General features: G+C 42.1%; 1 long non-coding RNA gene and 1 pseudogene across 2 annotated transcripts, besides 2 other annotated features; one reads left to right on the top strand and one right to left on the bottom strand.

The window, feature by feature from the left end:
* Nucleotides 27,171–27,335: a silencer, noted in NCBI's record as "fragment chr4:54796254-54796418 (GRCh37/hg19 assembly coordinates)". NCBI's record gives its function as "represses an EF-1alpha promoter that drives an FKBP-Casp9 reporter gene in an ReSE screen in K562 erythroleukemia cells {active_cell/tissue: K562}" and the evidence as "EXISTENCE:reporter gene assay evidence [ECO:0000049][PMID:32094911]".
* On the top strand, nucleotides 29,272–30,225 carry LOC100129728 (nucleic acid binding protein 2 pseudogene; annotated as a pseudogene).
* LOC124900702 (uncharacterized) lies at nucleotides 39,839–57,747 on the bottom strand. Of its 2 annotated transcripts, XR_007058119.1 has the most exons (3): nucleotides 57,431–57,747; nucleotides 52,771–53,528; nucleotides 49,438–49,474 (listed from the first exon to the last, which is right to left on the bottom strand). It is a non-coding gene; the product is annotated as an uncharacterized LOC124900702 (long non-coding RNA). The 2 variants fall into 2 exon arrangements; XR_007058120.1 differs by lacking the exons at nucleotides 49,438–49,474; nucleotides 52,771–53,528 and adding an exon at nucleotides 39,839–41,203.
* Nucleotides 70,986–71,280: a silencer, noted in NCBI's record as "tiled region #11224; HepG2 Repressive DNase matched - State 9:DNaseU, and K562 Repressive non-DNase unmatched - State 24:Quies". NCBI's record gives its function as "represses a minimal TATA promoter and a strong SV40 promoter by Sharpr-MPRA in HepG2 and K562 cells {active_cell/tissue: HepG2 | K562}" and the evidence as "EXISTENCE:reporter gene assay evidence [ECO:0000049][PMID:27701403]".

Here is a 72,089-nt window from a genome sequence, read left to right as displayed (position 1 = left end):
CTTGTTCAACCTCATCTGGGAACATTCCCATTGGGCAACTCACTTTTTTTGCCACAATGCATGTCCATGAATGATGAAAAAATCCCTGCCAAATATTGGTTTTGCAGTTACCAATACATTTGAGCAAGGAGGCAAATTCATAAATATGAAATCTGTGAATAATGAAGATTGACAGGGTAAGAGTCTATCAGCCCTGTTCTTGTTCCGTAATATTTCCCTGACAGTTCTAAATTCATCATTGTTACCTTGCCTATAGAAAGGCAACAACCTCTAGGAAGGGAAACAAATTATGTTATTTTAATCATTGGTATCTTATTATGGATTTATTTATCAGCCTCTTTGCTGAGAAGGAAAGAGGCTGATATATACCCTTTCTAAATCTAAGTCTTTCTAAATCTAAATCTTTCTAAAGGGTATATAGAAAGATATACCCTCTCTGTATCTGAAGGCAGGTATAGAAAAGGGTAGTGTTTGGAGTTGTGGGCTAGAGTTGATAGAGAACTGTACACATGAAGATAGGAAACTAAGAAGGCATTATTAATGTTAGAATGTATCTTCATTCCTCCTGAAAGATGGTGGGACACTAGAAGACCACCTTCCTATGGCCAGAGCACCCACCACCCCATCCAGTTCCCTTCCTCCCCTTCCCCACCCCCAGACAATTGCCAGAATTCAATTGCACTTCATTATCTTGTCCTCAGTCAGCCAGACATTCTAACCAAATGCCACTGATTTGCTCACTTCTGAAAACACTTCCTGCTTATCATGGGGGCTGGAAACATCTGTTCTGGGACCAGGTTTACTCTGTGTAATGATCCCTGAGATCTTAACTCATTCAAGTCAATTTGATGCAATAATCATTTCTGAGTTTCCTTTCACACCAGGCAAAAACCTATGGCCCCAGTGCTGAGTTAGCTGAATCTGAGTGGACAGGGAGAGAGTGGATGAGGGACCTCATCTTACCTGGTAAACTGCACTGTGAATTCTGTGTCCTCACTAATGAGGCCTGAGTGCCTGTCCACATCCCTGTCTGCTTGTTTGACCAGAATTTTATGAACTGTAGATTCCTTGGCCTCAGGCTAGACTTCCTGACTTCTATCGCTGACTTGTGACTGACCTCTGCCCCCAGAATTCTCCGTGGTCCTGTCTTCATTTTCCAGTTTCCTGACCTCTTGCTTGGGTTGATCTGTAGCGGCCACAGGCTTTGTAACTCTCAGCTTGCCTGCTCAGTGACTTCCTAATGATGCTAAGTCCTGCTGGTGTCATACCCTGCCCCCCAGGGTGATGCTGCAGTGGTTCAAGTCCCTACCTGGGAAGGGGTCTGGATTCTGCGCCCACCACAGGGCATTCTGCCAGATGCGTTAAATCAAGGAAGAGCCAAGACTTGGGAAATAGCCATGCTTGCTATTTTCAGGTCTGTCATTGGCTTACTAGGAACTGCTGAGCAGGAAATCTGCATCGAGGGTGTCACATTTTCTTCTGTGTCAATGATAATCATACATTGTTAACACCAGAAAAGACAATTTCTTCATGTCAAAGATAGAAAACTGAGTCCCGGAAGAGTTGAAGAAATTTGCCCAAAGTCAGGCAGCTATTAAATAACAACTGGGACTAAGAAGCCAGGGTACCTGATCCAAATCTAATCCCGGGTCCATTATACTGTGTGGTGGGTCATTTTAGCTGAATGGGGCACATAAGAAAAGCAAGATTGCACCTCTTATAATTATCTGAGTTCAAGTGCAGATAATAGAAACCACTTTAGATACTTCAAGGAGAAAGGGATTTCAGAAGGACTCTAGGTGCTTACAACATTGCTGGAAGGGCTGGAAAAACAGGCCATCTGTGAATGGCTTCCAGAAAGACACATTAGAATTGGCCTGTGTAGGGGACTGCCTTCTCCATCTCATTCTGAGGACTCAGAGAGCTGCTATTCCAGCCACTGGGTCCAGGTACCCTGCCTTGACTGTGATCTGGAGATTAGAAAGCCACTCCCAGAACTGTAGGCCCCAGACTGCACTACAACAATCTGCAAAGCAGAGTCTTGCATGCCACTTCTCTCTGCCTAGATCTGTCTCAAAATCAAGTCTCTGGCCAATGAAGCTTATTGATGCAACCTAAATCATATCAGGAATGCTATCTACATGAAAGTCTGGGATATCTGGACTTGAGCTTTTTGGGTAATCCAACATAGGAAGGAAACACACCAGAAGGAGGCTGGAATGGACTTTGAGTGAGTGACTCTACAGCGTTCTTACCCCACAATACCTCAGTTTCCTTGTCTCTAATAGGAAAACTGATTTTGCCTACTTCATTGTTATAAACAGTTAGTAGTTTATATTGTAAGTAAAACACTATTCCTGGGACATCATGAATACTCAATAGGTAGTAGTTATTATTTTTAGAACTTCAGCTATGAACTTTATGCAGGTTTCACAGTCCACTTATATTGAACTTGTTTTGAGTTCATTTTTCTGTGTACTAAACCTAAGCTTTCAATCTTTTTTTTTTTTTTTAGACAGAATTTCACTGTCACCCACAGTGTGCAGTGGTGCAACCTCAGCTCGCTGCAACCTCAGCTCGCTGCAACCTCAGCTCGCTGCAACCTCCACCTCTCAGGCTCAAGAGATCTTCCCGCCTCATCTTCCTGAGTAGCTGGGACTACAGGTGCATGCCACCATAGCTAATTTTTGTATTTTTGGTAGAGATGGGGTTTCATCATGTTGCTCAGGCTGGTCTTGAACTCCTGAACTCAAGTGATCCACCTGCCTCTGCCTCCCAGAATTCTGGGATCACAGACGTGAGCCACAGCACCTGGCCACTTTCAATCTTCTTCAGCCTTGTGAATTTATTAGGTGTGGCTGACTTTGTAAAATTGTTTGACTAAAAAAAAATAAGTTTTTGTTAAAATAGGGCTTGGATTCTTACCCAATTGAAATAAACTTTCAGCAATTATCTTAACTCTTCATTTTACAAGGAGAAAACTGAGGCCCAGAGAGGTGAGAGGACTTGATCAAAATAAAATCATTAACTCATTTTAAAGCCAGGATTAGGAATAGTCTAACACCCCTTCTCATATGATTAACCAAAAATACTAATGTTGAGGGTTGAATCTTCAATTTTACAAATACTACCAAAAATTGTAGTTGAGTTCCAATTTTCAAAAATCAATCTGTTTTTGCAATTATATACAGATTGGGAAAAATGTTCATTATACTAAAAGAAAAAACATAATAAAGGCTGTCTTAAGCAACAGTCAACATTCTATGTAAGTATTAAATGTTAGAGGAACTCCTTTTAACATAAAAAATTAGATGAGGACACCTTCTATCATCATTGTAATTTGTTGTTATAGAAGTCCAAGCTAATTCATAGAGATAAGAAAAAGAAATTAAGTGTAACTGTCAGTAAGAAGCAGACCAAATTATCATTATTTGCAAATCTTTAGTGTTATACATAATGTATAATTTTCTACCAGGAAAACCCAAAAGAATCAATTGAAAAATTATAGTATTAGATACACATAGTAAGAATCCAGTTATATGGCCAGTTACAAAATAAACATTTAAAGTTAACTGCTTTCTTTCATCTCAGTAATAATGAGTTAGAAATTATAATACAAAAATAAAATCCTATTCTCAGTATCAACACAAATCATAAAATACCTAGAAGTAAGTTAGCAATAAACACTGGGCCCTGGAAACAAACAAACAAAAAAAGATATCGCTTAGCAAGAAATGTGCTGGACATACAAGAAGAAAATAACAGTGTTTTGCTAAGGGACAGAGTAGAGACTTGAATAAATGAAAAACATACTTTAGTCCTTAGAGGAAAAAACTAATAATGTAAAGATGTCAATTCTCCCCAAAGTAATATATTCCTTTAATGCCTCTCCAATAAAAATCCAAAAGAAGAGTCTACAGGGATTTCGGCATGATTCTAAAATTCATCTAGAAGATTGTTTATGTAACTGAAAACTCACAAAACAATACAATATTTTATTTATGGGCAGATATATATGAAGTTAAAGTTTTAACACATGGCCTGGAAGTTTCCATGCCAAGTTCATGTTGGTGGTTACTTCTAGGGTGGGAGGAAGGGGAGTGAGTGGGAAAACCAAGCCTAAGGGACTTTGAATCAATCTGTCATATTTTATTTCTTTTCTAAGAAACATGTTTGAAGCAACTATGTTAAAATACTAACATTTAATAATATGCGGTAGGTGGTATCAAAGTATTTGCTGTAATTTTCTGTTTTTATTTTATTCTTTCCAAAAAGAAGACTGAGGGGGATGAGGCAGCTACACTGCCAGATATTTTGACTTCTCCATGATGAATATAGTAGTTTTTGCACACAAATAAGTCAATGACACTAAAAAACAAACAAACAAAACAAACTAGAAACAGATCGAGGGGGAGGAGTTATTCTAAATCAGTGAGGGAATGAACAAATGATGTTCACATCATCATACATCAATTTTTTTTCCAGAGAGTTTAAAAAACAGAAAATAAAATTGAGCAAGAAGAAAATATCACTATATATTTATCGGATTTCAGGTAGAGAAGGTCAAAATCTCTGAACCCAAATATACTCTTTAACAAACAGGCTATCACATCCTTGAAGTAGGACCAGAAACAGGTACATTTGAACTTTGTGAGCAAGAGTGAATTTTGTATAATCTTTTGGGGGGATTAATATTTTAATATCTTTAATGTTAATATGCCTTGGCCTAATAATTCCATTAGTAATTTTTCTTAAAGTAGTAATCCGAGATGTACACAAAATGTTATGTGTAAGATCTTTGCCTGTATATAACTTAAAATACAGAGTTATATACAATAACAGATACTGAAAAAACAAGCTAACTGACCAACACTAAGAAACTGGCTAAACAAATTATGGCACTTAGGTTATACTACTTTGTGCCTTAAAAAGTCATGTTGTAAGGCCGTACGTGGTGGCTCACACCTATAATCCCAGTATTTGGGAAGCCAAGGCGGGCAGATCACTTGAGCCCAGAAGTTTGAGACCGGTCTGGGAAACATGGTGAAACCCTGTCTCTACAAGATTACAAAAAATTAGCTGGGGGTGGTGGCACACACCTGTAGTCCCAGATACTCAGGAGGCTGAGGTGGGAGGATCACTCGAGCCTGGGAGGTTGAGGCTGCAGTGAGAGGTGATTTTGCCACAGCACTCCAGCCTGGGCATAGGGGATTCTATCTCAGAAAAAACATTAATTAATTAAAAGTCATGTTGTAGAACAATTTGCAAAAATAGTATGCAAAAATGTTCATGACATTGATATAATTAAAATATAGATTACAAATTTGTTTTTCTGTGTGATCACAATTTTGTTTTTAAAGTGTTTATAGTATTTTTAGTCTGAAAAGCTACATGACATAATATTAATAGTAATTATTTCTAGTTGGTGGGATTATGGATTATTTTTAAATGTTCTTCTATATGATTTTATGAATTTTTTACATTTTCTGTCATAAAAATATGTGTGTGTTTTTTCTTAAGTAGATCATATCCAATCTCATACAAGTGTTAATTAACTAAAAAATTTCTTAGACTTTAGGCTACAATTGCAAATGCTAATTAATAAACTAAGTTCACCTCTTTGGGGTTATGGCCATGGTTGAGAAAACTCCTTTGGGATTCTTTAATATATTCAGACTCCTCTCAGATACCTGTAGCCTCCTGCCTCCCACCCTTCATTCCTGATTTTCAGACCTACAGCACTCTGCAAAAGGCATTCTTCACCAAAGTGTGTCTCCTTGCCATCCAACACATCGATGATTCACTGCCTTCATGGAGAATTATTGCACTCACACAGCGAGCAGAGCAATTTCTCTTGGATTTTTCAGCAGTGCCCGAACAGCACCTGCACTTAGCAGTTTATGTGCAGTAACTCCTATAATCCTAAAAGTACTCATGCAAGGTAAGTTTACTTTACAGATGAGGAACCTGAGATTTAGCAAAGCACGAACTGTAATCTCCTAGTAACCAGGATGCTGAGCTTTGCAACCATAACTCTCTGACTTCACCATCTGTGTTCCTTACTTTTCATCACATGGCATCCAGGGGACCCTTTCTGTGGTACCATGGCAGCTGGTCAAATGATTGTTGCTCCAGCATCTATCAATTTAGTGAATGGGCTGGGGAATTAGTCCAATAAACTGACAAAATGAGTGGCATGTAGACAAAGCATGTGACTGGATGACAAAGGTTTTCCCTTTTGATGTTGTTGTCCATGTGCTTCCTATGTTAGTGCATCGCCCTACCATGCATTCAGCTGTGCAAGCCAGGGATCTAGGAGACAATCTCATTACCTCCCGTCCCCAGCCTGCACGTCCATTCTATCACCCACTAATTTTACCTGCCAGATATCTCTCACATCATCCACATCACCATAGAAGTTCAAATTGCCATCATCTCAGCTGGGCGTGGTGGCTCACACCTGTAATCCCAGCACTTTGGGAGGCTGAGACGGGTGGATCACTTGAGGTCAGGAGCTCGAGAACAGCCTGGCCCACATGGTGAAACCCCGTCTTTATTAAAAATACAAAAATTAGCTGGACATTATGCTCATGTGTGGTCACCTCAGGGTTTTCATCTTTCTGGCCAATGCACTCAGAAATACGGTTCTGAGAATGAAGTGATGTGAAGTCATAGTCATAGTCACATATTCATGATGGGGTATATAAAAGAGCAAATGACTGATGTGCGTGAACAGGCAGCCCCTCTAAAGGAGATGGCTGAGGGAAGTCTGAGATGGGCACACACCTGTCTGAGCAGGGCTGCCTTGTTGGAAGGATGAGAGGGAAGAACACTTACTTCAAGCCCACAAGGAGGAAAAGGTGAGGTTTTTTTCCGACTTGCACAGTTACCCAACAAAATCAGTGTTTCCACCCCACTGGGTCTCAGATCCCGGGATGGCCCTGGAGGTAAGCCTATGGGGTCTTAAACCCAGATGCCCACCAAACATTGTCTCTGGTTGAATAAATGCTCTGTCTCACACACACACACATCTGGCTGTGTCCCCACCCAAATCTCATCTGAATTGTAACTCCCGCAATTCCCATGTATCATGGGAGGAACCCAGTGGGAGATAATTGAATCATGGGGGCAGGCCTTTCCTGTGCTGTTCTCATGATAGTGAATAAGTTTCACAAGATCTGATGGCTTTAAAAATGGGAGCTTCTCTGCACAAGCTCTCTCTTTGCCTGCAGCAATCCACGTAAGATGTGACTTGCTTCTCTTTGCTTTCCTCCACGATTGTGAGGCATCCCCAGCCATGTGGAACTGTATAAGTCCAATAAACCTCTTTCTTTTGTAAATTGCCCAGTCTCAGGTATGTCTTTATCAGCAGTGTGAAAGCGGACTAACTTAAACTCCAGGGCTCGAGTGATCCTCCCACCTCAGCCTCTGGAGAAGCTAGGACTACAGGCACATTCTAACATACCTGGCTATTTTTTTAAAAAAAAACTTTTTAGAGAGATAGGGTCTTCCTATTTTGCCCAGGCTGGTCGAGAACTCCTAGCCTCAAACAATCCTTCTGCCCTGACCTCCCAAAACACTGAGATTATAAACGTTGAGCCACTGTGCCCATCCCTTCCAGCTATTTTTAAGACACGTATCAATGCTGTTAAGGCCAATAAAATACATTTAAAGCATTATTGAATTTAGAGAGTTTTTTGGTCTTATATGTATTTCAATCAAAGTTTTAAAAATACACAATTATTATCATGTTGGAGGGATCTAACAATTTTTTGAAGTAATTAAGGGCTATTTACTGTCACGAAAAAGTTCAAGGAGTCATTGATCTAGATGTCATGATTCAAATGATTAAAGCTTCTTTCTCAATGTCTGTCATAATTAATTGATCAGAGGCAATTTCACCCAGCAGAAAAATGACACCAAGAAGTCTTGAGGTGTAATAACAAACAATAGCAACCTTTTATTGAATGCTTACCATGTACGGGGCACTGTGCTTTATATAAACTATCCTATTTAATCTTCATGATAGTGCTGTGAGGTATTATCATTCATTTTGTAGATGAAGACACTGAAGCCGAAGTTACTTGCCCAAGGTCAAGCTGTTAGAGTCATTAATGGAGCTAGGATATAATAAGCCTAAATCTCACATATCTTTTTCCTTTTTTTTTTTTCTTTGAGATGAAATCTCACTCTGTTGCCCAGGCTGGAGTGCAGTGGCACAATCTTGGCTCACTGCAACCTCCACCTCCCAGGATCAAGTGATTCTCCTGCCTCAGCCCCGCAAGCAGCTGTGAATACAGATGCCCACCACCACACCCGCCTGATTTTTGTATTTTTAGTAGAGATGGGGTTTCACCATGTTGGCCAGGCTGGTCTTCAACTCCTGACCTCAAGTGATCCACTCATCTCGGCCTCCAAAAGTGCTGGAATTACAGGTGTGAGCTATCGTGCCCAGTCCTAAATCTCACATTTCTAACTGCCATGTTTTATCCAGTCAACCTGGCACTGTGCTGGGGTGAATAGTGCAGGTCTCTATCTTGATGGAACTGACAGATGAGTGGGAAAAACAGTCAGTTAATGAGCATGCAAATAAATATGTGCAAATTATGATCAACGTTGGGAAAGAAGGAAGTTGGGTGCTAAGATAGAACATGATGAGAGTTCCTATGTTACACAGGGTTACACAGGGAATTCTTTCCTGAGGAGGTGACCTCCATGCCTCTTGAAGGAACTGCACTTTAAAATATTTTTGGAAAAGAGTAAACATATCACATCTTTTTCTTTGACCAAAGGTATTCACCTGGAAGTTAAGGGAATGGTGTGAAAGCATACTCTATGGGGAAGCAAACTGGTTTCGAATCTCAGCCTCATTATCTCATTAAATATAACTCACACTCTTCCTATTTACAGACTCTTGGATCCAACCATACTGGTTTGTTCACTGACCCCCAAATGCTCTGAGTCTGCCTCCTCTTAGCGTTTGCTGGCCATGATTTCTTTCCTCTACCTCCCACTCCCCAGTGTTCTCCTCCTTCTCTCCTGTCCTTCTTCAAGTTCAAGTCCTTCCTCCACAGGGAAGCTTTCCCTGATGACCCTGAACCACAGAGATATCCTCCTTCATGACCTCATATTTATCCATCCACACACCAACCCACCCAACCATCAACCCATGCATCCATCCATCCAACTTTCCATCCATCCATCTACCCATCTATGTTAGTCAGTGTTCTCCAAAGAAACAGAACATATATTTTATGTTCTAAGCCTATATAAAAGTATTGAGCCCTTACACAAACATATGAATATCAAGCCCCAAAATCTAGAAACAAGCTGTGAAAATGTTTTGTGATGAGCTGTTTCATATCACAAAATGGGACCTGAGTTTTGATTCAACAGATTCCAAACCCTTTTTTTGTAGAATATAAGAAGTGAGATTTCTGAGCCTATTGAGCCCTTACATATATATATACACACACACCTACGTGTATAAATTATAATAAACATCCTCATAAATCTCTTTATATTACATTATATAATTTAGTATATAATATAATATATATTATATATGAGAGAGAGAGAGAGAGGGAGATTATAAGGAATTGGCTCAGGTGGTTATGGAGGCAGCCAAGTCCCAAGACCTGCAGGGTGAGTTGACAGCCTTGAGAACAAGGAGGAGCAAATAGCTCAGTTTGAGTCTGAGGACAGTAAAAATGGTGATGTCCCAGTTTGAAGGCAGTCAGGCTGAAGAATTCGCTCTTAGCCTTTCTGTTCTATTCAGGCCTTCAACTGAATGGATGAGGCCCACCCACATTAGAGAGCGTAATCTACACAGTCTACCGATTTAAATGTTAATCTCACCCAAAACACCCTCGCAGACACACCCAGGGCAATATTTGACCAAGTATGTGGGCACCCCATGGCCCAGTCAAATTGACACATAAAATTAACCATCACACCATCCATCCATCTAATGTATTTGTATTCAATACTATGTACAAAGTGCTGCTGTGTCACTACACTTACTGTCTTTGTTAATCTGAGTCCTCTACAGGCAGACACCAAGATGGAATTAAATATGCAATATTTTATTAGGGAAAATGCTCATGTAAGAGAAAGTGAGGAGGGATCTGGAAAAGGCAGAGAGAGCCATTGACTGCAATGCAAATCTAATCTTCCAGTGAAGGAGAGAGGGTGGGCAGAAGCATTCTAGACCCCTGTCCAGTCTAAGGGCAGTTTGGTAAAGGTACCTGGAGAGGCTTTGAGCACAATTTGCTGTAAGAGGAGCCCTGCATTTTCCAGGAAAGGGTCTGCCTTAGCACATCAATTTCAGGGAGCAGCTGCTGGGGCCCTTAATCAATGATATTCTCTGAGGTTGGAGGTTTGTGAGGAGCTTTCTCATGGCCACCACGGTCCACTCCTTTGCTACACAGACGTACTTCTCCATGTAGATTTTGGGAGCAACTCTTCCATGATTCCCATGATCCCCTTTGACTGAGGGGACAGTCCTCACCAATGACAAATGAGGATTGCAGTACATACAACTGGCTGCCTCACCCCTCTGGTAGGATACCTCCACCCACCCAGCAGTTATCAGTTGCCAATTAGCCTGCACTCCAGCTGCCCACAGTGGTCTCCTTCTCATGAATGTGCACCATATTGGGCTTATGCTCTTTCCTGGCTCACTGTCCCATTCCCCTCCCTGACTTCCTGGGATCACTTCCTGAATCAATCACTTGTACTCATTCTGTCTTGGGATGTGCTTCTAGGGGAACCCAGACTAATATAATAAGGAAACCGTTAATAATATGGTTCGGAAATAGTTGTTCTTCTCTAAGGATACACTTAGGCTTTAATTTCACGATTCAGTGAGGATCGCTCTTAATACAAAGTATCACACAGAATACTTAATAGGCCATTTGAGAGGCTCCTTAAATTATACAAGTTCTTTTGTATTCACCATCCTCAGTTATTTGGGGAAAACTCTTCAAACTGTTTCTCCTCTGCTCTCACACCACCACCACAACCATCAACACAGAAGAAAGCTGTGACCAAAGGCATGGGGGGTTTTCCCCACACACCAAGCAGCAGACATTGATGCTGGAAGTAGCATCAGATCCCACAGAGTGAGAGCTCAGTCCCCAAAACTGCCCCCACTCTGCCACCTCCAGACCCCAGTCACAAGTCCAGGCCTCCAGAACTTCTGACTGACTGGCTTCAAGTTGAGGTTCTCACGATTCCCTCTTTGGGTTTGATTAATTTGCTGGAGTGGCTCACAGAACCCAGGGAAACATGTTTACTGGTTTATTATAATGAATATTACAAAGGATACAGATGAAGAGATGCATAGGGTAAGGTATGGGGAAAGGGCCACAGAGCTTTCACCCCCCACCAGAGGCCCCCACCCTCCAGGAACCTCCTGAGTTCCACTATCCTGAAGCTTTCCAAACCCTGTCCTCCTGGGTCTTTATGGAGACTGCATTACATAGGCATGATAGACAACCATGTAGAAATGTGATTGGACAAAAAGCACATAATCTAAACCCAGCAAGGCCTGTGTGTTTAGGCTTTTCTTGGCCTCTCTGTGCAGCCTTCCTTCCTCTAGGGTATGGGGCTGGACCCCTCTGGAATGAGGGGCTTCTGACCTACAATCAGTTTCGAGTCCTGCCTTAGGCAGATGAAAGGAGGACAGGGGAAGGTCAGAGAGAGAGATTCTGTTTCCTGAGACCTGCTGCTGAGGCCTACAGCACCCCAACATTATAACAAAAGACTATGGGGGTTATGATCCAGAAACCATGGATGAAAACCTATACACACACACACACACACACACACACACACACACACCATGGCTGTGTAGAAAATTGTTATAGGCGGGCATGGTGTCTCACGCCTGTATTCCCAGCATTTTGGGAGGCTGAGGCAGGTGGATCACTTGAAGTTGGGAGTTCGAGACCAGTGTGGCCAACTTGGTGAAACCTAGTCTCTACTAAAAATACAAAAATTAGCTGGGTATAGTGGTGTGCACCTGTAATCCCAGCTACTCAGGAGTCTGAGGCAGAAGAATTGCTTGAACCCTGGAGGCCAAGGTTGCAGTGAGCTGAGATCACACCACTGCACTCCAGCATGGGCGACAGAGTAAGACTCCATCTCAAAAAAAAAAAAATTGTTACATTTAAATCATGTGGTCTCAGTCTTCGAAAAGCAGGCAATACTTTGTGCAGTAATTCAGTCCTTATACAGTTTGTTTAAAAAATGCCAAGAAATTTTATGTTAAATAGCATAAATTCAATGTCAGCTTTGGATTTTTATAGGTGAAGGGGAAGGATTGTTCATTATCCACATGTGTCTGAGCTTTAATGATACTGATAATTCAAAAATATCCTGGCAATTTTCAAGTACATAACCAGATTGACATGAATTAAAGTTACAGATCACTTGGTGTTAACGAGTCCTGGGATGGCTGATTCCTTGAAGAGGAGGGACCATGGGAACGTCCGACTTTCAGGAAAGAAGCGAGGCTGCCTGGATGTCTGTGACCACAGCGAAAAGGTGAGTCTGGGAAAGTAGAGGTTTCTCTCAGAATGCAAGAGGCACTTTTGAATCTTTAGACTTGTAATGAAATCCTCATTTTGATCTCACATTAGTACCCACTAGGACTGATCACTAGATATGCTATTTCTGCCTTTTGAGTACACAGTAAAATTATAATTCTTGGCCCTCTCCCACTTCTTGGGTTGGGGTCATGGGACCAGTTCAAGATCAAGCTTTTAATGGCTGATTTGAGACCCTCCAGAGCTCTTTTTGCCCTCTGTCATCATTCCAGATAGTGGGTGCTTGATCATCCTGGCTTTCAAGATAACCCATGACAGACATACAGCCCTGCAGTGGATGTGTGGCACAAGCAAGAAACAAACCTTTATCATTTGAAGCCACTAAAATTTGGGGTTTATTTGTTATTCCAAAATAGCATTGACTATCTTGATTGAGACATACTCTTTGGGGAGGCTACTGAGGAGACTGCTGTCCGGTAAGTCCCCTACCCCTTCTAGGAATTCTCTATAAGGCACGATGCTTACTTTCTATGTCATTTTCTGAGAGTACTCATGGAGAGAGTCTTCCTCACTCTTCCTGTTTTGAAGATGGTCAATTCAAAGTTAGGATTTAGTAAACCAAGCTTCAAACCACATCCAGTTTTAATGACTAAGTTCCATGAAACCTTTAAGATTGTTCTAGAAAATTCAACCTCATTTAATCCCGAATGACATTTACTTACATGGCTGCTGCACTAGTTACAAAAAAAAAAATTAAATCATGAAACATTGCTGAACAGTTATTAAATAGTACCTAGTCCCTAATGGCAAATTCATTTTCATTTAATAACAAGTTATTGTGGAGCGTAATGAAAAATAGAGTGGCATGCAAAATAAGCTGGCCTCTGTTTTCATTGACATTGTGCCAGTTTCTTGAGTGCAGCATTATAATACTATCCATCTTCATAAAGCACTCTTTAGAAGGCATTATTAAACAGCAGGAAGGAAAGGCAGATGACAGCTTCATTAGTCATGACTAGGTAATCCTGGCCAATTTCTCCTGGGAATTATTAACACATTTCTAAACACCCTTTGGTTGATGGCATCTAGAAGAGAAGAGGAGGAGATTAGTTGTAAAGACTTGGACATTATCCAAATCTGGCTACAACTTTCTTTAAGTCACAGAGCAGTCACTCTTCCCCAAGACTCTGTCATGCTTCTGGGGAATGGGAACTTCTGAGCAACTGTGGACCAAGACCTCAAAATTCTTGCCCATTGCTGAATACCCAATGAAAAGAAAGAAATCTACACAGCATCTGCCTGGTACAAATTTAGGCTATTCTATTTGATAAATGGATTAGTCCCAAACTCATACTTGTCTGGTTAGTGAATAGGAGCTCCAGGAGAGTGTCTTTGGGAGCCCAGTAAGTGTATAATAAACACATCGGAATCTGACATATTCCTGTGAATCCCTGTAGCCAGGTGTCCCAAGTTAGCTAAGGATTTATGAAATCCCCCAGAGCTTGGGCACAGCCTGGGAGATTTAAAAAGATAGTTGCTGTCAACCAAGATTTTCCTAGTGTTTCTGTAATCTTCTCTTTTTTCTTTCTTTCTTTTTTTTGAGATGGAGTCTCACTCTGTCACCAGGCTGGAGTGCAGCTCTGTCACCAGGCTGGAGTGCAGTGGTGCGATCTCAGCTCACTGCAACCTCCGCCTCGTGGGTTCTAGTGATTCTTCTGCCTCAGCCTCCTGAGTAGCTGGGATTACAGGCACCCGCCACCATGCTAACTTTTGTATTTTTAGTAGAGATGGGGTTTCACCATGTTGGCCAGGCTGGTCTCAAACTCCTGACCTCAGGTGATCCACGCACTTTGGTCTCCCAAAGTGCTGGGATTATAGGTGTGAGCCACTATGCCCAGCCTCTGTGACCTTCTCTAATGACACTACCTTTCAGTTTCTTAGTAAGTCAGCTGGATGGGGTTTTGAGGACGCCTGGCAGAGGAATGGTTTACTCTGCACATCAACAGTTTTAATTGTGGGTTAAAAACAGTGAGTAACTGCTTTTGAAACTCTTTGGGTGCTTGATGGTGTGGCAAAAGGACTTAAGAATTAGAATGAGACTCGAGCTCAAATCATTGCCCTGCAACTTACTAGCTGTGGAACTGTGGGCAAGTTAATTAAGGCCTCCCAGCCTTAGTTTCCTCATCTGCAAATTAGGGATAATGATATCTATCTCATTGAGTTTTTGGAGGATTAATTAATATAATTAAGTAAAGCACTTGGCAGAGTGCTTCAATAAATATTTCTTCTTTTATATGTTCTGTGTAAGCTATGTCTTGCTTAAAAAACAAAAGCAAAAATAATCAGATTTATAGAAGAGACATTAGTATGAGTTGTCCATATTATCCTGCCCACCACCCCCAACTAAATTGTAAGTTCCTGTTTTTATTTACTTTTAAAAGAAAAGCAGTGATGGTGAAATAATAAGTAACACTTATATACTGCCAGATGCTGGTTTAATTCTCACATCAACTGTATTATTATCCCCATATTCCAGCTGAGAAAACTGAGGCACAGAGAAGTAAGTTGCCCAAGGTTACAGAGACAGTCAATTTTGGAGCTGGGATTGAAAACTAGTCTGCCTCCAGAGTTGGTGTTCTTTTATGTTTAACTTCTATTTTAGGTTCAGAGGTATATGTGTAGGTCTGTTACATAGGTAAACTTGTGTTACGGGGTTTGGTGCACAGATGATTTTGTCACTCAGGTGCTAAGCCTAGTACCCAAGGGTTATTTTTTTTGCTTCTCTACATTCTCCCACCCTCCACCCTCCAGTAGACCCCGGTGTGCGTTGTTCCCCTCTATGTGTCTATGTGTTCCCATCATTTAGCTCCCACTTATAAGTGAGAACATGCAGCATTTGGTTTTCTGTTCGTGTGTTAGTTTGCTAAGGATAATGGCCTCCAGCTCCATCCATGTTCCTGCAAAGGACATGATCTTGTTGTTTTTTGTGGCTGCATAGTATTCCATGGTGTATGTGTACCACGTTTTCTTCATCTAGTCTACCGCTGATGGGCATTTAGGTTGATTCCATGTCTTTATTATTGTGAATAGCGCTGCAATGAACATATGGGTACATGTGTCTTTATGGTAGAAAGATTTATATTCCATGGGTATATACTCAGTAATTGGATTGCTAGATCAGATGGTAGTTCTGTTTTTAGCTTTTTAAGGAATCACCACACTGTCTTCCACAATGGTTTAACTAATTTACACTGCCACCAACAGTGTATAAGCATTCCCTTTTCCCTGCAACCTTGCCAGCATTTTTGACTTTAGTAATAGCCATTCTGACTGGTCTGAGATGGTATCTCACTGTGATTTGCATTTCTCTAATGAGCAGTGATACTGAGTTTTTTTCATATGCTTTTTGGCTGCCTGTATGTCTTTTTTTTTTCTTCGAGACAGAGTTCACTCTGTCACCCAGGCTGCGATCTCAGCTCACCGCAACCTTCACCTCCCAGGTTCAAGCAATTCTTATGCCTCAGCCTCCTGCGTAGCTGGGATTACAGATGTGTGCCACCACACCCTGCTACTTTTTGCATTTTTAGTAGAGATGGGATTTTGCCATGTCGGCCAAGCTGGTCTTGAACTCCTGGGCTCAAGTGCTCCACCCTGCTTGGCCTCCCAAAGTGCTGGGATTACAGGTTTGAACCACCACGCCCAGCTATGTCTTCTTTTGAAAAGTGTCTATTCATGTCCTTTGCCCACTTTTTAATTTTTTTTTTTTCTTTGTCCGTGTAAATTTAAGTTCCTTATAGATGCTGGATATTAGACCTTTTTGTCAGATGCATAGTTTGTAAAAATTTTCTTCTATTTTGTATATTATCCATTTACTCTGTTGGTAGATTCTTTTGCTGTGCAGAAGCTCTTAACTTTAGTTAGATCCCTATTGTCAACTTTTGCTTTTGTTGAGATTGCTTTTGGTATCTTTGCCATGAAATCTTTGCCAGTTTCTATGTCTAGAATGGTATTGCCTAGGTTGTCTTCCAGGGTTTTTATAGTTTTGGGTTTTACATTTAAGTCTTTAATCCATCTTGAGTTGATTTTTGTATATGGTATAAGGAAGGGGTCTAGTTTCAATCTTCTGCATATGGCTAGCCAGTAATTCCAGCACATTTATTCAATAAGGAGTCCTTTACCATTGCTTTCTGTCAGCTTTGTCAAAGATCAGATAGTTGTAGATGTGGCCTTATTTCTGGGCCTTTTATTCTGTTCCATTGGTCTATGGGTCTGGTTTTGTACCAGTACCATACTGTTTTGGTTACTGTAGCTCTGTAGTATAGTTTGAAATCAGGTAACTTGATGCCATTAGGTTTGTTCTTTTTGCTTAGAATTGCCTTGGCTATTTGGGCTCTTTTTTGGTTCCATATGAATTTTAAAATAGTTTTTTTTCTTTTTTAAATTATATTTTAAGTTCTGGGATACATGTGCAGAACGTGCAGGTTTGTTACATAGGTATACACGTGCCATGGTGGTTTGCTGCACCCATCAACCTGTCATCTACATTAAGTATTTCTCCTAATGCCATCCCTCCCCTATCCCCCACCTCCCCACAGACCCTGGTGTGTGATGTTCCGCTTCCTGTGTCCATGTGTTTTCATTGTTCAACTCCCACTTATGAGTAAGAACATGTGGTGTTTGGTTTTCTGTTCCTGTGTTAGTTTGCTGAGAATGATGGTTTCCAGCTTCATCCATGTCCCTGCAAAGGACATGAACTCATCCTTTTTTATGGCTGCATAGTATTCCATGGCATATATATGCCACATTTTCTTTATCCAGTCTATCTTCGATGGACATTTGGGTCATTCCAAGTCTTTGCTATTGTGAATAGTGCAGCAATAAACATACATGTGCATGTGTCTTTATAGTAGAATGATTTGTAATCCTTTGGGCATATACCCAGTAATGAGATTGCTGGGTCAAATGGTATTTCTGGTTCGAGATCCTTGAGGAATCACCACACTGTCTTCCTCAATGGTTGAACTAATTTACACTCCCACCAACAGTGTAAAAGCATTCCTATTTCTCCACATCCTCTCCAGCATCTGCTGTTTCCTGACTTTTTAATAACTGCCATTCTAACTGGCGTAAGATGGTATCTCATTGTGGTTTTGATTTGCATTTTTCTAATGACCAGTGATGATGAGCTTTTTTTCATATGTTTGTTGGCCGCATAAATGTCTTCTTTTGAGAAGTGTCTGTTCATTTCCTTTGCCCACTTTTTGATGGGGTTGTTTGTTTTTTCTTGTAAATTTGTTTAAGTTCCTTGTAGACTCTGGATATTAGCCCTTTGTCAGATGGATAGATTGCAAAAATTTTCTACCATTCTGTAGGTTGCCTGTTCACTCTGATGATAGTTTCTTTTGCTGTGCAGAAGCTTTTTAGTTTCATTAGATCCCATTTATCAATTTTGGCTTTTATTGCCATTGCTTTTGGTGTTTCAGCCATGAAGTCATTGCCCATGCCTATGTCCTGAATGGTATTGCCTAGGTTTTCTTCTAGGGTTTTTATGGTCTTACATTTAAGTCTTTAATCCATCTCGAGCTAATTTTTATATAAGGTGTAAGGAAGGGGTCCACTTTCAGTTTTCTGCATATGGCTAGCCAGTTTTCCCATCTATTAAATAGGGAATCTTTCCCCTGTTGCTTGTTTTTGTCAGGTTTGTCAAAGATCAGATGGTTGTAGATGTGTGGTGTTATTTCTGAGGCCTCTGTTCTGTTCCATTCGTCTATATATCTGTTTTGGTACCAGTACCATGCTGTTTTGGTTACTGTAGCCTTGTAGTATAGCTTGAAGGCAGGTAGGGTGATACCTCCAGCTTTGTTCTTTTTGCTTAGGATTGCTTGGCTATATGGGCTCTTTTTTGGTTCCATATGAATTTTAAAGTAGTTTTTTCTAATTCTGTGAAGAAAGTCAATGGTAGCTTGATGGGGATAGCATTGAATCCATAAATTACTTTCGGCAGTATGGCCATTTTCATGATATTGATTCTTCCTATCTGTGACCATGGAATGTTCTTCCATTTGTTTGTGTCCTCTTTTATTTCGTTGAGGAGTAGTTTGTAGTTCTCCTTGAAGAGGTCCTTCACATCCCTTGTAAGTTGTATTCCTAGGTATTTTATTCTCATTGTAGCAGTTGTGAATGGGAGTTCAGTCATGATTTGGCTCTCTGTTTGAGATGGAGTTTCACTCTTGTTGCCCAGGCTGGAGTGCAATGGCATGATCTCGGCTTACTGCAACCTCCGCCACCCAGGTTCAAGTGATTCTCCTGCCTCAGCCTCCCAAGTAGCTTGGATTGCAGGCTCCCACCACCATGCCCAACTAATTTTTATATTTTTAGTAGAGACGGGTTTTCACCATGTTTGCCAGGCTGGTCTTGAACTCCTGACCTCAGGTGACCCACCCACCTCGGCCTCCTAAAGTACTGGGATTACAGGTGTAAGCCACCATGCCCAGCCTAAAATAGTTTTTTCTAGGGAGGCAATGTTCTTAACCATCACTGCTATATTCATGAAATTTTGTTTAACTGAATTAAATCTGATAGACAAGGCCTGTTTAAACAGTAAGTTTCCTAAAGGCATGGACGTGTTTACAAATTGCTGTTCTAGGTTAGCATGTCTCCCCCTCTGCGTTCTGCAAAACTAAAGCTTATTCACACTCAAGTTCTGGCTCCTTCAGGAACCCCCATGGCTCTGTTTCCTCCGCTCTCTCAGCAGTCCTGGCCTCATCTTTTCCACCGCCCACTCATACCATTGGAGTCAGTCATTAATGGCTCCTGAGAAGATAAGAAAAGTGTGACAACTGAGGATGAGGAGAGAGATACTGGCAGGGAGCACGGCAAGTGAGTAAGCAGGAGAAAGAGCAGGGGAGAAGAAAGGAAGGTGACGAGGCGGGAAAGAACTGAGGCATGGCTGCAGTCTCAAGGGGGACTTTTTTCTTTTTTAAATATTATATATCAGAAAGTCTATTTATTGTCTGATGTTTCCCCCTGCTCTGACTTTTGTGAAACAGAGCGATTGATGTGTTTTTGCTTTAGCCAGGATGAAAGTATCTTGTTTTTAGTGATTCCTAACAGCAATTGAGTTTGTAGCAATGCCAATTGTGAATTTTTTCTTATTTTTTTTTCTTTGAAATCAAAGTAAGAGTATCCTTTTGTTGTTGTTTGCCAGTATTTAGAAGCTATTCCGATTACATATTTTCTGGTAAAAAAAAATGTTAAAATTTTTTATTCTACCTGGAGTTTAGTACCAGTTCTGATGAATTTAGGATGTATTTCTTAAGAGCTTATTATGTGCCTGGCACGTTGCCAAGCCCCATGATACAAAAATGAATGAAACAAGGCTCCTCTCTGCCTTGGAGGAGGCTGTAATGTAGTAGGGGCTTCTTAGACTTGGGGGCATCCAGGGAATCTGTTAGAATTCCCCCACCTGGGGCTGGGCACACTGTCTCACACCTGTAATACCAGCACATTGGGAGGCTGAGGCAGGTGGATCACTTGAGGTCACAAGTTCAAGACCAGCCTGTTCAACATGGTGAAACTCCACCTCTACTAAAAATATAAAAAATTAGCCAGGTATGGTGGTGCACCTGTAATCCCAGTTACTCAGTAGACTGAGGCAGGAGAATCACTTGAACCCAGGAGGCAGAGGTTGCAGTGAGCCAAGATCTTGCCACTACCCTCCAGCCTGGGTGACAGAGCAAGGCTCTGTCTCAAAAAAAAAAAAGTTCCTCACTTGGGCTCCACTCCAGGTCAGTCTAATTCAATAGACGATTCTACTGCATCTCAATGTTTGAGACACACTGCTGGGGCAAGCACCATTTGTACCCTTTCTCCAATCACAAACCAGCCTTAGAGAAAGTTATCCAGGATTTCAGAGGTCCCAGAGATCCCTCAGTTACCTTCAGTTTGTATTCAGCTTCTCAAAGTGTAGGCAGGCTTCACTCTTAAGGAGGCAGCATAGATGGCTCAGGCTGGAAATAGACTGGTTTATGTCACAGCTGACAAAGGGTCCCCTATTGTGAAAAAGATCCAGAATTAAATTGGATCATTGGGAATCATCTTAATTTTAGAGTTTTTTTTTTAATCAGAAAAGTTTGATTAGAAAAGACTGAGTTTTAGGGGTTTTCTTGGCTCTCAACCCACATAAGGATGGGAGAAGCCTTGTCCTCTTAAGTTAAACTTTCACATCTGTGGAAATGCCAAATATAATAAGTTCATAAGTGAGCTTATTATACAGAATATATTTTTGTGCTTCTAAACTCAAAAATTTAGAATTTAAAAAATTTTAATTTTAATTAAAAAAAAAGATCGGGCTTGGTGGCTCATGCCTTTAATCCCAGCACTTTGGGAGGCCGAGGCGGGTGGATCACCTGAGGTCAGGAGTTTGAGACCAGCCTGGTCAACATGGCGAAACCCCTCTACTAAAAATACAAAAATTAGCCTGGTCTGGTGCTACACATCTGTAGTCCCAGCTACTCAGAAGGCTGAGGCAGGACAATCACTTGAACCTGGGAGATGGAGGTTGCAATGAGCCGAGATCGCACCACTGCACTCCAGCCTGGGTGACAGAACAAGACTCTGTCTCAAAATAAATAAATAAATAAATAATCCCTAAATCCCAGTTGATCTCTCTCCTTCATGGCTTTAAATTTCTGGAAACTTTATCTAATGATATTTACACTCCCACCTTATTTTCCCCCCCAAAATAAAATAAAACCAATGACTCAGATGGCCAACTTTTCATTTCCAGGTATCTTGAGTGAGGTCAACAGGTTGAATTTTACTTCACACAGTTTTAATCAAGCCAATCTGAAAAATACAAGCAGGATTGTGCAACAGTAGAGATTTGTGTGTGTGTGTGTTGGGAAAGTTGGAAACATTTTTGTAGAGCAGTGAGTAATTCATAGAGAAGCTGGTTGGTAATATCTTTATATTGTATTTGAGCTTATTTCAACAAGACATTTTGAATACTGGCTGTGAGCATGCCCCTTATTTCAGGGCCATAAACATTGCTTTCCTATGTAAAATGCAAGTTCCTCAACTTGTTCTTATCTTCCAGAAAAGGTCAAGGGAGTGGGTAAGGGGGTATAGGGAAGCAGGTGGAATTTAGAAGAAATTATCCAACCCTGCAAGTTAAAGCCATGTGATTTTGGCACAATAAAGATGAAGACCGTGAGACTGGCTAGAGAGCTGGACGTGGATCTAAAGGTACACAATAATTCAATATGGATTATGTGATCATTGCAAAGGGAGGGGAAGGCAAGAATTATTCAATCAAGGGTTTTGTCTGTCTGCAAAGATAGCACTTTAGATTCCTACTTTAACTATATTCTGAAATGAATTTGACTTGGCACTTGTTAATGGTTTCTTAACCATCTCTTTCCGTTTGCCCGTGTTCAGGACCCCATTCACACCCCACACTGAGCCAGTCAATCAGCGCCAGGATGCTTTGTCACAAGTGAGCAATCACCACCCCCACCCAGCTGAGGATGACCTGGGAACTAAGCCGGCTGAATTCTAGAGTTGATGGGGAATGTGGGAAAAAGACAAATTACAAGCTTATTAAACATAAACTTAGGGGAAACCAAAAGAGGGTAATCACATTTATGATCTGCAAAGAAAGGAGGAGTTGGGGAACCCTAAGCTACTCCATCACCCTAATTTCTTTTTTTATTATTATACTTTAAGTTTTAGGGTACATGTGCACAACCTGCAGGTTTGTTACATATGCACACACGTGCAATGTTGGTGTGCTGCACCCATTAACTCATAATTTAACATTAGGTATATCTCCTAATGCTATCCCTCCCCCCTCCCCCCACCCCACAACAGGCCCCGGTGTGTGATGTTCCCCTTCCTGTGTCCATGTGTTCTCATTGTTCAATTCCCACCTTTGAGTGAGAACATGTGGGTTTGGTTTTTTGTCCTCACGACAGTTAGCTGAGAATGATGGTTTCCAGCTTCATCCATGTCCCTACAAAGGACATGAACTCATCATTTTTTATGGCTGCATAGTATTCCATGGTGTATATCTGCCACATTTTCTTAATCCAGTCTATCATTGTTGGACATTTGGGTTGGTTCCAAGTCTTTGCTATTGTGAATAGTGCCGCAATAAACATACGTGTGCGTGTGTCTTTATACCAGCATGATTTATAATCCTTTGGGTATATACCCAGTAATGGGATGGCTGGGTCAAATGGTATTTCTAGTTCTAGATCCCAGAGGAATTGCCACAATAACTTCCACAATGGTTGAACTAGTTTACAGTCCCACCAACAGTGTAAAATTGTTCCTATTTCTCCACATCCTCTCCAGCACCTGTTGTTTCCTGACTTTTTAATGGTCGCCATTCTAACTGGTGTGAGATGGTATCTCCCTGTGGTTTTGATTTGCATTTCTCTGATGGCCAGTGATGATAAGCATTTGTTCACGTGTCTGTTGCCTGCATAAATGTCTTCTTTTGAGAAGTGTCTGTTCATATCCTTTGCCCACTTTTTGATGGGGTTGTTTGTTTTTTTCTTGTAAATGTGTTTGAGTTCATTGTAGATTCTGGATATTAGCCCTTTGTCAGATGAGTAGATTGCAAAAATTTTCTCCCATTCTGTAGGTTGCCTGTTCACTCTGATGGTAGTTTCTTTTGCTGTGCAGAAGCTCTTTAGTTTAATTAGATCCCATTTGTCAATTTTGGCTTTTGTTGCCATTGCTTTTGGTATTTTAGCCATGAAGTCCTTGTCCATGCCTATGTCCTGAATGGTATTGCCTAGGTTTTCTTCTAGGGTTTTTATGGTTTTAGGTCTAACATTTAAGTCTTTAATCCATCTTCAATTAATTTTTGTATACGGCATAAGGAAGGGATCCAATTTCAGCTTTCTACATATGGCTAGCCAGTTTTCCCAGCACCACTTATTAAATGGGGAATCCTTTCCCCATTTCTTGTTTTTGTCAGGTTTGTCAAAGATCAGATAGTTGTAGATATGCAGCATTATTTCTGAGGGCTCTGTTCTGTTCCATTGGTCTATATCTCTGTTTTGGTACCAGTACCATGCTGTTTTGGTTACTGTAACCTTGTAGTATAGTTTGAAGTCAGGTAGCATGATGCCTCCAGCTTTGTTCTTTTGGTTTAGGATTATCACCCTAATTTCTAAGAGCACTCCCGGCATACAGTAGGTGCTAAACGAATGGTGGTGAACTCAGTGACATTTGAGTCTTTGTGCTTTCCTGGGTAGACCATGGTGCTGATGAGTTTGGGTTTAGCTGTTGTTGCCTGACCCTGGCCTGAGCTGGGAGCTCCTTAAAATAGCCTATAAAGAGTGCTCACATTCAAAGTCCTCCTGGGAGCATTTCTCTGATATTTCAAAACAGAATTCAGGAGCAAGAGGAGCAAAGCTGAGGCTTAATGCAGCATGTTAAAGAAACAGGCAGAAGGACATGGCCAAAATCAACTCAGAGTCTTCCAAATGAGGGGACAGCTGCTGCCTCTGGCGGGAAACATTCCTTCCCTTCCCCCTTTCCTGCAGGTAATGGCACAAAATATATTCAAGCGAAAGAGGGGTGAGAACTGGGCATGAATCTTCCTTCCTCACGCTGATTGGACTGGCATCCACCAGGCTTTGCTTCCTGCATCTACCACCGAAGACTTAGTCTCAGGCCAGTCTCTCTTTTGCCTGGGGTGTAAATCCAGGGTTTTTGGATCCCAGGTTGGAAGAGGTGGATGGGGACCACATGTGTGCCAAATGCCTGCAGCTCTGGTTAATCTTGGCTTGGGAGTGATTATTTGCTGATGGTGATGGGGAGAGGGGACCGGGAAGAAAGTTCACTTCTCATTCTTTAGTGATGTGTAAATGTATTGCCATTGGCTCTTATTAGGTAGCTCTAAGCCAGTGACGGAAAAATGTTTTCATTGGCAGGAAAACACGTTTTACATCCACATACATGCATATCTACTTTTTGGCAGATGCAGAAACTTTGTGGCTTAGACTCCCATCCTATTCCTCTGTTTGTTGGATCCTACCAATGACTTAAGGCCTTGCTCAGTGCCTGTCTCCTACAAGAAGTTTTTCTTGACAACTCCAGTACGCACTGCTTTCTCCGTGAGCGTGGCTCTTGTTGCAATGGTCGTCTTCACCACAATCAGAGTAGATTTTCTAGAAAGGAGCTTAAGCTTTAGGACCTGCTAGTTATAAGAATGACTTCCAAGATCCCAGAAGCACCTTTGCTTGGGTTCACATGGTCACATGCTTTTGGTAAAAATGTAAAAGTAAGATTTTAACTGTCATAAGCTAAGGATGCTGTTGACTCTGTTTGCCCCTGCGTCACTTTTCCCTTGAGGAGTTGTGTGGTGATGGAGAGGCATGAGCATTTTGGGGAATCCAGCTAAGGAGAAGTTGAGTTGGAGATTTATTTGTTTTGGTCGAGTGGGATCTATATATATGGTTCACACTTCCATGTAGAGTCGAGAAATTGTTGGTTATTCTTGGGTATTCTAGGCTTCCAGGAACCCTCTTGCTCAGTGCATGCTCTGTGGCATCATGGGTCTTATTATGATTTAAATGTTTCCTATGATGCCTGACACTGGAAGCATGTGGGAGTGAAGAAGAAGCAAGAGTTAAAATGTGCAGAATGAGAAGCTAATCTGTGGAATGTTCTTTCAATCATCAGCTGTACACAATTATGAGTGAAATATTTGGTTCTCATTGATGTCTAGTCAAGACAGAAATTATCTTCAGGAAAATACTCAGAAATGTGGTATATACAATTATAATGCACCATACTATCATACTTTTAAAGTAGAAATCAATGCAAAATAGAATTGATTAGAATTCTCGTGTTTGTAGAGCACAAAGCTGTAGCAATACTATAAACTGTGAAGTATCATTTTTATGCATGCCAAACTGCATTTTATGTCTACCAACATATTGAGTCAGTCTTAGCATATCTGATATAACTTGTCCTGATGAAACCTGGCAACACCAGACAAAAAAACATTCAAAAGCACTAAAATCACAGCAAAGCACCCTAAGTGTTCTTGTCACAAAGCTCCCAAGCATATTCATCCATAAGTTATTGTACACAGCAGAGGGAGAATTCAATTAAACAATTATGTAGCTCTATCCAACATAATGGCATTTTAAAATGCATTTGAATTGCTTTGTCTTCTTTACATGAAAATGATATTGCACAGTTGTTATGTGACGAGATGATCATATGAAAAGTATGCAGCCAAAGAATAGGAAAAAATATTGTAGAGGTTATGTCATTTTTCAGGATTTTGTTATATTTGTGGTGTTTGTCACTTTTCAAAAATGTGTGGCCGGGCACGGTGGCTCACGCCTGTAATCTCAGCCCTTATGGAAGCAGAGGTGGGTGGATCTCTTCAGCTCAGGAGTTTGAGACCAGCCTGGGCAACATGGCAAAACCCTGCCTCTACAAAAAATACAAAAATCAGCCAGTTATGGTGGTGGGTGCCTGTGGTCCCAGCTACTTGGGAAGCTGAGGTGGGAGGATCACTTGAGCCTGGGAGGTGGAGGTTGCATTGAGCCATGATAGTGCCACTGTGCTCCAGCCTGGGTGACACAGTGAGATCTTATCTCAAAAAAAAAAAAAAAAAAAAAGAGCAAAAATGTGTAATTTGTTACGATTTCATATTTCAATCTAAATAAACTTTCACTCTTTTTCTGAGACAGGGTCTCCCCCTGCAGCCCAGGCTGGAGAGCAGTGGTGCAATCATAGCCCACTGTAGCCTCCAACACCTGGGCTCAAGTGATCCTCCCACCTCAGCCTCCCAGCTAGCTAGGACTATCCCACACCCAGCTAGTTTTTCTAACTTTTTTGTAGAGATGGGGTATCACTATGTTGCACAGACTGGTCTTGAACTCCTGAGCTCAAGCAAGCCTCCTGCATCGGCCTCCCAAAGTGCTGGGATTACAGGTGTGAACCAGTGCACCTGGCCATAAATATTTACTTTTATATGTAATTTTGTATTTCTATTTTGAATTCTTATCCTTAGAGTCTCCTTCCTCCATAAACAAGCTTCAAAACCCACAATTCCTGAATTAGCCTTTGACCACAGTTGAGTAGTATTTTATGCTCTTATATTATTCTTATAAAAAGTATTGAATTTAAAAGCATGACAGTTTATGCCTGGGGACAGAATTTTCAACAATACAGAGCTTTGTGTGGAAAGTAAATAGTGTAGTCTCCCAGCACACCTGACTCCCCGCAGGTCACCACTGTTGGTTTGATGTCATTCTATTCTCCTTTTTCTTGAGCCAGTTCATTGTGATTAAGTGTGGCTTTGGAGCGAGCTACCTGGGTTGACTTATGCCTCTGCCCCTGTGGCCTTGGGAAAACTACTAAATCTATTAGTGCCTCCTCTTAAAGGAAAGATGTAATTGTACTGTACCTGTGTCGTAGGGGTGCTGGGAGGACAGTTTAGGGCTTAGAGGAGCAACCAACATGCTGTACTCATTTTATGTTAGTTTCATTTGGAAAATGCATATATTAGCATTACTTTGCAGATATTTCATGTGCCTAAGTATACTGGTCCTCCTCTCCCAAGACTGTAAACTCAAGGCTGGGAACTAATGTAAAACATCTTGAACATTGCCGCCTAATTCCTCAGAAATGTGTGGATGTGAGCGCCATCTAGCTGCATTATCTGTGGTTCTACTGTGACCACCAGGCACAATTCAGCTCACGTGGCTGTTCTGGCTCAGCAGTTGTTGGATTTGTCAGGAAATGGAGGATGACAGTGGTGTGACCAGCATATCAGGAGGCACTCAGGAGAAGTTAGCGATCCAGTGGAATGAAGAGTATCTCTGAAATGGGATGAGATGGAAGGCCACATCCACGGAACATAGAATAGTTTGAGATTTATACAAAACTTGAAGCCGCACAAAGCAAAAGCTGTCTCCGTGTCCCATTGCAAAGGCACTCAGGGCCAGGCGTGGTGTCTCATGCCTGTAATCCCAGTACTTTGGGAGGCCAAAGCAGGAGGATCGCTTGAGGCCAGGAGTTTGAGACCAGCCTGGCCAACATAGTGATACCCTGTCTCTACAAAAAAACAGAAAAATTAGCCGGGCATTGTTGGTGTATGCCTGTAGTCCCAGCTACTTGGGAGGCTGAGGGAAGAGGATCACTTGAGCCCACGAGTCTGAGGCTTCAGTGAGCTCTGGTTGTGCCACTGCACTCCAGCCTGGGTGACAGAGCAAGACCTTGTCTCAAAAAAAAAAAAAAAAAAAAAAAAGAGAAGAAGAAAAAAGAGAGAAGAAAAAAATCACTAAGAAGCGTCACTAAAATGTGATTTTCAAGAAAGGCATGGTAAAAATGTGAAAAGGGAGTGGGTAGACATGAAACCTTTCCAAGATAACACAGCTCAACAGTTACGTACAGAAGCCGCTAAAACAAAATAAGTGTGGATGATAAAAGATCAAAGGATGGAGCCATTTTAGAAAGAAGAAAGAAGGTTGTTTGGTATATATCTTATCATCTTAAAAGACTTTCTCTAGTTAACAAATACTACTAGATTTCAATCATAGACTTTGTAATGGAGTATACAACAGTTACTCAGTCCTCCCACAAATTCACAATCTGATATTCAGTGAAAAAAGACCATTCCAGATGAATATGAACCAAATTTTGTTTAAAAAATATATGTAAGTACACAAGACTAGAAAAAAGACTGGAAAGAAAAATAGTAAAATATAAACTGTGGTTATTCAGAAGAATGCAATTATGGGGGGAAATTTTTGTTACTTGTGCTATTATGTAATCCCCCCTTTATTTATTTATTGAAACAGGATCTTGCTCTGTCACACAGGCTGGAGTGCAATGATGCAATCATAGTTCACTACAAGTTTGAACTCCTGGAAGCAAGCAATCCTCCTGCCTCAGCTTACTAAGTAGCTGGGACTATAGGCCTGTGACACCACACCTGGCTAATTTTAAAATTTTTTATAGAGACCAGGTCTTGCTCTGTTGCCCAGGCTGGCCTCAATCTCCTGGGCTCAAGTGATCCAACCTCCCGCCTCAGCCTAAAAAGATATTCACTTTTAATTAAATGTAGCTCTTAGTTCTATAATACTTTTTTTTCATTATTTGGCCTACTATTAAATTGTAATTACAGAGTTTAAAAATAGCTTGCCTGATAAAGGTATTTATGTGTCCACCAAAATTCAGCATAATGGTCCACACATGCTAGAATCAATTTCCATTCCAAAACTCTTGATCTTGTTAATTTATGAACAAGAAGTCTTTCCAGCATAACATGAAAACCCAAACACATAAAAGCTAGATAAATTTGACATTATAAAAATTTAAGGCCGGGAGTGGTGGCTCACACCTCTAATCTAAGCACTTTGAGATTACACTTTGGGAGGCCGAGGCAAGCAGATCACTTGAGGTCAGGAGTTCGAGACCAGCCTGGCCATCATGGTGAAACCCCGTCTCTACTAAAAATACAAAAATTAGTGGAGTGTGGTGGTGCACGCTTGTAATCCCAGCTACTTGGGAGGCTGAGGCAGGAGAATCACTTGAACTCGGGAGGCGGAGGTTGCAGTGAGCCGAGATTGTGCCACTGTACTCCAGCCTGGGCGACAGAGAGGACACCATCTCAAAAAAAAAAAAAAAAAAAAAAAAAAAAAAAAAGAAACAAGCTAACAAACAAAAACATGGTTTGGTTGGCTCTGCCTGCATGACGGAGACCTTTGTGAAGGATATCAAGCCCAGGCTCAGGAGTCTGAAGCTTATCGTTATTGTGCTGGAGACAGGCCAAGACAAAGGAGGGGCACAAGGTTCAGACCTGCAAAGTGGCAGACAAAATGGGCAGCCTCAATATCTCCGTCTGTGATGACATCGGCAATCTGATCCAGCCTGGGGACGTTGTCTGGCTCAACAAAGGGTGCGCTTCAGTTTTCAAAGGTTGTCTGACACAGTATACTGGCCATGGGGGTGATCTACAGAAGACTGGAGAATTCTGTATGGTTTATTCTGATTTCCTAACTTCAATGAGCCAAACTCAGAGTATAGCAACCAGCAGGCGCCCAACAAGGTGGTGCAGAAAGACAGCAACCCTGCAGAACAACAGCAACCCTACAGCTTCCCAGCCTACCACTCGTCCCCCTGCTGCTTCTCCAGCCTCTGAAAGCCAGAATGGGAATGGATCTAGTAACCCACCAGGGTCCTGGTAGTGGCCCACATCCCCCTCATAGTCCGTCCCACCCCCCCAGTACCAGAACCCCTCGAAGCCAGGCCAACCACACACCTGCAGGCCCACCTGACCCTTCAGCCCTGTTAGTAACGGCAAAGTAGCCCGGAGGAGCAGCAAGATATAGCGTGACATTCTTCCTTCCTGCCACCAACAACATCCCATGTTTGCCGGAGAGCAGGACAGCTTTCCACTGGCTGGCTGGTGTCACAATATTTTAGCCACTGAACTTCAGTGGAGGGGTGGTGAACAGTGGCTTCATCCACCCTAATCTCATACTCCCCCATTGTCCAGCTGAACTACCTGTCCCCTGGGAGTCCAGACCCTCCTCTCCTTCCTGTTTAGAAATGACAGTTACCTTCTGTTTCTTCTGTGTGTCACATGGGGATCTCACTAAAATCTCTCCTTCCTAATAAATGTTACCACTCTGAAAAAAATTTTTTAAACTTCTGTTCAAGAGAGGATACCATAAAGAAGACTGAAAGATATTCAAGTTGAAGAAAAATATTTGCACTGTACACAACAAAGGATTTGAAGTCCTTAACAAATAAAGAACCTCCCAAAGTGCTGGGATTACAAGGGTAAGCCACCACGCCCAGCCAGTATATTTAAACTCTTAACAGTAGGTATTGCAGAGGATGAGAGAGAATATCAGGCACTAATATCTTCTGTTTTATACGCTTCTGTGTTATTCAGATTTTTCACAAGTATATGCTAGTGTTGTAACCAGGGAAGGAAAAAAACACTTTTACACTGAGAAAGAACAAGAACTCCTGCATTAAGCCCTGCAAAGCATTCCCATCAGCCTCTTTTCCCATCAAAATGTCCATCTAATTACAGCAAATGTCTTTAAGTGCCTTGCTGAAGTTGATTTTCCTTTTCCTGGTCTGTTTCAGCTTGGACTGACTTGGATTAGAATCTGGCTTCATCAGTTTCAGTGGCTGGGAGAACCTGAAGTTGATGGACTTCTCCCAGCTGTCACTCTCAAGGAGAAGCATGGTCTTGATTCCTACCTCACAACTACCAAACACAAGTGTGTGTCAGATTCTCTTTCCCTTCATTTCCCTCCCCTCTGGGGTAAGGCAAAGATCCAAGTCCCAGCTCCTGTCCTCAAAGCCCTCATAGTCCAGTGTAATGGGCTGACCTAAGCAAGGATGGCATTTGATGACCTTCATGGGATTATCAAATGGAGATGGCTTTGAGCTGGGGGTCCTGGGGGTGGTGGGGAATTGCTGAAGAGTACTCAGTGGAGGCACATGGGATGTGAGTTCTGAGGGGTGGTGTGTCTAGATAGGTGGGATCATGGTAAGGCAAAGGCAAGCAGGGACATGGTTGTGATCCGTTTTGCCACCCCTTACCTATGCCGCAGGCCTGAGGGGTCCCCCGCTTGGCCTGGACCTCGGTCTCATCTCAGGGGATCAGGACTCAGCAAAGGCTGTCCTCGCTGTCCTCACCACCCACGAAGGCATGTAATCGTCATGTTTTCCTTTCCCATTGATTCCTTTTTGTCGTGACCTTCTGTACCTACCTAAGGTAACTTAGTTTGTGTTTTTCAAGCTGATTGTTGGTTAATTTATTCAGTCGGTGTTTCTTAGAAAAGGCTCATTGGAGACTCATAAAAACCAGCACTACTCTAAAATAACAAATGAACTTCTAGTTAATGCCTGACTACCTCCAACTCGTGTTCCTAACCTTGGGTCTTGGAGAAACCAGTTAACAGCTCTGGGTCTCATTTCCTCCTGTCTGATGATAGTGACGGTGACAGTGGTTGTCTCAACCAAGCTACCTACAGTCAGAGCCTGAGACAGGTATTCCTGTTCAAGCGACTGAGTGAGGTGCCCTCAGGGGTTAGGAAGTGAGGCAGCAGGACAGGGAAGGGTGAAGGGATGCTGGGTTGGAGACTAGCTTCAGCCTGCTGCAAAGAGGACCTTGGGAGCACAGCTCGCCCTAAGAAGTTGGTGCTACTTTAAGGCAGGGGGCAGGCTTTTGTACTCCAGGACATCAAGTCCATACAGAGGGCCAGCCTTTTGTATCCCAGGTCATCAAGTTGATGCAGGGGGGCAACCTTTTGTACCGTAGGTCATCAGTCATTGACCATGAGCTGCACAGAGTAACCCTTTAGGTGAGGCTGCTCCCTTTGGCTGAGAGTAATTCTCCAAAGAAAGGCTGCAGGTAGAGCCATCAGCAGCCAACCCTCACAGCAGTGTGGGTGGGGACAGAGGTGGGGTGAGTCAGATGCATCTCTGGGCATGTGCATGTAAACTCTGACATTTACCGAGTGCTTATTATTTGCCAGGTACTTATCTAAGTACTTTACCTACACTAACAGATGATGCTCATGCCACCCTATAAAGTAGATATATCCTTCTACTATTAGCTGCATTTTACAGATGAAGAAATGGAGGCACAGAGAGGTTAAGTAACTTGCCAAAGGCCACACAGCAAGTGAAGGGGAGAACCAGGTTGGGAAAAATGATCTCTAAGTAACTTTAGTTAGGAATTTCAGACTGGTGTCATTTATTTAGTCAGTTATCAATTCATTCCACATTTATTGAGAGCCTCTCATGTCCTAGAAATGACAAAGATAAATCAAACATGTCTCCAGCCCTCCAGGAACTCAAACTTTACTGGGAGAAGCACTGTGTGCATTACTTAATACTGGACTGTGTCCTGAGCACTCTGAGAGGGAAGTACAAAAGTGTGCTACTTCTGCCCTGGGGCATTCGGAGAGATGGCTGGGAGAAGATAAGGCTGAAGTTTTGTCTGGAAGGATACGCAGATATTACGGGTTAAAGGATGAGAAGGACATTTCTAGCAGAGGGAACGGTGCATGGCAGGACAAAGACACTGAAAGATGGAGGTGTGGGGCAGGGTGGAGGGAATGAGAGTGCTCAGAGACACGCTGGGATGGCTGCAGGCTGTGAGAGGCTTGTGGGGTTTGGCCAGTGTAGGGAGACCCAGGTCCTCAGCCAGTCCAAGTTCAGTCTCCACCCGCAACAGACTGGCTCAGTGGAGGTGGCAAGGGATGATGGCTGTCTCAGTCCCCAAGCCCCCTTTCAAGTGGAAAAGAATCAGCAGAGCTGCCTGCCTGCCCTCCATTCAGCCTGGCTCCAACCACCTCTGAGCCACAGGCAGACGGGAAAAGTTATCCTGAGCAAGGCCTCCAGGCAGGGAGGGGTTATATTCTGGAGTGTCACAGAGGGACCTCTGCAATTGACTCAATAAGAAAACAGGATTTTAGAATAAAAAAGGAGAGTTTTTTTTTTTGACACTGTCATGTGTCTCTCTCTATCTTTGGTTCGTTTTTAAAAAAACAAGGAGTACAATTCATTGCTCTTATCTTTCTACCCCATCCTGTTGAAATCCAAGTGTGATCCTCTGCAAGTCTAGTGCACACTCCCACCTTTATCAAAACCCACCTTTACGATATCAGTTATCCTGCTGCTAGATACCTGCCGCCGGAGGAGGGAGTGGTCGCCAAACCAGATGAAGTTCCCAGTTCTCTCCCAGGTGACTGTCTGGGTATAGTTGTGATTCAACTGTTAATGATGTAACCAGAGCCCAGGGGAAACATTGCCAAGAACTAGGACACCTTTTGCAAAAGTTTGAAAAGAAAAAAAAAGGGTGAGAGATAAAAGACTACAAATTAGGTGCAGTGTGCACTGCTCGGGTGATGGGTGCACCAAAATCTCACTAATCACCACAAAAAAACTTATCTCTGTAACCAAATACCACCTGTTCCCCAAAAACCTATGGAAATAAAAATTTAAAAAAAGATTTCTTGTAATAGTTTGTCTCCTTAGGATAAATATCTTAGAAGTATGCCACCATGCCCAGCTAATTTTTGTATTTTTAGTAGAGACAGGGTTTCACCATGTTGGCCAGGATGGTCTCTATCTCTTGACCTTGTGATCCACCTGCCTCGGCCTCCCTAAGTGTTGGGATTACAGGCGTGAGCCATCACGCCCAGCCTAAACTTTTCTTTATTTTAGTGTGTGTGTTTTCTTTTTGAGACAGAGTCCCACTTTGTCGCCCAGGCTGGAGTGCACTGGCACTATCTTGACTCACTGCAACCTCCATCTCCCAGGTTCAAGCGATTCTCCTTCTTCAGCCTCCCAAGTAGCTGGGATTACAGGCATGCACCACCATGCCTGGCTAATATTTGTATTTTCAGTAGAGACAGGGTTTCACCATGTTGGCCAGGCTGGTCACGAACTCCTGACCTCAAGTAACCCACCCATCTTGGCCTCCCAAAGTGCTGGGATTACAGGTGTGAGCCACCACGCCCAGCCTATTTTAGTGTTTTAGCAAAATCTTTTGAACACGATCAAATAAACTACCCATTGGTACTTAACTGTATTTTCATGAAAACTGAAAAAGTTAGGAGGCTTTACAGGGTTCCAGTGAAGCTGATATGGACGTTGAGCATTTAGAGGTCTCTCAATAAACATTTGTTGATTGGATGAATAAGTAGATACTGTAATGAGTTAGCTGAACCGCCACGTTGGAGAAGGGGAACATGAGTCAAATATCATTGAATTAAACTCTTTTTCTTTTTTTTTTTTTTTTTGGAGACAGATCCTTACTCTGTCACCCAGACTGGAGTGCAATGGCATGCAATTCTCCTGCCTCAGCCTCCAAAGTAGCTGGGATTATAGGCGTGCACCACCATGCCCAGCTAATTTTTGTATTTTTAGTAGAGACAGGGTTTCACCATGTTGGCCAGGCTGATCTCGAACTCCTGACCTCAGGTGATCTGCCCGCCTCAGCCTCCCAAAATGCTGGGATTACAGGTGTGAGTCACTGCACCTGGCCAAACTCTTTTTCTTTAGTGTGACAGTTAGAGATTAAATGTGAAAAAAAGGGATGAGTGAAAGGGACAAATTAGGCAAACTCTTTGATTTGAGGCCTGAGAAACAACTTTGAGTCATGGTGACTTGTACTGAGAAAACAGACTTGAGTAAGAACGGATTTGGGGCACAGAAATCAAGAGTTCTGTTTTCAGGGTTTCTCAGTCTAAGCTCTATTGACATTTTGGGCCAGATAATTCTTTCGGGGACTGTCCTGTGCACTGCAGGATGTGCAGCAGCTTCCCTGGCCTCTACCCACTAGATGCCTGTAGCACACCTCCCCACCACCCGCAGGTGGCTTCAAACGTATCTCCAGATATGGCTGAATGTCCTTGGTGGGGCCAAACTCCCCAGGTTGACAACCATGGGATTAAGGTGAAGACCCTGTGAGATCGCCAATGGGAGTGGGAGAATAAGGGTGGGAGTGGGGAAGGGGAGTGTCCAGTATGCAGGAGAGAGGCCTGAGAGAGGCATAAATTGCAGCAGATGAACGTTATAGTCGATATCAAGAACTTTCTGGCAAATGGTAACATTCTGAAATGCATTGCTTTTGGTCTCAGAAGTTATAGGGACAAGGACCAAGAGCTAGTTGGATACCCTGTGAACTGGAGGGAGCCAGATGGGCCTGGCCTGGAGCCCTGGTTCAGACACTTAGCATCACTTAACAGCTCTGGGCCCATTTCCTCATCTGTCAAATGTGGCTAATAGCATCTGCCTCCTGGAGCTGATAAGATTAGAGATATGCATAGAGATTAGAGATATGTATATAAGCTATTGAGACTGGCACCTGCCATGAAGCAGGGCACTAGAAAATATTAGTAATTGCTGTCACTATTCCTAATATCAGGTTTTATGTTGGCACTTTCCTGCTGGGAGCTCAGGAACTAACAGTAGGCCACCTATAAAGCCTTTTTGGGTCTATCATCCTAATTGAAATCTATGCAAGCCTTCCTGTGGTAGTATTTGAACGAAAAATGCAATTGTCTAGAAAGCAATTGCCATTTAAACTGTCACAGAAACAGTTAGAATAATACTGTAGATATTTTTATGTTTCAGCCCAAATGTACTCAAAGTGGTATCCGATTCCTGGCAGGGAACACTCAACATGTCTTTAACAGCTGAAAGAAAGCATCCACCTAGGTAGATATTTTACGTCTTCAGGGGGGAAAAGCAACATTTCTGTATAAAAATGTTTCATTTATTATTTTTTATATATTTTAAACAATGAAAATGTCATGGAGCAGCCCTTGGTTGGCTATGTCCCAGACCAGCCACTGTTTCATGTGCATCATTTCCATACAGCCTTCAAAACAACCAGTTGAGGCCAGGCGTGGTGGCTCATGCCTGTAATCTCAGCACTTTGGGAGGCCAAGGTGTGCGGATCACTTGAGGTCAGGAGTTAGAGACAAGCCTGGCCAACATGGTGAAACCCCGTCTCTACTAAAAAATACAAAGCTGGCGTGGTGACGCGCACCTTTAATCCCATTTACTTGGGAGGCTGAGGCAGGAAAATCACGTGAATCCAGGAGTCAGAGGTTGCAGTAAGCTGAGATCGCAGCACTGCACTCCAGCCTGGGCAACAGAGCAAGACCCTGTCTCAAAAACAAAACAAAACAAAAAAACCAGCTGAGTGCATAGTTGTATTATTCTCTTTTCACCAAGGAGGAAAATGAGGCACAGAGAGGTTGGGTACTTGCCCAAAGTCACACAGCTATGTGGCAGAGTAGGAATTTGAACCTAAACATTCTGCCCCTAAAGCCTGAACTTTTAACCACGGCACTGTATGTAGCTCACAGGAAGATTGAAGGGAAAACTTCTGGAGACATTAACAACGTCCAGACAAGCACTTCTCCATTTATTATTCACTTGTCCACATTCCCCATCTTATTTTCTTTCACACACACATCGTTGGTATCCCCTTTAATTTCAATTCTTTTTATCTTTTTTTTTCCAAGAAATATTTTACCATTATATTTTAATACTATATATAAAACATCAGGCACAAGAGAGCCCTTCAAAAGAAAAAGCAGAGCGTGCCTGAAGAAAATGCTTCTACAATGGTCTTTATCTCATACAGCTGAATATAATTTTCCCCCAGATGTTACTCTAGTCACTTATTAAATTAATCTTTCCTGTTTTAATACCTATAGAAACTGCACCAAAATCTGAGCTGTTCAAAGGGATCTGCAAACCAGGTAGCTGATACATTTGTAAACATTCCCTTTGACCTGTTTGATCTTCATATCTTCATTCACAACCACACTAATTGAGCTGATTGAGGGCAATGTCATTGGGTCTTTTGCATATTCAAATTTTCCAGCCTCCTCTTTCTGGATGTGAATGAGGTTCAGAAGAATGGGTGGGAGAGGCCCAACTGACTCAGCCAGAAATACCGGGTTGGCCCTTTCCTGGGGCAAGCAGTGAGGACAGCACTGAGTGGCTTAAATGAGTGTTTATCCCAGCTGCCGCCCGCCCCAGCTAGGAAGGAAGTCCTTACCATCTGGGCACAGTTGCTTTGGGCTACTTGGAGTGTGGAAGGAGACACTCTGCTTCCTCTAAAGCCCTTTAACAATGTTGCGGACCAAAGCTTCATGATTTTTCAAGAGGAAAAGTCCTTGACAGGCTCCCAGGACTCAAATCTTCTATTCCTGAGAGATCTATCACTGGCGGTGGGGGGCTCAGCCCCCTGGAGCCAGTTCTCCTCCCTATACTAAGGTGGCGGAGAGTCTCCTAAATAGAACAGAGGTGCTAATAAGCTTTGGGGAAGAAACAAACAGAAGAAGCTCAAAAAGTACAGAAACTGTCAAAGTGGATATTTTAAAAGCCTCCCACTGGAGCTCGTCTCCTGTGTTCCCTCGGAACTGTGAAACTTTTAAAATGTTGAAATCATTAGCCCTATTATTGTGTCAGTCTGCCACATTCACTTCCATCTTTCCATTTCTATCCACCCACCAGCCACCCCGCCTCTCCCAGCAAGCTGAATTACACCACATTCAAATCTTCTGCAATGGAACTCCCTAAAATATGCTCTTTTTTCAAAATATGTTTACATTCAAGTCACTCAAGTGCTACATTGCTGAGTCAAAGACTTCAGACATTTTAAGGAAGGATAGAGAAATAGGAGACTAGGGCCTGTGGTCTAGTGTTCTGTAGTATTCTAACTCTTTATCCTCTTCTCCCAGTCCCCAATCTCACCCCTTATCTATGGTCTTTGGCTGTTCTGTTTTTTTGTTTTTTTTGGGTTTTTTTTTTTGAGTTTTGTGCTTGTTGCCCAGACTAGAGTGCAATGGCATGATCTTGGCTCACTGCAACCTCTGCCTCCTGGATTCAAGTGATTCTTCTCCTCAGCCTCCCAAGTGGCTGGTATTACAGGACTGTGCCTTCATGCCTGGCTAAGTTTGTATCTCTAGTAGAGATGAGGTTTCACCATGTTGGCCAGGTTGGTCTCGAACTCCTGACCTCAGGTGATTCGTCCACCTCAGCCTCCCAAAGTGTTGGGATTATAGGCATGAGCCACGACGCCCAGCCGTCTTTGGCTGTTCTTTGATGTAAGGAGGCAAGAGCCTGGATTGGTGGTGCATGCCTGTAGTCCCAGCTACTTGGGAGGCTGAGATGGGAGGATTGCTTGAGCCCAGACATTTGAGGCTGCAGTGAGCTATGATGGCACCACTGCACTCCATCTTGGGTGAAAGAGCAAGACTTTGTCTCAAGAAAAAAGAAAAAAGAAAGAAAGAAATGAAGGAAGAAAAAAGGAGTCAAGAGGAACAAAGATCAAGCCTGTGTAACTCAGTCATACGATGGAACCAAAGTACCAGGAGCAAAAAGGTAGAAACACTGAGTTTTGCTGATGCTAAGTTGGAACCGCAAAGAGACCTCAAAGCTTTTCCCGACTTTGACCCTTCCTCTTCTCTCCTGAGCACAGCCTCCAGCCACCCTTGGTTCTCCTGAGGTCATGCCCAGCTCTGAGAGGATCAGTGGTTGGTGGCTCAGAAGGGCCAAGGCTTTGGAGCCAACCTGACCTTGGCTTCAAGTCTAGCACCTGTGGAACCTTGGTCAGGTCCCTTTCCAGCTCTGGGCTCAGTTTTCTCATGGGAATAATGGTAGCAATATCTACCTTACAGGGTTTATGTAAGGATTACTTGACAAATGTATGCGTGTGCATTTAAAAAAATTGAAATGAAATTCACATAGTATAAAATTAACCACTTTAAAGTGAACAATTAAGTGGCACTAAGTACATTTGCAATGTTGTGCAACCCACCATTTCTATCTGTTTTCCTCACTCCAAAATAAAAACCCATCTGCACTCATTATGCAGCCACTCTCCACTCTTCTTCCCACCATCCTGGCAACCAGCAATCTGCATTCTGTCTCTACAGATTTACTTATTCTGGACATTTCCTATAAGTAGAATCACATGATATTTGTCCTTCTGTGTCTGGCTTCTTTCACTTGGCATACCGTTTTGAGGCTCTACTTATTGTTGTATGTATCATTACTTCGTTCTTCTTTACCGGCTGAATTAATATTCCATTGTGTGTAAGCACCACAATTTGTTTACCCATTCATCTTTTGATGGGCGTTTGGGTTGTTTCTACCTTTGGGCTATTGTGAATAGTGCTGCTATGAATATTCAAGTGTATGTGCCTTTCTTAAAGGCTGTAGTGCTTAATAAATATCAAAGAGGGAAGCCAAGATCCAGGGTCCTGTGCTGATGACTAGAAGAGTCCTTGCCTCCGCAGGATCCCACGAAAAGATTACTCATAGCTTTATTTTTCATGAATGACAGGGCTTTTCAAATCTGTGCTAATCTAAGATCTAATCCTCACACACTGACACATCAGGAGTGGGTGTGAGTATGAGAAAAACATGCTGGGTCTTGCTCACCTATACTTGTTTGGCTGGATGACCTACCCAGGTCCATGCAAGGTTAGTTTTTTGAAGGCACTAGAAAAATTATAATGTCACTAAGCCTCACTGAGCCTCAGAATTTCATTAAGCCTCAGTTTTCTCAACTGTGAAATGGAGTGATAGGAGGAGTGACCAACTGTCTTAGTTTACCTGGGAAGTGAGTCATCAAGACAGCAAAGAACTTCAGACATGAATTTCCTCTTTCTTACTTCCTATTAAAAACAAATCAATATTTGAACAATGATTTTCATATGAAAGAAAGATAACATAATGCATTTCAATGAATTTAACATATATTTATTGAGCACCTACTACATGCTAGGCACCATTCTCGGCTGTGGGAATATAGCAGTGAACAAAGCAAACAAAAATCCCTGCCCTACTACATGCTGGGCACCATTCTCGGCTGTGGGGATACAGCAGTGAACAAAGCAAACAAAAATCCCTGCCGTCCTGAAGTTTATATTCAAGTGAGAGGAAGCAGAGATTCTAGGTGTGAGTGAATTAGAATGTGGTAAGTACTTTGAAGAAAAATAAACCCAGTGAGAGGGACAGGGGATACTAGAGAGAGGAAGGGTAGAGTTTTGCTATTTTTGCAGAGAGTGGAGTGGCCAGGCTTGGTTTTCTTGAGAAGGTGACATTTAGACAAAGATTGAAGGAGGTGATGGGAGAGCCAGGTGGGTATCTGGGAGATGAGAAGGTCCTGCTGAGAAAGTAAGGGACACATCCTAGAGCAGGGGCCAACAGAGAGCAAGAAGGAGTCCTATGGGCAGTGGGCAGAGAGGCAGTGGGGACCATACTGTGTAGGGTCATGTAGCCGGAGAGAAGGACTTGGGCTGTTAGCTGGAGAGAGCTGGGAGAACCAGGTAGGTGTGACAAAGGCCTCTAAGAAGCTCTCCAGCTCCTTGGAAGGAAAGTCAATATCCTTCCAATGGCTGCCCACAACTTCCATTACATAGAAATCCAAACTCTTGACCCAAACTCCACTCCAAAAACACCCCTGCATTCCCATCTTCTTCATTCCAGGAAATGGGTTCACTGACCACCCAGCTGTTCAGGCCAGATGCTTGGCTTAGATTTTGATTCTTCTCATTCCCACATACTCTTGTTCATTTAATCAACAAGTTTTACAAACCCTGCCTCCCCAGTGGATTCCAAATCTGACTGCTTCTCTGTTCTTTGCTCAGGCAGGTTAAGTGACTCAGCCAGCAACACACAATGAATGAGGCACAGTCCTGGAACTTGAAACCAGGCCTTCTGATTCCATGCTGGAGAGAGAACCATCTGTCCCATGGATGTCCATGGATGTTGCTCAGTTCAGCAACAAGGAGACATGGCTGTTGAAACATTCCAATGTCCACTGAGCACCAACTGTGTGCCAAGACTCCCTGGGGGACTTTGGTTAGATGTATTGTTTCTCTGGGCCTGGAGCTTCTGGAGAAGGCCAGCCTCATGCCCAAGTCTTGGTGAGACAGCAGATTCCATCCCTCCTGGGACCGGAGCGGCAATCAAACATGGCATGAAACTGGCCCTTCTGGGCTGCATGGGCAGGAGGCAGGAGCTGAAGTTTTCTTAACTGTTGGGCTTGTTCTTGTAAATTCAATCATTTATCTGACATTTCCTGAGCTCCTGCCATGGGCCAGGCCCTGGAGATAGAGCAGTGAAAAACAGTAAAATTTCCCTGCCTTCGTGCAACTTATATTCTAATGGGAGGAGAGAGTGTAAAATCAATATATATTATAAATAGTATAATATGCTAAATGGTGATGAGTGCTGTGGAGACTTTGAAGCAGGGGTGGGGAATATGGCCATATTTCCCAGGGGAAGAAGTATTGCAATTTGAAATATGGAGGTAGATGAAAACCTCACTCAAAGATGATTTGCAAACAGAGAAGGAAATGAGGTGATCAGGAGCAAGACAGAGACTGTCTAGGGGATGAGGCTTCCAGACAGAGGGGATGATAAGTGCAAAGGAACCCAGGCAGAAGCATGCATGGGCTGTTCAAAGAACTCAAGTGCAGTTGGATCAGAGAGGGTGAGGAGAAGAGTAACAGGAGATGAAGTGAGAGAGGAAGTGGCCAGGAAGCCTAGCATTGTGCAGATCTGTTCACTGCACCGTAATGCCTGAGCTCACCAAGCCTTGTGCCTTGATGCAGGATTGTGTCTGCCTGGAGGAAGAAGCATGTTTTTGGACTAACAACAAGCTCTCTCTCTCTCGCTCTCTCTTTGAGATGGTCTAGCTCTGTTGCCCAGGCTGGAGTGTCATGGCACAATCTCAGCTCACTGCAACCTCCACCTCCCGGGCTCAATCAATCCTCCCCGCTCAGCCTCCAGAGCAGCTGGACTACAGGCACACACCACCATGCCTGGCTAATTTTTTTTGTATTTTTTTTGTAGAGATGGGGTTTCACCATGTTTTCCAGGCTGGTCTTGAACTCTTGGGCTCAAGTTATTTGCCTGCCTCAGCCTCCCAAAGTGTTGGGATTACAGGCATCAGCCACTGCGCCTGGCCAAGCTCTTTTTAATACCAATGGCCTATTCTGCAAGAAAAAGATGTCCACTGGGAGACTTGAGGCAGAGGAATGGCATATCTGACTTACTTATTCTTTGGAAACTGTGTTAAGATTAGACAATAGAGGGCAAAGATGAAATCAGAGAAACAAAGTCGAAGCTTTTACATAAGACGGTGACTTGGCTACTTGATGACATTAGTAGCTTGAAGGCATTTCCATTCTAGAGGTTGACAGCTTGGTCCAGTACTCAATGGCAGCAAACCTGGCTTAGACTTTTCTGGAAGCCTGTTGTAGCAGATGGCAGCCCCTTTTAGAAGCACAATCTAGGTGAGCTTGCCCTATGCATCATGCCCTTCCCCAGCCCGTTATAATTTGCCCTATTATAACATTGTAAGTCACCACTTATTGAACACCCACTATGTGGCAGGCTCAGTGCCAAGCATTTTGCATACCCATTTTCTTAACATCTTGCCCAACTGCATGAGGAATATCATAAGGAAGCTGAGAAAGAGCTCAGGAAGTTGCATGATATTGTACCATTTGTAAATGGCAGGGCTGTGATGCAAAAATCACATTATTCTTACCAAGACCTGGCTCTTCACTGCCTTGCTATATTAGGTTGGTGTAAAAGTAATTGCAGCCATTAAAAGCAATGGCATACAAAATATACGTTGCCTGGGTCTTCTCAGCTCTGTTCTGGGCTGTTAGTCAAATTACAAAGAACTAGCCTCCCCTCTGTTTGATATGAATCTCTCCCAGGCCTTTGCTCTCTTGTCTTCTAGATAAGTTAGCCAGACAGGCAGCTGACTAAGAAGCTATCCTATTTTTAAAGAGAAGAACATTTCATAATTTCCTTTGGTAACTCAGTTACTTCTAGTAAACAATGACTTGACTAACTACACTGTCACCCGGGGGGTGGGACTGTATCGTTGCATCTAGTACCTAGGAGGATGCTGACTCAATTAGTATTTGCTAAACAGATAAATGGAGTAATGAGCTTATCAGAGAATCTGATTCAAGATGAGGAAGACCCACAGAATGGACTAGCTGAGGAATGAGAGAGCAAGCAGTCAACCTTAGATGTGATCCCAATACAAAACTTTTTTTTTTTTTTTTCACAATGTAACCTTTAATCTTTTGAGGGGAGAAAGAAGGAAGGGAGAGGAATGAGCAAGACACAGGTAGCTCTGATGAAGAAACTCTCTAAAAAAGAGGGAATAAAAGAGACTTTTATTTTGCTTTCTTTTAATCAAATTATGTGTGGTCCTGGTTGTCAAGAGAGTTCTTAGTTTAAGTTCTAGCACTATCATTTATTTTTGTTTTTTAACTTTTATTTTAGGTTCAGGGATACATGCGCAAGCTTGTTACATAGGTAAGCCTGTGTCATGGGAGTTTGGCGCACAGATTATTTCATCACCAAGGTACTAAGCCTAGTACCTAACAGTTATTTTTTCTGATCCTCTCCCTCCTCCCATCCTCCACCCTCAAGTAGGCCCCGGTATCTGTTGTTCCCCTCTTTGTGCCCATGTGTTCTCATCATTTAGCTCCCACTTATAAGTGAGAACATGTGGTATTTGGTTTTCTGTTCCCATGTTACTTTGCTAAGGATGATGGTCTCCAGCCTCATCCATGTTTCTGCAAAGGACATGATCTTGTTCTTTTTTTGTGGCTGCACAGTATTCCATGGTGTATATATACTACATTTTCTTTATCCAGTCTATCATTGATGGCCATTTAGGTTGATTCCAGGTCTTTGCTATTGTGAATAGTGCTGCAATGAACATATACATGCATGTGTCTTTAGGGTAGAATGATTTATATTTTTGGGGGTATATACTCAGTAATGGGATTGCTGGTTTGATTGGTAGTTCTGTTTTTAGTTCTTTAAGGAATCACAACACTGCTTTCCAGAATGGTTGAACTAATTTACACTCGTACCAACAGTGTATAAGTGTTCCCTTTTCTCTGCAACCTTGCCAGCATCTGTTATTTCTTGACTTTTAGTAATAGCCATTCTGACTGGTGTGAGATGGTATCTCATTGTGGTTTTGATTCACATTTCTCTAATGATTAATGATATTGAGATTTTTTTCATATAGCACTGTCATTTAAGGCATGTGACTTTGAGGCAGTTGCCTCACCTTTTTAAGCCTTAGTTTTCTCATTGGAAGAGTATGGGCTACAATGCAATTGAACGTACTTGCTGTGTGTCAGGCACTGTTCTAGGAGCTTTCACAGATATATTATTTAAGCTCTACAGTAACTCACATGAGATAAGTGCTCTTATTATCCCCATTTTGCAGAGGAGGCAACTGAGGCATGGAGAGAATGAGTAACTGCCCGGGTATACACAGCTAGTGAGTCGTAGAGCTCCAGTTCGAACCCACTCAGTCTGTGCTCTTAACTACCTCATTATTTTCCCATAGACTTATTGTAGAGATCAAAGAAAATACTGTTCACAAAAGTATTAGGTTGGTGCAAAAGTAATTGTGGTTTTTGTCATTTAAAAGTAATGCATACTTAAAGTATAAGATTTCATAACCAAGGACCCAGAATGATGCCATATAGCATGATTCTGTAAATGCTTAATAAGAAGTCATGATTATAAGGGTTGTCTGACTCTTTCCTGGAGGCTGAGAGAATAAAGAGCCAAGAAGGATGTCTTCATCTGGTCCTGAAGTGGAGGAGAGAAGGACCTGGCACTGTTTGGAGTTTGGAACCTCCTTCACGTAGTGCCTGGTTTGGGTCTGAAATGATTGTCCTCCAGCTAAAGGGCAGGACCAGCATTCCTGAATGCCCCAATGTGTTATGGATAAAGAGAAACATCTCCAAGAGAGCAAAGCTCTGAATAAGAATTACGGCTAGGGGGCATGGTGCACCCCAGGGAAGGAGTCAAGGGGGAGACATTCATTTTGGGGCCAGAAGGGATTCCAACTGGACCACCACAAGGAACTCTAAGCTTTTTATTAAGCAGCTACTTTGTGCCAAGTCCTGTGCAAAGCAATTTCATATACATTACCTTATGCAATACAGTAACTTTGGACAGAACATTCTATTATTTTCTTGTAGAGATGTGGAAATTGTGTCTCAGAGCAGTGAAGCAATGTATTCATGCTCATATACCTAATAAGGGGCACCTCTGGATTTAAACCTGATTCCAGGTCTTTTCAATACACCATACTGCCGCCTAACGTCCTATCTTCCTTCCAGTAACATTGCTTTCATTTTCCCCAAGAACAAAGTTGTAAGTCTGTCCAAAATGTTGGAATATACCTTACTTTTTATTTTTATTTTTATTTTGTGAGACGGAGTCTCGCTTTGTCTACCAGGCTGGGGTGAAGTGGCATGATCTCAGCTCACTGCAACCTCCACCTCCCAGGTTCAAGTGATTCTCCTGCCTCAGCCTCCCAAATAGCTGGACTACAGGCATGTGCCACCATGCCCAGCTAATTTTTTGTATTTTTAGTAGAGACTGCGTTTCACCGTGCTGGCCAGGCTGGTCTCAAACTCCTGACCTCGTGATCCACCTGCCTTGGCCTCCCAAAGTGCTGGGATTACAGGCGTGAGCCATTGTGCCCTGCCATACCTTACTTTTTAAATGAAGGTTTGCCTAGAAAGCTGTTGTAATTACTTGTATATAAACCAGATCATGTTTTAAAAAATGTCTTCAGAGCACTAGCATTTTCTATAGGAATTATCCATTTGTAAAGCAAATAAGAATTCTCTTTCCCTCCCTCTGGGACTAATTCAGGTTTCATGGCAATCCTTGCTTTTTTTTTGAGACAAGGTCTCACTCTGTCACCCAGGCTGGAGTGCAGCAGTGCAATCTTGGCTCACTGCAACCTCTGCCTCCCAGGTTCAAGCAATTCTCCTGTTTCAGCCTCCCAAGTGGCTGGGACTACAGGTGTGTGCTACCACATCCAGCTAATTTTTGTCTTTTTAGTGGAGATGGGGTTTAATAGTGTGGCCCAGGCTGGTCTCAAACTCCTGACCTCAAGTGATCCACCTGCCTCAGCCTCCCAAAGTGCTGGGATCACAGCCATGAGCTACCACACCTGGCCCAATGCTTGTTTTTATATTGGGCATTTAAAAGCCATTGTATATCAATATCAAGACAAGTGGAAACCATACAAGATCCAAGAAAACCGCATTCCTAAACCAACAGCACAGCACCTGGAAGAGAGATGGCAAATGGTGTCAAACTGTGATTTGGGATGTCAAGATGGTCTTCCAGAATGATGGTCTTCAAGCATGATGGTCTTCAAGCATCAGCCAGGTATACCTTGATTTGGAATGTGACCTTCTTCTAACCTTTCTCTGAGCACCAGTCCTGGTTTTCAGCGATTCCTTGGACATCTCCCCATCTATATTTTGTAGAAGTATCCAAGTCAACACACTCAAGGCCAAACTCCTGAGTTTCTTACCCCACCCAGCATTTCAGCCTTCCCTTAGTGCTTTTATGAATTACTTTTTCAGTCTTCCCTCGCTATAACTTCGCTTTTCAACATTTACTTTGTTGGCAAAACACTTTGAAACACTGTGCGTCTTACACTTGTACCTGTCTTTCCTTTTGGGTTGTGTCTACCACAAAACTTCGTTACATCTGTTTAAGCACTAACAGTGCCTTCCTTGGCCTCCTTGTCTCTGCTTTCCCTTTGAATCTGCTCCACATCTTCATGGCAGACCAATTTTCCTAAAATTAGCTCCCATCATGTTCCTGCTTGCATCAAAAACCTTTGGTGCTTTCCTGTGGTTGCCTTGGGAATCAAGTCCACCAGCCTGACGTTGAAGCTCTCTGCAGGCTTTCACTGGCATTTCAAGCCATTTATTTGATCTCTTCCCTTTGCGAGTGTAAGTGCGTGGCTGCTCACTGGGCCCACACTCTCCTACCTCTTTGCCTTTGTTCAGCTTCACCATCCCTGTGCCTCTGGAAACCCACCTTTTTTTTTTTTTTTTTTTTTTTGAGACGGAGTTTCATTCTTGTTGCCCAGGCTGGAGTGCAATGGCGCAATCTTGGCTCACTGCAACCTCTGCCTCCTGGGTTCAAGGGATTCTCTTGCCTCAGCCTCCTGAGTAGCTGGGATTACAGGCATGTGCCACCATACCCAGCTAATTTTGTATTTTTAGTAGAGACGGGGTTTCTCCATGTTGGTCAGGCTGGTCTCGAACTCCCGACCTCAGGTGATCTGCCTACCTTGGCCTCCCAAAGTGCTGGGATTACAGCTATGAGCCACCACACCCCGCTGGAAGCCCACCTATTCTATGAACCCGACTCCACAGCTCTCTCTTTTGTGAAGTTTCCCTCAGTTCTCCACTCCTGATGAATACAATCTCTTCTTTGGCAATTTGTATTTTTCTTCTAAGCCAACCCCATTCTGCCTTGTATTATGGTTGTTGATGTATTACGGTTACTGACAAGGTTGGTTCTGCCTTGTCTGATTCTTTTTTTTTTTTCTGAGACGGAGTTTCACTGTTGTTGCCCAGGCTGGAGTGCAATGGCGTGATCTCAGCTCACCACAACCTCCGCCTCCAAGGTTCAAGCGATTCTCCCGCCTCAGCCTCCCCAGTAGCTGGGATTACAGGCATGTACCACCACGCCCGGCTAATTTTGTATTTTTAGTAGAGATGGGGTTTCTCCATGTTGGTCAGGTTGGTCTCGAACTCCTGACCTCAAGCGATCCGCCCGGCCATCTGATTCTTATTTGATGCTTAGTTTATTAAAGGCTAGAACTGTGTCCTTTTCACTTCTGCATGTCTAACAACAGAGGCTTATACATCGCAGGAGCTCAAAAATATGTATAGGACAACAGGAATTACAAAAGAATTAAAGAGTCTTTCCCTATTAAAAGATGACACTAGATATCTATAACTAAGAATAGACAGATACCTGGGCAAAATGTGCACTTTTTGAGTGCTGAGGCTGCAATCCTTTATTGGGTACAATGACATGTCCACATAAGCTTTTCCCAAAGAATGTGAATGAAGTTCGACCCAATATGATGACATCCAGGGCAGGGGACAAGATTCCCTTTCTGGGACCTAAATTTTTTTGTGTACAGGGCGTACATGGATTCTATTCTGAAATGACTAAAAATTCTCTAAATAGCTCCAAGAGGGAAGTCTGTCTTCCCCTCCCCACATACTGATGATATCTGAGCACAAGGAGAAGCCACTGACAAATGTAGAAACCTGGTCCTCATCTGCAAAAATGAGTGCTTTGAACTAAATAAACCTTATAACCTGTTATAGTTTGAGAAATATTACATATTCCATTATTTTCCTGGAGAGGTTTAGCCGATCATACTGAAAAACAGAAACCAAACCCCAAAACTCACCAATGGTTAAGCTTTCGTCTAGGGAAAAAAGTGACTTTTACGAGCACACTGCTTATTTTGTGGTGACTGCAGAGCCCAATATCTAATCTGCTTCCCCACTTCCTGTGTTATGAAATGCTGGACATAGTTTTCTCTTGGCTCAGTGGCAATTTGATAAAGAGCGAAGAGCTGAGATGAAAGACATAGTGAACACTGCCCTCTTTTGTCCACCCTGGGTTTCTGCCACTTCTCTTTGGTAAGTGTATCAGGCAGACACGAGTTAAAGTCGTGCTAGTTAAGTAAACCTTGGTGTGTAATTCCATTTCAGTTGTTCTCTGCGTGACTCCCCGGTTTCAGCAGTGTGGAACATCTTTATTTTGGTGTCATAAACATTTCAGCTTACCCAAGCCTGCCACTTTGCGCCAGAAACCATTTAATGATGGTTGTTCGGTGCCGACCCCAAAAAAGTGGATGTAAAGCAAAAAAGAGGCTCTATTGTCTGAGGTTTTCCTGCTCCGTTTGGATTACCAGGGAGTTAAAGATAAAACCCCAGGCAGAAAGCTACATGTCAGCAGTAAGGGAACAAGATTACCTTCCACGTTACTCATTTAGAAGAGACGGCTTTTGTCTTAGTGTTTTGAGAAATTCTTCTTAAATAATTTGGTTATGACTTTCTTGTGTGTTGTGTGAGATATGTAGGAAGGAGCTTTATAAAGGAAATATAGTGCCACGTTGCTTAAATTTATTGAGGCAACCCTAGCAAGAGAAGTGCATTTCTGTTTGTAGAACAACTTATACATTTTTCATAGGCATAAACAGAAATTAAAAATTAATATGGGCTGGGTGCAGTGGCTCATGCCTGTAATCCCAGCACTTTGGGAGGACAAGGCGGTGGATCATCTATGGTCAGGAGTTTGAGACCAGCCTGGCCAACATGGTGAAACCCCATCTTTACTAAAACTACAAAAATTAGCCAGTCGTAGTGGCAGGTACCTGTAATCCAGCTACTCAGGAGGCTGAGGCAGGATAATCAGTTGCACCTGGGAGGCAGAGGTTGCGGTGAGCCGAGATCATGCCACTGCATGCCAGCCTGGGAAACAGAGCAAGAAAAATAAAATTAATATGACCTCCTTTCTTGGCTGACCTGAATCATACTTTGCAGTTATTTTTTTTCTTGTGAAAGTGAGTTTGTATTTGGAAGGTCTGCAGAGAACACCAGGGATGAAGAGGTAGAGGAGGGAATAACGTTAGTTAGGAGTACAGTTTAGAGTGCTGTTGGCTGTTTGCCCAAATGCAAATTATTTAATTTGATCTGAAAGCTTTAAATGTAATATTTGTGAGGATTCAGTCCATCAGTAAATCATCAGATATGTGTGTACATTTGCTGTGTACCCAACTAGGCATCAGGGCGTACATGACAATAGGGGAGATTGTGTTCTGGTTGGAAAAGGAAGAATTAATTTAAGAAAATAGTTTGGAGTCTGCTTCCTATAATTTTGTTCTTAAATTTTAACCTAGTGGCAGCAACTTTATGTCCTTTCTCTCCCAGGACAGTTCTAGGGACAAATATTTAGCTCCACTGTGCCTACCAGGGAATTGTATTTTATAGAACGTGTGCTTTGATTGGCAGCTTGAAAAACATGGTTAAAGTCGTGATCAGCACGAATGGAACAGTCAGGAAATGGGTCCCAGGGAACTTTTCCATTCCCACTACTCTTTGAAAAGCCCTGCAAAGATGCTATTGCAAATTTCTGTCTCATCAAACCGGGGATATTACCTTTATAAAAAGAATGCAAGGACTCATAATTCATGATATCCTCTCACCAACGATAGATCTCTAAATTATCAGGAGTAAAGTATATTTAAGAGTAAGAAAATATCTATCAAAGAAGAAAGTCAAGAAATGAATCTGTTTAGTTGTTTTCTTCCTGCTAAGAGCCTCTGATGGAGCATTTACACTGGCTTATGCTCATGTGTGTAGGATCGGCCAAATGCAAGTGGAAAATTATTAGCCAGGCAGTAGTCAGAATGCTCATCCATTCAAGAGCTTCCATTCAGATATATGGAGCTGAAATCTGAAACTAAGGGCTCTGTCCTAACTTTAGCAACTTAATTGCATAGAGCTCCACAGTGGCCTGATTAAGAATGGCTGGTGTCTTGAAATATTTTGAAAATACTGATACCAAAAGATTTTATTCTGAAAAATTATTATCCAATGAGGAAAACGAAAAGGAACCAGTTACAGAAAAGCCTACAGTCTCCGGGGATTGATGATAGAGCACATCATTGAAATGACTGCTATTTCAGAGAAAAGCAGTGCGGAGTTTACATGCTTTCCTTATAACATGAAATTTTAGTCCTTTGTCCAACACTGGGAAGTTAGAGGGAAGGAAACGTCTCTTTACTAACGAGAAAATGCACATTTGCTTCAAAACTATGGGGATGTTCTTTTTTTTTTTTAAACGGTATCCTTGTAAGTTTCTTTATTTGAAATGTGCATGAAATACCACATATGAATTTCTTGAATTTATGTAGTACTTGACTTGTCAAAGATCTTTCTCATGGGTAGGATTATTGGCAGTAAAGATAAGCTGTGGGAGAAAGGCCGGGGAAAAGTCAGTTGATGGTGTTAATTTATGAAGCAGAGTGGAAACAGAAACTAAAGGCTTATTTTCTCTCATTTGAGCAACAGGCTGGTGTTTGGCAAACTGTCCTGGGGGATATTTAGGTGAAGAAGGGCAGGCGTCGTGATCGAAGACTTATCTCCCTTCTTTTCATCTGCACACTTCTTCTCTGACCACAGTTTGAGCACTTTTCAATCACCAGCAGTCTCAGCAGGGCAAGGCTGCCACACGCTTGCTAATGGTATCCCAAACGCTGCATTTCTGGGGCTCATCCAGGAAGCACGGTGATAGACAAGCGAGTTACCGTATTTCCTCTGAAACTGCCTCCCTAAACATCAAATCAATCAGCATGGTTGGACTGCAGGCCACCACTATGTGCTGGCACTAACTATACCATGCTTCTAGGCCCTGCTTGATACTTCCAAAATAACGAAGGACACACAGGCACGCCTATAAAGCGTAATGACTGTTTAGTTGGCCTTTCCGTGGGAATATAGAATCTGCCAAACATAACTACTGATTTAGAGCTCGTCTAGGAATTCCTCCTAGCCCTGAGGTCTCAGTGTTTAGAGATATTTTCCATAAACTGGCTTAAGCCACTGCAGCATTGAATAAATAAATGCAAAGCACAAAGCTGCCAGTGTCTCTCTAGAAGAGTAGATTCTGTGCAGTGGGGTAACACAATGAGCTGTGCATGGAGCCTCTCAGAACGGTGAGTAGCGAACTTCCATCTGACAAAACAGATTTTCTAGTTTGACTTTGAACTTAAGTCAACAAAGATAGAAAAAGTGTGGAAAGTGTAGTCATTTAAAAAGAAGGTCCTGGTGACTATTTTGCTAACTGCAGAAGGCTCTTTACCAGAGTGTTAGCAGTTTATTTTTCAGAGCATTTCCTCAAGACAATGTGTATGAAAGCATTTTGTAATCAGTGGAGTACTTAAACGGCAATGACTATGCAGATACATTTCCAAACTCCTCAAAGTGAAAATGTGTTAGAACATCAGATAAGAGTGAACAAAAGCACAAAAGAGGCATTGCACATCCCTTATAGGCACACGAGACAGTGTGTTCCATTTTGAGAGATCTTATTAAGGAGATTGAAGAGGCTGGGATAATTTTGAATACGATTTCTACCCAGGCAGAGTCAGATGCAGAATTAAAGAAGATAAAGTAGGAGACTTTAGGAGAAATGTATACAGTTCTCATTACCATATACATCCTCTCTTCCTTTAGTCAGAACAACAGCTCTTTGAAATAAGGAAAAAAATAGTCTTGCTCAGCCAAGAGGAACCTGGAAGCTCCCCTTGGATGTTACTGCCCAGGCAAACCTGATGTTCTGTAGTGTGTTCACTAGGATTCCAGAAGCTGGCCAAGTAAGGATGAAGCATCACTGTTTTAGGGGGAGCCAAACTGTGGTGTCCATGGCTGTTCCCCTATGCATCAGTCATTAAGCTTGCCACCAGCTGCTGACATCTAAAGCTGAAAGGAGGGATGTCACGGTACAATAAAATGTATAAGCCAATAAACCTTTATTTGGTGATTGGTCATGCTCTTCTGTATCCTGCCTGGCCATAGCCTATTTTTATCACCAGACTCAAGGAGGGCCTTCACTCACAGAGCTTGTCCACAATAAAGGCTCATTCGTTCCAGGCATAAGCATTGCCCCTAGAGCAGCCTCTACCTTCTCTTAAATAAGAAGACCAAGGGAAACCCAACAACAATAGCAACAATAATAACAAAACAATTGAGGACTGGACACTCACGAGCAGCACCATTGGCTGGGAGACCTGGTCCAGGATAGGTTGGGTGCTGGTTCCCAGGAAGGTGTACTTTTCACTGGAGTCTCAGTTGCTGGAGAAACAATGCTGAAGGTTCTCTTTGGTGACCATGTTATGTTTTTTTGTCTATGGAAACTCAAGCCCCGTGTGGAGGGAGTGCAGAACTTTGAAAGAGCAGTTCAGTAGACACACTAGCCAGGTCCCAGCTTTTCTATAGAAGGATCCTCATTCCTTGCTCAGAGAGATGCTGCCTTGATCTGAGTCTTTATTACTGAGAGAGGAGAAACTGTGCTGTGATATCAGCTATTGTGGTCAAGTTCATAGAGAACTTCTATCTAATCCTCCAAACCTGCTCTTAAGGTGGGTGTTTCCCTCATGACCCCACAAATCTAACTTTGTGTCATAGAGCTTTGATTTTTGTTCCAGCCCTGACACTTTACAGACATGAGCAATCTTAAGCAAAATGAGTTTCGAGAAGGTTACATAATTTGCTTCTTCCAGGTAAAAGAGACAGCAGGTATAAAGGTCCTGAGGTAGGAATGGAATGGGCATGAATGAATGAGTGAAAGTGCCTTGAAATAATCTCTTCACCAGGTTGTTACGTTTTCTTTATTTATGTCTTCTTAGCAAGGATTTCTCTAATATCCATCATATCTCTATTCCATTCTCCTGATTTCATTTCTTCAGAACACTTATCTCTTTCAGAAATTATCGTATTTGCTTCCTTGTTATTGTCTTGTTAGCTGAAAAGTCAATTCCAAGACAGTAAAGGCCTTGATGGTTTTATTCAACTACAGTATTCTCAGCACCTCAATGCCTGATACAAACAGATACACATCCCAAACACCTTATCTGAAGCCCATCGGGGCCAAGTGTTTTGACAATTCAGAATTTAGGAATCTCAAATGGTGAGTATCACTAAGTTATATAACACCCCCACAGAGTTTGGGGCTGCATCCCATAATCAAACACATTTGCTTTTCTGCTGTGAAACATGCAAAATGTATCAATACAGTAGTGCCCTCTTATCCATGGGGGATCCAGTCCAAGACCACCAGTGGATGCCTGCAAGCTTGGGCAAGACCAAACCCTATGTAAACTCTTTCTTTCTCCCTCTTTCTTTCCTTTCTTTCTTTCTTTTCTTTTTTCTTTCTTTCTTTCTTTCTTTCTTTCTTTCTTTCTCTTTCCTTTCTTTCTTTTCTTTTTTCTTTCTTTCTCTCTTTCTCTCTCTCTCCCCTCCCCTCCCTTCCCCCCCCTCCTTCCCTCCCTCCTTCCTTTCTTCCTTCCTTCCCTCCTTCTGTTTAAGATAGAGTCTCGCTCTGTTACCCAGGTTGGAGTACAGTGGCACTATCGCAACTCATTGTAGCCTCAACCTCCCGGACTCAAGCGATCCTCCTACTTCAGCCTTCTGAGTAGCTGAGACTACAGGTGTGTACTGCCACATCAGGCTAATTTTGTTAATTTTTTGTAGAGACAGGATCTTCATATGTTGCCTAGGCTGGTCTTGAATTTCTGGACTTAAGCAGTCTTCCTGCCTTGGCCTCCCAAAGTGCTGGATTACAGGTGTGACCCACTACACCTGGCCTCATTGTGTTTTTTCTTATATAACCACACTGTATGGGGAAGGCAGCACATACAACATGGATATACTAAACAAAAGGATGATTCATTTCCCAGGTGGAACAGACTGGGACAGCGTGAGATTTCATCACACTTCTCTCAGAATGGCAAGCAATTAAAAACATAAATTTTTTAGTTCTGGATTTTTCCATTTAATATTTTTGGACTGTTGTTGACCATTGGTAACAGAAGCCTCGGAAAAAGAAACTATGGATGAGGGGAGAAGACTGTAGTCACAATTAAGGCAGATCATAAAGACTGGGGACTGCCATGCATCCGTTCCGGTGAGTTCAATGAGCTTGCTGCCAGCTTACAGAAAATCTTTTGGTTTTCAGAGCATTTTGGGAGTTTGGAATTACAAAGGATTGAAGATCTGCAATCAATTAGTTTGTATTGACTGCATAAATTAACAAAACATGCCTTCTATGTGCCCAGGCAGTGTGGTGGGACTGGCTCTACAGCAATGAAATAAATCTGGTATGATCCTTTTCAGCTCAGATCTGCAGAGAAAACAGGCGGTCACACAATGAGTTATCACGCGCTGCTTCAAATGAGAAGCCCTTGCTAAGGAGAGAGAGCCTGTGTCTTCACAATCATCAAAGAAAGAAGTTTATTAACCACCTCCCGCCCGCCCGCATGCCACACACACACACTGATCCCATCTCCACTCCAAGTAAAGTCAGTCGTGGGCTTTGGAGTCTGATCTTAAAGTATATTTCTCAGTGTGGCCGAGGAACCAGAGGTGGGAGGGAGACAGGGAGTTTTCACTCAAGACTCTGGTGTTTCTGTTTCTTCCCTCTCCAGTAGGTCATAGTGTCAATCCAGCCAGGGCCCAGTGACCACTAATGCAAGCTGGAGATGCTGATGTGCCTAGAACTGGGGCAGGTGTTGCAGAAGTACCCCCTGTCAAGGAAGGCATTTGGGGCTCCCTGGATGTCAGCAGCATCAGTCACAGAGCAGGAAGCTGATTCTCTCATTGGCCAAAGACTCTTGGTCTTTCTCTGACGATCTTCAGAGAAGCCCTCCTTTACTATCCCCTCCCTCTCTCCGTCCCTCCCTCCCTCCCTCCCTTCCTCTTTATCTCCCTTCTCCTTCCTTCTTTCCTCCCTTCCTTTCCCCTCCCTCCCTCAACCCCTCCCTCCCTTCCCTTCCCTTTGTCCCTCCCTCCCTTCCTTCCTCCCTCCCTCCCTTCTTTCTTTTCCTTTCCCTTCCCTTCTTCCTTCCTGCCTTCCTCCTTCCTTCCCTTTTACCTTCCCTTCCCCTTCCTTCCTTCTTCCTTCCTTCCCTTTGTCCTTCCCTCTCTCTCTGCCATTGTCTTCCCTACCCTCCCTTCTTCTCTCCTCCCCTCCCATTTCCTTCCCTTCCCTTTCTCCCCTCCCATTCCCTTCCCTTCCCTTTCTCCCCTCCCCTTCCCTTCCCCCTCCCTCCCTCCCTCCCTCCCTCCCTCCCTTCTTCCTTCCTTCCCTCTTACTCCCTCCTTCCTTTTCTCCCTTCCTTCCTTCCTTCTCCTCCTTCCTTTCTTCGAACCAACAGTTATTTATTGAACACCTGCACTGTGCTTTGCCCTGTTCTGGATAACAGTTATCTAGCTACAATCAGAGTATGCAGACTTTAGCATGGGGGCATCATTGGTTTCACTGCCTCCGCCCTTAAAAAAAAAAAAAAAAAACTTTTGCTGAGTGACTTTGTCTTATGGAAGTTAGAAAGACCATAAGATGCAGCAATTAGGTGACTTTGAGTCTGACAGACCTGCATCCAAATACTATCTCTGTCTCTTACTGGAAAGTTTTTGTTGTTGCTGTTTTTTTTTTAACTTAAGGAAGTTAAAAGCCTCCTTTTTTTTCATCTGTAAAATGTGGATTACAATCCAACGTCATAGGATTGTTGTGGTGATTAAATGAGATAGGTCATGAAAAATAAAGTGATTAGCATAGCACAGGCACATGTTGCTATAGACCCATCCATTTGTTTTGTTTTTGTTTCTGATTCTTATTTTTGAGACACAGTCTTACTCTGTCACCTTGGCTGGAATGCAGTGGCATGTTCTTGGCTCACTGCAACTTCTGCCTCCCAGGTTCAAGCCATTCTCCTGCCTCAGCCTCTTGAGTAGCTGGGATTACAGGCAAGCGCCACCACACCCAGCTAATTTTTGTATTTTTAGTAGAGACGTGGTTTCACCATGTTGGCCAGGCTGGTCTTGAACTCCTGACCTCACATGATCCTCCTGCCTCGGCCTCCCAAAGTGCTGGAATTACAGGTGTGAGCCACCACACCAGGCCGACCCATCCATTTGTTGAATGTCCATGATGTGCCAAGCTCTGTGTTGGATGCCAGGGATATGAAAATGAGTAAGGCAAAAATCCTGGCCTTTCAGGACCCATGGGAACCTACACTAACTAGGTTTTCTAGGTATTTCAAGTGGAGTTTGAAATCAGCTTGGCTGATGTTTTTTTTTTCAAAGAAAAACTGTAATGATTATCGCACACTACATCCATGCTCATTAAAGAAACACTGGAAGAAAGAAGTAGAAAAGCACATGATCATGCAGTCATGTTACATTCATTCAGCAAATATGTGTTGGGCACCTACTCTGTGCCACCACTGGTCTAGGACCAGGACACAACAGCGAGGGTGCCAGACAAGGGCTCTGCTCTCATCCTGCTTATGTTTTGTGAGAAGAGAGACTATTAACAAATAAATAAGATCATTCCCGATTGTGATAAGTGCCCTAAAGGAAGAGGGTGATATGTTTAAGAAGAGGGCATGGGGTTGAGTGTCAGAGAAAGAGACTCTGAGGAGGTGGCATTAGAGCTGAGATGAACTGCAATCACCATGTGAAGGTCTGGGAGAAGTGTTGTTAACCAACGTGAGTTTTTCCAGCGGTTTCTCTAGCCAAATACCCAGCTGTTTCTCATCTAGTCCCAGAGGAAAATGACGTAAAGAAAGCTGTGTTTTGCCAAAGATTTATAATTTAACCTTTCTGGTTCTAGAGCCAATTCTACCACTAGCAAGGAAATACTCTTACCTCTTTAGTTTCCTCTGCTTGTCACAATTGAGTTTCCTTTAAGAGCAGATCAGATGTGTTTTGGTTCTTCTTCTGAAATGGAGACGATGATTTATATTAATAGGAACATAACCCAAAAGCCCCAGGAAATGATCCTTCTCTAGACGTGGCATTCGCCAGGCCCTTTTCCAAATTTTATGTCCACGGCTGGGCTCTGGAGAGACTGGGTCACAGCCAGCAGAATGTGGCCATTCTCTCTAAAGATAAAGTTGAAGGATGTCCTCAAATAGATTGAGATTTATGAAAGAGATGGTACTGACTTCCTCCACTGAGACCGTAACAAGAGGATCTGCGTTCCAAGGAGGATTTGCCCAGATGGTCATTCTTCATCCCAGCTGTCTGGCACAGTCCTGTTAAGTTTTTCTTTTCAATAAAAGTCATTTATTTATCACATGTATGAATAAGTGTGTTTTAACTTTTATGCCGTTTTTGCAAGTTTTCAAAAATCCTTAGTCATATAATGTATCTTCGTGTTAGATTCTAAATTCATGGTCACTACAGTCGAATGGAAGCATTCTAAGGTGAATTACACTTTTGAATTCAATACAAAAGGCAGTTATTTGATGCTGATAAGCATAAATGTTTTCAAAACGTAGGACAGGAAAACATACCCTTCACCTTCATAGGGGAGATGTAGTCCTGCCTTCAGCGGAGGAGGCTTAGAGATGAAATTACCCACCCCAGCCCAACATTAATTTATAGCAAAAGCAACATTAAAAAAAATTGCCATTCAAGGGTGGCTGAGAATACCATCATCGAATCAAAGCAATGTTTTATGTGCTGATGATATCTTCTATCATTTATTGCTCTATGCATATTTAATATGTGTACCTTTGCAAAAATATTATAGATAGAATTTTAAAACAATAATACCCATTTAGTACTACTGTGTGCCAGGCTTTTTCCTAAGCCCTTTAAAAGTATTCATTCATTTAATTTTCACAGTAACCCTCTGAGGCTTATAGTCATTTCACACATGAGGAAACTGAGGTAATATTTCTATTATCCAGTCCATATTTTAGTTTAGATTATATTATCTTTCTCAAATTTTCATTTTGCAGTCTTCTTTTCCCCTTATTTTCCTCTCCTTCCCCTCCTCATACTATGTCTACTTTTTTATATCTTTTTTTTTTTTTTTTTGACGGAGTTTTGCTCTGTCACCAGGCTGGAGTGCAGTGGCGCAATCTTGGCTCACTGCAACCTCCGCCTCCTGGGTTCAAGCGATTCTCCTGCCTCAGCCTCCCGAGTAGCTGGGACTACAGGCACACACACCACCACGCCTAGCTAATTTTTGTATTTTTAGTAGAGACGGGGTTTCACCATGTTGGCCAGGATGATCTCAATCTCTTGACCTCCTGATCTGCCCGCCTCTGCCTCCCAAAGTGCTGGGATTACAGGCATGAGCCACTGCGCCCGGCCTATATCTAGTTTTTCTCACCTAATAAATACATTGTGAACATTTCTTTGGCTCAATGGATGTGAATCTAACATTCTTTCTAAATTGCTGCTTAACATGCCATAGTCACACGTATATTCTTACATAATAGCATTTTCATGTCTAGAAGATCAATTTCCAGAAGTGGAAATGCTGGATGAAAGAGAATGGGTATTTTTAATTTTAAAAGATATCACCAGATTCATTTTCAAAATGGTGCAACAATTTACATTCCTGCCAGTAACATCTGAGTGTGCATTTCCCTGCATCTTTGCCAGAAGTGTGTATTATTCGTATTTCAGAGTTTTGATATTCTGATGGGTGAAATGGTATAGAGATGACAGTTTAAATTTGCTTTTAGCTTTAAAATATTATGGTGTTACAATTTTTATTTATTTTTAATCACAGAGGCTTAAGACTTCTCATGGTGTGATAGAGCTCCCAAAATAACAGAAATTTAAAGAGTAATTTGAAGAAGTTTTCATGGCACGTGCAGGAAGCTGAAGAGACAGAACCATTGATGTTTGGCCTAGACCTCCAAAATGCTTACACAAGTGTAGAAAGATCTGAGTGAGCAGATTTCTGTTTCTCAGAGCTCATTAGCTCCTGTGGTGTGGCTCAGGGCTTTTTCCTTTATTTTGTTTTTAGAGACTTCTTTTTAGATCTTCCTATGCTTCCCAAGCTGGTCTTGAACTCCTGAGCTCAAGAGATCCTCCTGCTTCAGCCTGAGTAGCTGGGATTCCAGGTGCGCGCTGCCATGCCCCGCTGGGGCTTTTTTCCTACTGAGGGATCTCTTGCTATCTGAAATGACTCCCTAAGGTTGATGTAATTTTGTTTTTTCACTTTAATAAAGTGAAACATGGGATTTCTTATTTTCATTTATTTTAAAATTTTTTATCTTTCTGTCAACATCTACAATGCAAGGCCAAAAAAAACAAAAGTTTTTAGTGGGATGAATAGATGAACACAGTTTTTTGAGAGAAAATTCACTCAGGAAGTCAGCTATTGTTTGAATGTGTACCCAAAGTTCATGTATTGGGATTTGGTGATAGTATGCTGTAAATTTCCACTTCTGGAAATTGATCTTCTAGACATAAAAATGCCATTATATAAAAATATGTGTGTAACATCTATACTACGGCATGTTACGCAGCAATTTAGAAAGAATGTTAGATCCACATCTATTGATCCAAAGAAATGTCCACCATGTGTTTATTAGTATACTGCTAATGATTCGAGCTTGAGTAAACTAATGAAAAAAAAGCCACAGAAACACAACAGTTCCTTGTGCATGGGCCTTCCACCTATATTATGTCTTGGAAAGATGGATGGATATTAGTGAACCATTGACGTGTTCCCTATAAAACATTTATTTTATTTTATTTTATTATTTTATTATTATTATACTTTAAGTTTTAGGGTACATGTGCACAATGTGCAGGTTAGTTACATATGTATACATGTGCCATGCTGGTGTGCTGCACCCATCAACTCGTCATTTAGCATTAGGTATATCTCCTAAAGCTATCCCTCCCCCCTACCCCCACCCCACAACAGTCCCCAGAGTGTGATGTTCCCCTTCCTGTGTCCATGTGTTCTCATTGTTCATTTCCCACCTATGAGTGAGAATATGTGGTGTTTGGTTTTTTGTTCTTGCGATAGTTTGCTGAGAATGACGATTTCCAATTTCATCCATGTCCCTACAAAGGACATGAACTCATCATTTTTTATGGCTGCATAATATTCCATGGTGTATATGTGCCACATTTTCTTAATCCAGTCTAGCATTGTTGGACATTTGGATTGGTTCCAAGTCTTTGCTATTGTGAATAGTGCTGCAATAAACATACGTGTGCATGTGTCTTTATAGCAGCATGATTTATAGTCCTTTGGGTATATACCCAGTAAGTTAATTTAATAGTGGGGTGAGAAAATATTTTCACAACTCATTCAGTGGGTATTATCTTTGCTTACATCCTTGTTTATATCTATATTGCTATATAAATACAGCTATAGAATATTTAAGAGCATAAACTCTGGAATCAAATAGACCTAGAGTCAAATCCTGACTCTGCCTTTTTCTAAACAATTTCGATGTTATTTAACTTCTGTGGCCTCAGTTTTCTCATCTGTAAATAGGGATAACAGTAGGATTTTATGATTATTGTGATGATTAAATGAGCTAATTTTTTAAAGTGCTTAGAATGTGCCTTAAACATTAATATATGCCCATAGTGTGATAGATCACATTTTTCTGTATTGATTTAAAATTTTTCCCAATGATAGAAATAAATCACATTAAACATAGTATATTCAGACAGAAGTAATTTTAAAACTAAATCCTGTAGGGCGTTAAAGATTTTTAAAAATGTCTGATAGCATAGTTTTGTGGTTAAATGTGGGTGTTGGCCTCACAGAGATTTGGATTAAAGTTCTAGTTTTCTCACTTATTAGTTGAGTAACTTTGAGAAAATTATATAATCTTTAAAGCCTCAGTTTATAAAACAAGAGTTATAATTTTACCTTCCTCATTGAATTGCTTTGGGAATAAAATGAGATCTTGTGTGTAGAGGGATTGGCACAAAGTAAAAACTTAATAGATTGTAGCTCTTATCATTATTTGGCTTTGCTCACTTTGGCATTAGAATTTGGGCAATAATTGTGAGGCAAAGTCCACCTAAGTAAAGCAACTATAACTATCCCTGAAGTGGTTCTTTAATTTAAGGACGTTATGAAGCTGACAAAAATTTTGTTGAAAATTGTTAATGTTTAAAAGATGCACCGTCTCCACTTGCCCCTCACCAAGGAACAAACAACCCCTCCAAAAACTGGTTCTAGGACAGCCTGGATTGCCAGTTTGGGGGACATGCTGGCAGATCCCACTTTGTCTCAGGCCATGTATCATTAGGATGTCTTTGCCTAATATCGGTTTTAAATACTGATTCCAGAAAGTTCTTAGACTTTGAGTTTAGGTTTGTTAAACATACAATCTTTAAGTACTAAGGTTTATTTATTTATTTATTTATTTTTAGAGACAGGGAACTTGCTTCGTTGCGCAGGCTGGTCTCAACTGCTAAGTTTTAACCAATGTTTTATTTGGAAGGCATGGATTCATTTACCATACTTTTCTAAATGCACCTTCTTCCCTTGGCTGTTGAATACCAATGACTGTTTATACAGCTGTCTCTCTGCCCTGCCTGACTTGTTCTGTACCTGTGCATTCTTAAGCCACTCGACTTTGCCAAGATCATTTAAAAATAGCATTTTTGGTGTTTTCTTGCAATAGGGAGGGCATTTAACTTTTTGTGGGGGTGCAAAAATTCACTTTTTGTGGGAGTCAAGGCAAAAATATTCTCCACCCTTGGGTGGTTCATTTCTCTTCTCAGAAACACAAACATCCATTGTAACCTTTTCCTTACTCCTATAGTTCAGGTTGTTTCTGCTTAATCACTTAATGTTTAATTTCCAGTACTGCTGCAGAAAACGAAAAAATGCAAGAAAAATAAGAGATAAAAAATCACTCCCCTAAGAAAACACCCGTCACATTTCAGTGGGTTGTCTTCTGGTCGTTAAGATTTTATTCCCCTTTCTTAATACAAAGTAGACAGCATACTCTTTCCACAGTTTCTTTACTGCTTCTTTTTGCTGGACACTATAACAAGCATTCCTCCATGATTTCTGAGATCTTTTTGTAGATATAGGTAAAATGACCTTTCGTGGGTTTTCTCTTATTTCAAATATGAAACATATTATTTATTAACATTAGAAAAGCTCAAATAAGAAATCCACTAAAACCATGCATAATTTCACTACTCAGAGACAACCTCTGCTAATGTTTTGGTTCATTTCTTCCTGTATTTAGATTATCTGTGTTATAGATCTACATAGACAGCATATTCTATATACCATTTTCAACCTGTGCTATGTTTAAAAATATGTTGGTTCATATTTTAAAATAAAGACATGGCATTCTACAAATATGTACATAGAATTCCCTCTTATGGATGATTTTATTTTTAAACAGTTTCTTATTGTTGGACACTTAATCTTATTTTATTGCTGGCCTTGCCTTTAAATTGCTACCCAATGGCTCAATGTGTCTTGATAGTACTTGCTGTCTTCTGCTTTGTCTCTACTTTGAGCCAGGAGTACCTTTAGGCCAGAGAGGATTCCTGAGTTGCTTTTAGATCTCCAGCCTGTTGTCCAGCACTTAACGTACCATCAGCACTATAAATATTAGCTGGATAAATAAATCCTTTTTAAAATTTTTTTTGAGATGGAGTCTTGCTCTGTCACCCAGGCTGGAGTGCAGTGGCACTATCTCGGCTCACTGCAACCCCTGCGTCCTGGGTTCAAGCGATTCTCCTGCCTCAATCTCTGGAGTAGCTGGGATTACAGGTGCATGCCACCATGCCCAGCTAATTTTTGTATTTTTAGTAGAGACAGGGTTTCACCATGTTGGTCACGCTGGTCTCGAACTCCTGACCTCATGATCCACCTGCCTTGGTCTCCCAAAGTGCTGGGATTATAGGCATGAGCCACCGTGCCCAGCCAATGAATTCTTACAGAGCTCGGATTACCTGGGAGACCCTATCCTCTATAGTATAGAGTTTATGAAGTGTAGAATAGAAATGGGGTTACTTACCTTGAGGGTTCTGGGGTTGAAATTAAGTCTGTTCTCCACCCCCCAACCCTGTTTGATTTTCCCCGAGTACCATGCAGTTTAGCACATGTTTACTTTTAAATTACGGACTAGTGGGTGTGTGCATCTTTCTGACCATGAGGATCATAGTTAATTCTCATTATTTGGGGAAAGCATTTTGGAAGAGGTGACATGAGGTCTGATACGGTTTTGATGTGTTCACCAAAGTTCATATGTTGGGAACTTAATCCCCAGTGCAACAGTGCTGACAGGTAGGACCTTCAAGAGGTGATTAGGTCATCAGGGCTCTGCTCTCATGAATGGATTAATGGAGTGGATTAGTTGTTGTGGGAGTGGGTTCCTGATAAAAAGATAAGGTCGGCTCTCTCCCTCTCTTTTTCTGGTCCTCTCTCAACTTCTGCCTTCCACCACGGTATGATGCAGCATGAAGACTCTCATCAGATGCATCCCCTTAACCTTGAACTTTCCTGCCTCTAGAACTGTAAAATTTTCTCTGTAAGTTACCCAGTCCATGATATTCTGTTATAGCAGCACAAAATGGACTAAGACAAGGCCCCATAGTGGAAAGAACTCTGAATTTGTAATACAAAGGTTAAGTTTGATTCACTTGCTCAGCACTCAGCTTTGTGATCTTAGGCAATTCATACAACCTTCTAGGCCTTGGTTTCCTTCTTTATCAAGTGAAAATATACTAATTCTATACATTATTTTTATGCATGCAGAGTTGTTGTGAAAAGCCAAGTTCTATAGATGTGAGTAAGGTAAGGTGGTACAAGAGTAGTTGGGGAGAGAGAAGGAGGTCTTTTGACCTCATATTCACAAATTGTCTCAAATTTAAATTTTAAAAAATTATACACACACAAGCATGTTCATATAATATCTATGTAATATAATTGCATTGTATTGCATTAGTATATGTATGTTAAAGGTAATAATTTGTTAAGTATATATACTTTTTGAGATGGAGTCTTACTCTGTTGCCCTGGCTGGAGTGCAGTGGTGCAATCTTGGCTCACTGCAACCTCCACCTCCTGGGTTCAAGTCATTCTCCTCCCTGAACCTCCTGAGGGACTGGCAGTACAGGTGTGTACCACCATTCCCAGCTTATTTTTGTATTTTTAGTAGAGATGGGGTTTCACCATGTTGGCCAGGCTGGTCTTGAACTCCTGACCTCAAGTGAACCCAAAATGTTGGGATTACAGGTGTGAGCCACCACACCCGGCCAAATGTTTTAACTGTATCGTAATTTTTGTAACCTTCTTTTGGCCTTTCCCTGCTTCACTTTGAGGATACCGGCAGCCTTAGCCGAAGGAGGTGGCCTAGGTCTCCTGACCTGCAGGAAACCCTGAATGCCAACGCATGTCGTAAACTGTATACCACTCTGAAAATGCTGGAAACAAAATGGGGAAGGAGGGGTGATGATGGAGAGAAGACAGGAAGATTCTGAGGGACAGGCTCCCTAGTGTTGTTTACTTTAAGCTATTCCAACTGGAAGAGTTGGTGAAGTGTTAGCAACAGATAAACATTTTAAATGTCCTTCTTTCCCCAGACAGAACATTACTTTCCAGGCTTTTGAGTGAACGAAATTTTCAGAGTCAAAATTTTGGGACAAAATAGCAAAGGCAGTGAAATACTCCCAGGGAATCATTTAGGACCCTGTGAAATTACTAACTGTAATGGCGACAGTGTTACTGTGGATGAACTCTGCTCCTGATAGCATTCTGCAGCAGACCCAAGGTCAAGGGTTTTTCTTCTGAATTTCTATCCTAAACCCACTTTATAATATCATTTATTGCAAGGGAAAGTTTGTATCACAAAGCTCATACAGTTGCAGTTTCAAGTTTATTCATGCGATCAGAAAGGAAGTTGCCTCACGATTTAGAAAGGCAGAAACAAGCATTTTACCATCACATAGTATTTTATAATGGGCCCGAGTTAACAATCCTGCCCCTTCATTTATGAAATGTGGGCCTCAGCCCTCTCACATTTTGAATTTTCCAGGGCAGTTCTGGTTTTCAATCTTCTGTTCTGGTGGATCACTTATGGACATTGGTTTACATTAGGACTTCGCATCCTGATTTTTGGTTCTGAAGATTTGATAGTGATGGCTGTGCCCCTTTTTGCGTGGAAAGGAGAGACCATTTCATCTGAGCCCCTTCCCTCAGGCAACTATCGATCTTCTTCATCAACTAAGTCACAGTTCTGAGGCTTTCAAACTTGTTCCAAAAGAGGAGGGCCTGAAGCCCATGATCCTCTTTGTAGAACAGTCCTCATAAGATGCTATCATATTTTTAATTAGAAATGCATTTAATAGTGTAAACATGGCCCTCATATGCAATTTTTAATCTAAAAAATAATAGCATATAACATGGATTTCATAATACATTAGTGTAAATTACTAGTTTAAGCCACTTGACCAACTCTCTTCAGGGTCCTCTAGGACCTCCCCACCGGCCGGCTTTCCCCTGCTGAGCTGACCTCTTGCAGGTGATTAGCAGCAGCCGACACAGTTGGTAACTCTCTCCTTGGAGTCTTTTCTTCTCTAGGGTTAGGAGCACCACTCTCTTGGTCTGTCCCTCTCATTCCTGGCTGCCCCATGCCAGCTCGAAAGAGTCCGGTTCCACTGCTGAACATGGGAAGGCAGTGATCTTGGAAGCAGCTACACCTTTCTCTGGAAGCAGCCAACTTGCCCTCCTTGCCTCTGCTCAGGGCTCTATAGATGAAACGGGAGATGGTCCAGTAACTCTTCAGTTCTCAGAGCCCTTTGTAGGTGGAACGATCATAGGCGGGTCTGAGTCCTATTCCATTATGTCACGTACCTGCTTGCACCCTCAGTCTCCTCTTTTGTAAATGGGAATAATGCTTATTCCAACCTTATTTGTTTGCTGTGAGGGTTAAATGCTATTAGGCAGTTGTTGTCATTAGGGGTTGATTTTACCTGCCAGAAGACATTTGGCAATGTCTGGAGACATTTTTGGTGTCCCAATGTGAGCGGGTTAGGATAGAGAGGCTGCAACCGGCATCCAGTGGGGAAAGGCCAGGGATGCTGCTACAGATCCCACAAAGCACAGGACAACCCCACACAACAGAATTAACTGGTCTAATGTGCCATTAGCGCCGAAGCTGAGAAACTCTGCTCTAAGGCAGGGAAAGTGCTTAACTATGTGGAAAGAAATGTCATTGCTGTTGCTCTCATTCTTCTATGCAGCTGCTCCCTGTCAGGGCAAAGAATGTGCTTCCTACTACTTTTAGAAATAAAATTTATTTTAGCCTCTTGATCTGAGATACCAGAATGCTACTCAAAGGCACAAAAATTGACGGAAAATGGTGCAGTGTACATTTAACAATACAGCTAGGTGACACAAGAAAGACAGCAAATTGGCTACATAGTTCAATTGAACGCTAACTATGGGAAAATTATATGTTATAATAATAGCTAATATGCTTTTTACACATTACCACTAACCCTCTCTGCAAATTAGTTGTCTTTTGTCCCCTTGAGAGAAGAGAAGGCCTAAGTTTACAGTAGTTACTTGACTTATCCAAATGATAAAGTCAGGTTGGTAAATGATTGAGTCAGGCTAGGAGCCAGGTCTTTTGACTCCAAAATCCACAATATTTCCACCACACCGCCTCCCTTAATACAAGACTGAACTCCTTGGCATCTGCTATCAGTGTCCCCCACCCCACTCTCCACCTCTCCATCCCTTGTAGAATCATCTAGGCCCAACTCTGTTCCAGAATCAGACCAGATACCCATATTTAGGTAATATGCTTAAACACATACACACACAGAAGCAAGGACATCAGATGAGTTGCTATATTGAGGTGGTGAGATCATTTGCACTTCACTTAAAACTTTTAATTTTTATAAAAGTCTAAAATGGACTTAATCATATCAAAACTTAAAACTTAAAAAAAATGTGGATTCATGTTACAGTGACTTTCAATCTTGGCATCCATCCAAGTGTGAAAGTAAAGATTAAATTAAAACCAAATGTGATTCTAATTTCACTAAGCAGCTAGCCTAATTATTCCTTGCTTTGGGAGAACAGGGTCAAAATATGATTCTGGGGGTCTAATCCCCCTCTCTCCTCCCTGCCTACCATTCCCTAACCCCAAAAAACACTCACAAAACGGGAATGTCTCCACAATCTTTCATTCCGTCTGAGTCAATTTACTCACTTAGATATCTCTTTTTCTTCCCTCCTCTCTGAAATAGGTTAGCGTCTTAATGGAGGGTAAGTGGTTCCAGCAATTCCATTAGGAGAGAGACTTCTTGTTGGGTAGGGTAAGTGAGGAGAAAGTTTAGCAGGGAGAAAGCCACATTCTGAAATCAACTAGTGTTTTACATCAAAAACAGTCTTTTTTTTTGGAAAGAGAACAGCCAAGTGGTGAGTTATAGAACAGTGTCTCAGAGGCGGCGTCCTCAGCAGTGTTTCTCTGGATGTAGACAGTCATGTAAGCAATAACATCTGGATGGGGAAAAGCCCACTTTGAAATCCGAATATACAATAACAATGCTTATTTAAACATCGTTTGTGTTTGAATAATGGAAAGAGTTAGAGCCCATAAGGGACTTTCTTTTTCAGGCCTTTAGAGGTGGAGGTAGAGAACTTCTGACAGTTTGAGGCAATTTGGAGTTGAGGGTGGGGGCCTTATGTGGACATGGGACATGGTGTGATTGCACAACTCTTGATGGTCATTTGGAGATCTGCTTCAATTTCTGTCTTCTGCATTCAGCAGCTTTAGAGCATAAAGTTGCTAAGAAAAGAGACAGGTCAATAAGTGCAGGGGATTTGTGGATTTCTGCTTTGGAGGCTAAGGGGTTAAATGACCGAGTGATAAGTTTTGTATGAGTGAATCTGTCAGCTGAGCCTGGCCACTGGGCTGCTGCTGTCCTGTTTGAGAGGTGAAGCTTCCCAGCCTGGGTGGCTGCTGGGGCTCCAGGAGAGAGATGCCTTTGTGTTCCCAGGAGTGTTTCCTGCTGTAGCAGGGATTAAGGGTCCTGAAAGCCCAGCGCAATCACAGTGACCCTCTGCCCTCCATCCCCTGGCACCCAACCTCCACTGGGCAGGGGCTGCCCACACATCCACCTCTAAGGTGACCAAATGCCTTGATCCCAAGGGCCACTCCAAATGCCCTTGCTTGGAATTCCTGGACTCCCCCACCACACACCTGGACCCAACTGGCATCTTGCTTTTGCATTTCTCCTGCCAGTTTGCACCCTTTTGAAGAAAGACCACGGAAGGTGAGGGCAAGAGCCTAGATTCTGTAGTCAGACTGGAGCCTTTGCCATTAGCTCTGTGACTGTGGGTAGGTCCCTTACCTTCCCTGGACTTCAATTTCTCATCTGGGTCAGGTACATTGTTGACAGGTCCTTACTAAATATTTGCTGAATGAATTCCCATCTCATAGAATGATTGCAAAAATTACATAAAATAATATGAAACACCAGCTCAGTGCCTGGTACATGGTCAGAGTTCAATAGTTGCTACTATTAACATAATAATATATAATGTATAATAGTGGAGTATATAAGAATATTATTATTATTATTATTTGAGACAGAGACAGTCTCACTCTGTCAACCTGGCTGGAGTGCAGTGGCGGGATCTGCAACCTCCGCCTTCCAGCTTCAAGTGATTCTTGTGCCTCAGCTTCCTGAGCAGCTGGGGTTACAGGCGTGTGCCACCACACCAGGCTAATTTATATTTTTAGTAGAGATGGGGTTTCACCATGTTAACTAGACTGGTCTTTAACTCCTGGCTTCAAGTGATCTGCCTGCCTCAGCCTCCCAAAGCATTGGGATTATGGACATGAGCCATTGCGCCTGGACAGAATATTATTAAGAAACAATATTTGCATATATAATAATAATATCTAATACATATATATAATGCTTACCGCAGGCCAGGTGTTATTCTAAGTACTTTATATATATTAAGTAGTTTATTCCCTTCTGCAACCCTATGAAGTAGGTATTATTATCCCCAATAAACTGAGGCATGAGATATTAAGTGATTTGTCCAATTTCTCATAGCTAGTCAGTGGCACTGCTACAAGTTGAATGAGACAGTCTGGCCCAGAGTTCCTGCTCTTAATTCAAGCAATATGTGTTTTTGAGCACCAAAAGGGGCCTTGCAAGGGCTGGTAACCATCATGAAGTATGAGGCCCATCCTAGACACCCCAGGAGCTTCCAGGTGAGTTGAGCAGATGAGACACAGAAAGACAGCTCAGCACATCAGGGAGTGGCTGTGAAAACTCCTCAAGTGATTCCAATTTGCAGCCACGTATGCCAACCAGTGTCACATTGGTGCTCCTCAGACTTTAATGTGCACTTCTGTGATCTGAGGATCTTGTTATAACACAGATGTTGATAGAGGGGTCTGGGGTGGGGCCTGAGATCTTTTTTCTTTTTCTTCATTGTTTATTGTGATATAATTCACCTATCATAAAATTCAACCTTTTAAAGTATAAGATTCAGTGACTTTTAGTATATTTACAAGGTTGTGACCCCATCACCACCATCTAGACGATCTTCATTACCCGAGAAATCTCATACTTATTGAAAGTACTCCCTGTTTTTCTCTCCTCACAGCCCCTGGCAACCCCAAATCTACTTTCCCTACTGTCTCTATGGATTTGCCTATTCTGAACATTTCCTACAAATGGAATCATATAATATAGGGCCTTCTGTGTCTGGCTTCTTTCACTAAGCATAACGTCTTCAAGGTTTATCTGTGTTGTAGCATGAATTGTCTGATTTTTTTATTACAGCCATCCAAGTGGATGTGAAGTGGGTATGGTTTTGACTTGGATTTCCCTAATGATTAGGATGTTGAGCATCTTTTCATGTGATTATTGGCCATTTGCCTATCTTCTTTAGAGAAATGTCTATTCAAATCCCTTGCTCATTTTAAAATCTTTTTTTTTGTCTTTTTATTACTGAGTTGTAAGTGCTCCTTGGATATCCTGGATACTAGATCATGGTCAGATATTTAATTTGAAAATATTTTCTCCCATTTGTGGGATGTCTGTTCTCTTTCTTGACAGTGTGCTTTGAAGCACAAACTTGATGATGTCCAATTTATGTATTTTTTTCCTTTTGTTGTTTTTACTTTTGGTGTCATATCCAAGAAATCTTGCCTAAACCAAGGTCATAAGGATTTTTAGTTCTGAAAGTTCCCAGATGATGTGATGCTGTTGATTCAGGATCCACAGGTTGAGTAGCAAGGAGCTAAAGCAATTATTTTCTTTTCAGGGACCTGATGAAGTAGGAGAAGCTCCTCTCTTCACATGGCTAGTAATTGACTCTGATCCAATCTGAATCAAATTGGAGTTTTCCTTAGCCTGTCAGGGCTCTACCAGGTGGGGGTGAGCTGCTTTTCCTTTCCTTTTTTCTTTTGGAAGATTTGAATTTAAGAGTTTGGATCAATTTGTAGCACTGGATGTGCTACAAAATCCGGGAGGTAGTGGATGCTTTCAACATACTGGAATGCAGTTTCCTACACTGTAGCATGAATGAATGAGCCTTTGTCTGGAGCTTTGTCCTGTATAGAGAAAGCTTTGTCTTGGTGGCACCTGCTGTCATAGGATTTGAGGCATACGTGGCAGGTATACTAAGAGGTCAGAAACAAATCACAGACCATATGAACAATACAGCTCCATGAGTCTCTGAGAAAAGTCCTGGTTTCAGAGTGCAATACTCTCTTAAATTCTGAGTTTATTAGCAGGAAGGTTAGTCTAGCTTTCTCTGCTTTATTTTATTTGCTTAATTTTATTTTTTAAAATTTGGTTGGTGCTTTAACAAAACTTCTACTTTCAGGTTCAGAGCTCCAAAAATAATACTGAATTGTTGACGTCTCTTTCTGGATGATGGTCCTACTTCTTCTGGACCATTTCCTCTCAGGCTCAGTGGAGGCAACACCCACTGCCAGTCCAGACTCCAGAGAGCCCTCCTCAGGGAGCCTTTTGGCCCAGGGCTAAGCCAGCCTGGCCACTGAACAGGAAAACATTGACATGGACACTCTCTGGAGGGGGAAGTCAGAGTTCATAGCTAGCCCTTTCCTGGCAAAGTCAGAATGAGTCCAGCTCCAGGGCTCCAGGGAGGTGGGGACCATAGAAGGCGAGGCCTCACCAGGCAGGCCAGCCTCCTACCAACCTGGCCTCCTGTGCACATTCTGCTAGAGCCCTGTGGACTTCTCTGAGGTGCTTCTCTTTGGAACATTTGCAGCCTTCACTCAGTTTAATAAGGAAGTGTAGATGCGATTCATGTACTCATCAGTCATTAATTTGCTCCTTGTTTATTGAACCATTACTATGTGCAGGGCTCTGTGCTTGATACCAGAGCTATTACAAAGATTGCCTTTGCCCTCATGAAGTCTGGTGGAGACCGCTATTCTAATTTATGGGTTCAGCAAATATTTATTGAATGCCTACTATATGCCAGGCACTCTTGGTGTTAGGATTAAAATAGTGAAGGGAACAGGCTACGTTTCTGCTTCAGGGCACTTAGAAG

This window comes from Homo sapiens, chromosome 4 (assembly GCF_000001405.40).
Source record: "Homo sapiens chromosome 4, GRCh38.p14 Primary Assembly".
NCBI classification, from domain to species: domain Eukaryota; kingdom Metazoa; phylum Chordata; class Mammalia; order Primates; family Hominidae; genus Homo; species Homo sapiens.
The sequence above is the reverse complement of the archived record's forward strand: the minus strand, read 5'-3'. Positions and strand labels throughout refer to the sequence as shown.